General features: G+C 40.6%; 2 protein-coding genes and 1 long non-coding RNA gene across 5 annotated transcripts in view; 1 reads left to right on the forward strand and 2 right to left on the reverse strand.

Annotated features, from left to right (window-relative positions):
- Window positions 1-2,904, forward strand: part of LOC135498967 (uncharacterized) — a 12,219-nt gene extending 9,315 nt beyond the window's left edge. Inside the window, exons 2-7 of the mRNA XM_064789545.1 lie at window positions 219-341; window positions 1,123-1,352; window positions 1,621-1,679; window positions 1,896-1,945; window positions 2,418-2,639; window positions 2,881-2,904. Of these exons, the coding sequence (XP_064645615.1) occupies window positions 248-341; window positions 1,123-1,352; window positions 1,621-1,679; window positions 1,896-1,945; window positions 2,418-2,596 (612 nt within the window). The 5' untranslated portion in view covers window positions 219-247 and the 3' untranslated portion in view covers window positions 2,597-2,639; window positions 2,881-2,904. The remainder of the gene's footprint in view (window positions 1-218; window positions 342-1,122; window positions 1,353-1,620; window positions 1,680-1,895; window positions 1,946-2,417; window positions 2,640-2,880) is intronic.
- A 22,935-nt stretch (window positions 2,905-25,839) lies between these two features.
- Window positions 25,840-34,635, reverse strand: LOC135498973 (uncharacterized). Of its 3 annotated transcripts, none has more exons than XM_064789551.1 (9): window positions 34,166-34,635; window positions 33,754-33,852; window positions 33,003-33,068; window positions 32,539-32,622; window positions 29,916-30,005; window positions 29,501-29,606; window positions 29,131-29,285; window positions 27,218-27,318; window positions 25,840-26,021 (listed from the first exon to the last, which is right to left on the reverse strand). In XM_064789551.1, exons 3-6 carry the CDS (start codon window positions 33,060-33,062, stop codon window positions 29,511-29,513), a joined length of 330 nt encoding a protein of 109 aa, XP_064645621.1. In that variant the 5' UTR covers window positions 33,063-33,068; window positions 33,754-33,852; window positions 34,166-34,635; the 3' UTR covers window positions 25,840-26,021; window positions 27,218-27,318; window positions 29,131-29,285; window positions 29,501-29,510. The 3 variants fall into 2 exon arrangements, with proteins under 3 accessions (XP_064645621.1, XP_064645623.1, XP_064645622.1); XM_064789552.1 differs by lacking the exon at window positions 29,501-29,606.
- A 4-nt stretch (window positions 34,636-34,639) lies between these two features.
- LOC135498974 (uncharacterized) lies at window positions 34,640-39,148 on the reverse strand. The gene is made up of 3 exons (XR_010449195.1): window positions 39,079-39,148; window positions 37,188-37,246; window positions 34,640-34,667 (listed from the first exon to the last, which is right to left on the reverse strand). It is a non-coding gene; the product is annotated as an uncharacterized LOC135498974 (long non-coding RNA).
- Between the last annotated feature and the right edge of the window lie 32,941 nt (window positions 39,149-72,089).

Genomic DNA, 72,089 nt, shown 5'->3' on the forward strand with positions numbered 1-72,089 from the left:
AAAGTCCCCTGCAAATTTATCTTGTTGCAATTGAGTCAGGCCCTTTTGTATGTGTATTGTATCCCATGATTCAATTTGAGGTATTTATCCCCGGCATAAATGATAAATTTCCATTACATGGTAGGATAGAAGGGAGCAGCACTCTTCTTATGTTTCGGCAATGCTGTTTATGTCCCTTCAATTCAACATAAATTGTTGTCATTTTTTACTTTTCACAGGTGACGATTGGTGATCAATAGTGCAATTGATGGTTTTTTCACGGTGTCTGGTTCCGTTCATAAGGGTTTTGCCTGAAAACACAGCCCGAACGTGTCTGCGTGTATTCATCAATGGAATCAGAGGTATGGACAGCCCAGTCACATTCGTATCGATGGTGGTGGAGAATATGTCCATGCTACAGAATTCCAAAATCGAAAGATGGGTGCAAACAGAGGCAGTGTGTTGATTGGTGCCTCTGTCCATAACCAACGAGTGGAAAGACTTTGGAGGGATGTTTTTACCAAAGTAATTAACATATTTTACAAACTGTTTTACTACATGGATGAACATGAAATTCTTAATGTCACAAATGAAACTCATGTTTTGTCTACATTACACTTTCATTCCTATCATTGATAATGAACTACGACGTTGGATTAATGCCAACAATAATCACCGTATCAGAACTGAACACAATCGACCCCTTTACAGCTTTGGTTCGGAGGTATAATTATCCAGCGCATTGAGAATTTTAATCAACCGCTATACAAAATATTTTACATCCCAATGTTGATGGTGATGAGGGGGATGATGCCTGGTTTGAACAGCATGGGGTTGATTGGGATCATTCTGATCCAGAAAACATCAGAAGAATTACAATCACTAGAAATCCTATAAATGAAGAAGAGTCTTCGGAGTTACTGGAAAACTTTCCTTCAGAAGTGCTCTTATCCTATTCAGATTCTCATGGAATGGACATTTATGGTAGAGTTCTCCACTTTGTGATGGCAGTATTAGAAATGGAGTAAGATCTAAAAGTGAAAAGTAAGAAGTTGCTTCGTTTCAATAAAAACACCCATTCTTCACTCAAAAGGTCATTTTTTAATTGAAATATTAGATAAATTGATTCAATCTACACTCCAGGTCTTTCCGAGGACACAGATTCCGTCATCGCAATAGTTTACGTTGATGTCAATGAGTATCCTCACGACTCCAATTTGACCATTTCCATCCTGCTTGATGTGCTGCTAATGCACCACCGCATCTTTAAACCCAAACTCCATCTACAAATGGACAATTGTTGGAGGGAGAACAAGAATCGCTACATTCTTTCATTCTTGTTCTTCCTTGTGCATATAGATGTTTTTGAAGAGGTAAGCTTCCTCATGTGGATACCGAAAAGACACATCAGTTCATTCAATACTATCTTTTTTTGCCCTATGTGATGACCAGAGGACAAGGAACTCAATGGACATAGGGACATGCCTAGTAATAGTATCAGTTCTAATTACAACATACTATTTCCGACCTACAAACGGTAGTTAATTTCGAGCGAAATTATTTAATATAAAAGCAAAAGGTGTGCATTGCATTTTTAATGTGGAAAAGTAAAACTGTTCTCTTATAAATACTTGTTTTCAGGTATCTCTGAACTTCTTACCAGTTGGTCATACGCATGAGGATGTTGATCAGATGTTCAGGTAAAGAGATCGTTTCCTGGCAAAAGACCATTCACTCATTGTTGAAAATGTGTTCCTACATGTCCTATGTCAAATGTCGGATGTGTACATTACCATGCAAATACATCATGGTAAAACATTATGGTCTTAGTTAAATGGGTGAAATATTCAAAACATGTGGATCATATCTACACCAATCCTGGTAAAATTGTTATTAGTTGCAATGTCTTCTTGCAGATGTATCAATACAGCCATTTCTTCCTGCGGCAATATCAATACTCTGGATGGTAAGTTTGACTTGATGTTTCACTGATTTTAGAATTTAGGAATTGGTTGTCCTATCAAGATCGCTCGGGTCGACCAAAAATGCAGACCAAAACCAGAGGCATAGAGATTGTAGTGCCCAAAAGTAATTGGGAAACAGTCCGCTGTTGTTTATTTCTCTTGCTAACTAATTGTGGCAACGCTCCTCAAACATTTAGACTGGGGAATCAAGATGGCGGACACATTTTTTCTACTTCCTTGGTTGCGATACCAAGGACCACTAAAATCAAAATGAGGCGTAAGGCATTTTCCATTAGAAACATCGATATCCTGTGACCAAGGCCTTTTAGAATATTGAGTCAAGAGCGGGCAACATTATTTGGGCAATTTGTTCTGACACGATTGAGGATGCAAACTGACATATTATGGTATTTGCTTACATTGGCATAATGAAGTCACTTAGTCTTAGGTTTCCTCTTAACATTATGGTTTCAGAATTCATGGATAGACTAACGGACAAAGACACATTCTCGCCTAAGATTGAAGTACATAATGTACAAAGTGTGTTCAACTGGCGTGACCACATAATTCCATTCTTGCCAATCCAAGCCACACCAGTTCCAATTCAGGAAAGTAGATGGGCAGGCAAGGATGCGCTATCGCCTGTGGGCTGATGACCCGTGGAGCCCTGAGGGACCAGGCATGACATGCCTTGAGGTAAAGATATACATGTAAATTTGTCATTGGTGATTAACTGACTACGCAAACGACACGTACTACTACTACTTTTTAGCTAAGCCGAGACCAAGACACTTCAAACGTGAGATGCCTTTTAGCGCGATTCTACTCAAGTGTTTAAATTACTTTGCCCATTGGTATATTGCCCTGATAAAGACATACCGTCAACAAAATGGAGGTTGAAAGAGACCTGCCGGTACTTTCCATGTTTATATTTCAGCCGAGTCCAGGCCCTTGGAGGTCCAGGTTTCGATTCCATAAGTACTTCTCTCTCTAAGGACACCCTTGGGCTGACCACAGTCAACTGCTGTCCTTTGTTTGAGAAATGATACTGAATACAGAGGTCTTCTTCTTCTTCTTCTGCGTTCTCTCTTTGGCACTTGGAGGGGTCATTCTCCTAGGAGCAATCCTCCTCCAAGGCGGGATGAGCGTATCTTGCGCTGCCACTGTGGTTATGCGCCAATTGGGTTTATTGGCCTAGTGGTCAGACTTTGGCGTGGCCAGGGATATACTTCCGTGCCGAGAGAGATAGAGTCCACGTAAGCTACTCATGTTCCTCACTTAGCTTGCCCCGGCATAGACACCAGATACCAAGGAACCTCAGTTTAAAGTCTCATTCGAAGGACTGTGAAGAGCCAGGAATTTTAGTTCCTGAAAGCCAGGCTGGTTCATCCAGAAATAAGAACCTGGGTTCTCCCTGGGATCGAACCCGGGCCCTATTGCATGGTGGCCAGCAGTGTTGACCACTAGGCCATGAGGCTCCTCACATACAGAGGTCAAATTGAATGGAAAGGACCAATTTGGGACCAAAGGCAGTGTCCTTAAATAGAGAAGGTGTCCTCAGTATAGCAGAGAGGTGTCGGCTCATAAAGGGAAGAGCCACTGTGTACCTGAATAGATAGGTTAAATTACTGTTTACTTTAACTTGACATATTATATAACATTGTTTTTTTAGGATCTAGTGCTTTCTGAGGATGGAAAAATCATCTCTTGCAATGTGGGCAGTATCAAAAGAGACAATTGAACTCAGATTTCATTTGAATTTAACTTGCCTAATCTCTGTCTTGAAATTTCAGGCTTCCCAGATTTAGCTGACGAACCAGCAGTGGTTGAACCCAGCACCGAGTGGATGGAGCTGGACGAGGTCCGCAAAGGCGTCAAGGCTCTCGGGCCAAGACTGGTGTCCCGAGATCACCAGTGGTGGGACCGCTACTTCCTAGCACTGGAAAATCCTAACGTAAGCTAAAAATATCGTCACTGTGGCAAAGCTTTTAACTTGCTCGATCACAGTGCTATCATTTTAAATGGATTTTAAATAAACCTGAGGTAACTGCATCATAAGCAGGCTGTTAGTTGTGCATGTACTTGATAACAATGCTTTCCAATATCAAAATTCGAAAGTGTCTAGACTAAAAGGAAAAGGAAAAATTTGCTTAACATTAAACAACCCCAAGCCTTTATAAAGACTGGTCGTATCCAGTAACTTCTATTATCAAAGAAAAAGAAGCACTTTAAAAATTGAATCATATGTACAGTGCATTGATTTGTGGGTGAGAAGAATAGAGGAGCCACTCTCAGATTGAATGATAAAAAGGCTGTTGTCACGGCAAGCTGCAGGTTGTTGTGAATATTATGCCATGGAATTATTCGAACTGCATGATTTTGTGTACAGGACCCGGTACACAAAATGAAATAAAGAGGAGGGTTACAGGTAGGATGATTGGGTGAGTGGAGACACCAGTCATGTTTGTCAAGAAATATAACAACATTTGTGCATTCCTTCACAAAGAAGGCTTGCCGATTCCGAACCTGGTCGGGGCCTTTACTCAGCACTCATGAATGATAGTGCTATCTAAAGGCAACTTTACTCATCGAAACAATTAATTTTTCCAAGAACTTAACAGCGCTGCCACTCGCCATTGTCGCCAAAACTAAACTCAAACCTGGTTGGCTCAAATCTGATGCAACTTGGCTCAAACTTTTCAAATGCTTTTACTGTTGAGTCAAACATCAAAGTCAGAAAAAATCCTGGTAAATTACCCATTTGGCTAAACTTGTCAAAAATGCAGAGCTGCCCCAGAAATTACATGTACGGTGGTGATCTATGACAAGTTTGAAATAACAAAGATGAACCTGCTACCACTGTACCATGACAAAGATTTCACAACATCATCAACCAAACTTTTCTCCAACACAACTGCTTTTTCCCAGACAAGATAATCACTTAAGTGGAATTTGGTATTGCACTTGCAGGTCAATGACAAGGAATGGCCGCTGCCCAAAATCAGCCAAACGATCGGCTTTTGGGAAATTGATGAAGATATGACAGACGTACCGCAGCATCTGTTGGAGATCAGATCCGGCCTCACACAACAATGCCCAGCGGTAAGTTAAATTTTTGAATGAACAAAATAAAAGATGATCAGAGAGTAAGAGAACAAAAGACAGCAAAAACTTAAAAACAAGGCTTATCTTATTCCAGCTGCAGGGTTGAATCTTTGGGCTAATAGCCCTTATTCGAATGAGTCCCTCTGGTCTGAAGTTAAATTCATCAGCTTCAATCATTTTGTTCGAGTTGGTTGCAATAGTGAGATTTTGCTATCCTATTCTACTGCAAGGTGGGGGATTCCTCATCATCTCTGCGTAATTCATGCAAGATAAACAGACTACTATTTCGATGTCCTTATACCCTTGTCACATGCTGTAAACTGGGTAATGCTCACCACTGCTGGATTTATTAATGATTCTTGATAATCAATTTCTACTGTAGTTTATAATGAATTTATTCACAGTTTTATTTGTTTAAGGTGATCATTGGTAATCAAGGACAAATGCCGGCAATTCAAGAGGTAGATCGAACAAAAATTGAGATTGGTGATCTGGCGGCAATATACACCGTGGAAAAGGAGGGTAGACCATGGATCGCCAAGGTGATTGATATCAATGAGGACACGATCAAGATTCATTGGTTCCATAGGTCTTGGAATGGAGTTTGCCGGCCATGGTACAACAACATCAGCAAAAAGCAAGTACCATGGCTGGATGAAGTTCATGTGACGAGTGTTGTTCTGTGGGGGTTTAGATTGACAGAGAAGGGTGCTTGTTTGACTAGGACTGTGGCCAGAGAGTTGAAAGACAGGTACGATCAAATAGATAGTGAGGAGACATCTTCCTCTCTTTCATAAATGACCAAACCACCCTGGCTAATAAGGGGTGGGCCATAATTTTCAACATTTTCACAAGCGTACAATACGTACGGGGGAGGGAGGGGGTCAAAACACCAATGTACACTTTCTTTAAGAAATTAATAAAATGTTGATCATCTGTATTGTACGAATCGCGGGACGCATTTAAATTTCGCGCGCTGCTCACACGGTTAGCTCTGCTTGCTTCCTATTCAACAAGACAATGGCCGCACGTGGTGACTTTGATGCGCTATTTTTGTTAATTAACAAGAGTGATACGACTATTCACAGCCGACCCAGCAATGAATATGAACAATATCTTGTTTATATTATTTTGAAAACAATGTTGACGGGCAATGACTGACCAAGTTCAAAATGCAACCAGGAAACACAACTAGAACCCCCTTGCTTGTGTATTTTGGAACGTGGGTCATTCGGCCATCAACATTTTTCATTCGGGATTGTACACTTTAGGGGGGGAGGGGGGTTGCCCAAAAGAGTACGTTTTGTGCACTTGTGAAAATGTTAAAAATTATGGACCACCCCTAAGTAAGTGCCAATGAACTAACATTGTGGTTGTTCGTACAGCGACAGAATTGTCGTACATTCGTGTATATTTCTTTCTTTCTATCAAAATGTCAAGTTGTGTTAGAATCATGGCTGGGATGGGTTAAAGTGGAATTATTCAATTCAAACCTCTTAAAGGGAACCTATCAAGAAATGCTTATAAAAATGGGGAGTTTTGAACGGCCCGGTTAAAACCTATGGCGGGAATAAGCTTCCTTGGTTAGATATTAGTAGTTTCAAGGTCCTCCAGGTAGTTGCTGATGTGAGCTGTTTATTTGGCTAACATTGCATAACATTACCTGCTCCATTCAATGAACTGCGTAAGAGGATCTCCAATTTAGTTATTCTAACTACCCATCAGCCACGCAAAAATAAAGACTTGGGTCACGACAAGATCTCTTTAAGTCTTTCAGGTCAACATGTGCTTGGCCTATGAGATGGGCCTGAATCCAGAGTGAACAGTGAAATCCATCATGTACATTTTACATTGTATACTGTGTAGGCTGTCAGAGTGTGTGTAAATAGTATATGCCATGTCTGTGTACTGTTTCTAGTTGATGTAGGGCCATTTATAGTCAGAAGTATGCCTTACATAATTTCTTTTCCATGATTATTTGACTGGTGACGGTAGCTTGACAGACCTGACCGTATTCTTGGCAGATCCCATCATCACAGAATTAAGAATGCGTTGCCATGGTAACCTGTCAATTTTTAAAAACTATAAACTCATTGCCATGCCTCCATCTTTCAATATGATCTTGAATCATCATTCACAGCTTCCAGCTGCAGGAAAGTTTTGAGTGACAAGGCTTCAAGGCCTGGACTCGAGGGATTTTATGAGCTACACTAATTAAGACGCTGCAAGTAGTTTGTCCAAAATTATCCTATCTGATCACGTTTTGCTCAGCTTGACAAGTACATAAGATTGCAGCTTTTAGTTGAGCTCTTGTCATCAATCCCTTGAGTTTCGTCCCAATAAGTGTTATTGGGCCCATGCAGTCATTCTGGGACTCATCAGCAGACCAGCAGACCACAAACTTGAGCCAACAAAACGCAAACTGTAAATATTGAATGAATGAATATCAAAAGAGAAGTGCAAAGACTATTTTTCAGTCAAAACACCTTGATTTGATTTATAACACAGAGTCAAGCATGACGTCCCTAGGATGATGTTAGTAAAGATTTCAACAGAGCATGCAGCATGGTCAAGCAGTAAGCAAAGCAGCAACAAACAAAAAAGACAAACTTTAACTTTTTGAGGCAATGGAAAGCAGTGCATAGGCTTCAGCAACTCAATGATATGGGATGTTTTGAGATCAGCGATGGGATATCCAAGACTGGCATCACATAACAAAACCTCCAACAAAGTCTCCACCAGGTTGCTTTAGAGATTCACCACCACTACACCAGGCAGCAGAAGATCATTATGATAGTTCATTGAATTTGTTTACAGTTTCACAATGATGTGAATCTTCAACTAAAAACCTGGGATGCTTGTTGAAAGTGGTGGTTAATACTGAGACGAGCACTTTTCCGCCTTTGCATCAAATTTTAATTATTTTTTTTTGGTAAAGCTTGAGGGGGGTTTAAGATGCTGATTGATGGGTACATAAGATGTGTCTTAGCCTCTTTGTACTCATGTGGACTGCAAAGTTCAAAGTTTTGTTATCTTGGAATGCTAGTATCTTCTTCATCTTCATCTTGTTTGTTCCATTTAATTTCGGGCTAAATTACTGTTGCACATCATGAAATGCTGAAGTGTCTCTTGAAACTCTCATCATAAGTACATTGTATAAGATGTGTCTTGGCCTCTAAATTGAAATAATCTTGTTAACCTATTGCATCTACTTTTAAATGATTGTCTAAGTTGTTTACAGACAAATCACTTCCAGCTATACAGAAAAAAGTTCCTGTCCACAGCTAGCAGACATGGCTGATGGTGATTGATCATGAACATTCCATACATGGATGGCTAATGGAAAATCCCCATGATAGATCCATGGATTGAACTCATGACATAGTCGTATCTAGGATTATAGATCCATGTATGGAATATGCTGTAATTTGTTTTAACAGGCCATCAAAGAAATTAGGTTAGAACCTGTAAACTATTATTATTCATTATTAATTTCAAAAGGTCTGAATACTTTTTACAAAGAATGTATAAAGACACGGTTTATACATTCTTGTACTTTGCTGCTTATATCAATTTTTATGAGACCAACTGTCCTATGACAGAACTACTATCAATGGATGGCCCATGGGCCATCAGTGGATCTACCATTGGCAATAATAGAATCTATGATGGGATGCTTATGTAAAAAGTAGTTTGTGATAATAAGCAAAGACCCGTACATTGGTCAGTCAGTGATAGGGGTTACTATCAATTCCCATTCCTATCTTTGTGTATTTAGAAAGTACCTTGTATCCAAGATTACAGTACATTAGGTCAAAGAACAGTGCCTTTGTTATATGTTAAGTGACTCTGACACCACCACCCCCCCCCCCCCCCCCCCCCCGAGATAGATTAGGGGGCTGCGTGTGTGATCCAGTTTTCTATAGGGGAACGGGGGTTAGTCCGTGGTCAAATCTAGGGTGTCAAAGAAAAGGGCAAAAAGGTGTCCTTTTTCAGAAAGATTTCTTGTAACTCGTTAAAAGGGGTGATTTTTCATCAAAATGTGTGAAAACTTGACTTATTTGGCCTTGGCCCGGTTGTTCAAAACAAGTTTTGCCACTAATGCTGGTGTCAACTTAGTTCGGCCATACATGTATCTCCTTCAGTTAAACCTTTAGACTTAACACCAAGTTAAGTTTACGTCAGCGTTAGTGACAAAATTTGCTTTGAACAACCGGTCTCTTGTTTTCCGTTCAGTATGAAAAATCATGAAAATGAGAATGAGAGAAAATATATGGGTTAAAAAGGTGATTTTTTAACCAAAAAGTACCTGAGCAAGGCGATCAAAATTCATAAGAAAAGGAGGTCATTATAGACTACTATTCTAAAATACCTTGGTACCGTAAAGTCAACTTTTAAATGGAAAATGCATAAGCCTCGTTCTGAGAGCGGAGTGTTTTGGACACGCAACCAAGATGCTCTACCAAAGTTCCCTCGGGTTGCACTAAAATGTGGAACCATGCACACGTCACGTCAATGGAATTTCAGCTCACTTCAGAAGTTTGAGGCTCTCAAAACACTGCTTCAAACACAAATCAGTCAAGGAAGCATCAACCACCCTAAGTTTTTGGCTCACCGTAAGGGGAGTCTATATGATAGCGCTGTGTCCGTCGTCGTCGTCGTCGTCGTCGTCGTCGTCGTCGTCGTCGTCGTCGTCGTATCCTAACAGTGGCACGTTTCTTAACTGCTAGGGCTGTGAACTTGAAACTTTGTACACAGAATGCCCTAGGTCAGCTGACCTCTGACACTGATTTTCGGTCCGATCTGATTCTCTGTTTGGCCACCAGGGGGCCAAATGTCGATATCTAAAAAGTGTGATATCTCGCTTATTAGTGACTTGTTTTCGATAAAACTTTTGTTGTAGGTACTCATAGCAAATATACATTTTATATTATACGGGTTTTTAATTTGACCTTGCTTTCAAGGTCACAGAGGTCATATGGCGTAAATTGGCCATTAGAGTGTAAACTATGGCACGTTTCTTAACCACTAAAGCTATGAACTTGAAACTTGGTACATATAACCCCCTATATCACATAGCCTCTGGAATTTCAGTTTGATCTGATTCTCAACTTTGCCACCAGGTGGCCAAAAGTGGAAATCTAAAAAGTGTGATATCTTGCTTATAAGTGACTTGTTTTCGTAAAATTTTTATGGTAGGTAATTTTAGGAAGAATACATCACATATCTTACGGCTTTTCAATTTGACCTACTTTTCAAGGTCACAGAGGTCATATGGCGTAAATTGGCCATTAGAGGGTAAACTATGGCACGTTTCTTAACCAGTAAAGCTATGAACTTGAAACTTGGTGCATATAACCCCCTACATCAGATAACCTCTGATGCCAAATTTTGGCCCGATCTGATTCTTTATTCCGCCACCAGGGGGCCATAATGGAAAAAGTAAGAAGTGCAATATCTTGCTTATTTTTAGTGATTCGTTTTCAATAGCATTTTTATGGTAGGTTCTCCTAGCAAGGATACATCACATATCATATGAGTTTTTGATCTGACCTGCTTTTCAAGGTCACAGAGGTCAAATGGCGTAAATTGGTCATTTGATTGTAACTATGGCACATTTCTTAACCACTAAAGCTTTGAAATTGAAATTTGATACACATGACTCCCTACGTCATGTAACACCGAATTTCGATCTGATCTGGTACTCAACTCGGCCACCAGGAGGCCAAAACTAAAATAGGTAAAAAGTGCAATATCTCGTTTATTAGAGACTTGTTTTTGATGATATTCTTATGGTACTTTATACTCCAAGCAATGATACATCACATGTCATATCGACTTTGGTTTGACCTATATACTATACATGTACAATGTTTCTTAATCTGGATAAATTCCAAAGCACCAAATCTCTATACGGTGAGCACAATGGCCCCTGGCCGTTTCATTTAATGAGCACTACACATATTTGCCGAGAAAAACGCTCCAAATAGCCCATTAACGCGGATTTTAGCATCACTTGAGCGAGCCGATGCGGACTTCCTATGCGCGCTGTACAAAATGTACATGTCTCATTTTCTGTAACGTTGCCGTAACATAATGTAAACAATGGCGCTACCGGCGCTCCGGCCGGGCCGGCGATGGATGGAATTTGCCAAATTCGCACATATTCAAGTTATTTTCGTGGCCTATCTTTTTAAGTTTGAGGTATTTTAGAATAGAAATTGAACCCTCGGCTTCGGACCTTGGTTGAGTTACCAAGACACTCTCGGGTGGAGCTAAAATTTCGTCCAAACCCTCGCCTGTCGGCTCGGGTTTGGACTGTATTTTAGCTCCACCCTCGAGTGTCTTGGTAACTCAACCAAGGTCCTCCGCCTCGGGTTCAATTCCTTAAGTACGAGCACTGTCCGACACTTAAATTGGTGGAGTGCGTGTGTGTTTGGCGGGGGGGGGGGGGGCTCTGACATATGTGAGTATGATAAGTAATAAGTACATTCATCAATTACATAACAGTATATATAAGAAGTACCTGGCAGAGTGATCCAATATCTGTAGCAGTAGGCATGTTACAGTATTTTGTTATCTGTCAAGAGTTACTGGTACATACTGTGGAGACGCTATTAAGCCTGTTGAACAGTACCTGTGGAAAAAGCCTACATGACGTGTGATAGGCCTACCGGAACTTAACCGGCTTAATAGAGTAGACACAGTATATTATTTGTTAGGCAGCCGTTATATAGGAATGAACAATTCACTTATGAGGCAAACATGTACGTATCAATTGTTGAAATCTGTATCAGGCCAGCTGCATAATCAGGCCATGATACAGAAATGGAGGATGATCTGCTCCAATAAATGTTGTGCTTTCTCAGAACTACTTTTTTGGCTCACGGAGCAAGGGGATCAAAATTCATATGACGATAGTACGAGCACTGCACCCCTTAAATACATGGAGTGCGTGTGTGTTTGGTGGGGGGGGGGGGGGGGGTTGGTGCTCTGACATCTGTGAGTATGATAAAGTAATAAGTACATTCATCAATTATATGAACAGTACTTGGTTTATCGCTCTGTCACATTATCGTGTATATATCTATAAGAAGTACCTGGCAGAGTGATCCAATATCTGTAGCAGTAGGCATGTTACAGTATTTTGTTATCTGTCAAGAGTTACTGGTACATACTGTGGAGACGCTATTAAGCCGATTGAACAGTACCTGTGGAAAAAGCCTACATGACGTGTGATAGGCCTACCGGAACTTAACCGGCTTAATAGAGTAGACACAGTATATTGTTTGTTAGGCAGCCGTTATATAGGAATGTACAATTCACTTATGAGGCGAACATGTACGTATCAATTGTTGAAATCTGTATCAGGCCAGCTGCATAGACAAGACAACCACTCGCGTGATATTTCAGCTCAAAAAACACACTCGTTTGGTTTTCTTATTTTATTTGACCTACTTTTCTAGGTCGCAGAGGTCAGTTTTTACCTGTGGCATTTTACAATGCCGGCACGTTTTGTAACTGCTTTAGCTACTGATCCCTAACTTGGCACAAAAGTATCACTTGGTGGCCCTGACTCATAGACCGAACTGCGATCTTTTATGGTAAACGGTTTGGCCACCAGGGGGCAAAACGTCAAAAGTTATAATTTTCACGAGATTTTTATGGCAGACACTTCTAGCAAGGGGGAATCATGTAACTAATGGGTTTCTTATTTGACCTACTTTTCAAGGTCACAGAGGTCAAAGCTAGCTAAATCACCGAATGGTTGCATGTTTTGTTTCTATTTGAGCTAGAAGGTTCTAAACCATCTAGGGCCGGGACCCTCTATTCATACCCTAAATCTTGGTCTGTTAAGACAGTAAGTATGGCTGCCAGATGGCCATCTTGAAAATCAAATGAAGTCCTATTCATTGAAAGCATGACAAAAAAAAATACACACTGCTTTATACCAATGTCCTAAACAGTGCTGTAAGCTAAACCTGTTTGAACACAAACGTGAGCACATGGTCCATGGACCATTTAATTTAAGCCAATCACAGCTCGCACTCCTTGACCGGCCAGGATTAATTCATGCATCTTGAACTTTGACTGTTAGAGGTAATGATTTGAATCTTGGTACAATTGTAAAAGACATTTTTTAAAGACCTCATGTCTGAAAATATATTTGAGGAAAAGTCTTTTCACGAAAAAAATATTGTGATTTGAAAAATTTAATTTTCTTAAAATCGCTCCCGTCTCTTATAGTGATGAAAAAGCCTTTTCACGAAAAAAACCCCGGGATTTGAAAAATTTAATTTTCATAACTGCTCCCGTCTCTATAGTGATGAAAAAGTCTTTTCCCGAAAAAAAAATTGGGATTTGAACATTTTCTTGAAATTGCTCCTGTCTCTGTTTTTCTGTTTCGCGAAACGAAAGGGGGGGGTTAAAAAATGAAATTTTACAGAAAATTACTGCTGTAACTTTATTGTAAGAAAAGTCTTTTCACAAAAAAAAATGGGATTTGAAAAATGACATTAGCTAAAATTTATTCTTTTCTCTACATTGATCAAGGAAAGTCTTTTCACGAAAAAAAATGGTTTTTGAAAAATGAAATTATCTATAAAAAATTATCTTGTTTCTGTAGTATTAAGACTGGTCTTTTCTCAAACAAAATATTTCGGATCGGAAAAATGGAATTTAAAAAAATTACTCCTTTTTCTTGCAATTGAGAAGTGGTCTTTTTTCAAATAAATATATCATCCCTCTAGATATTCATTGAGAAAGTCTATTCACAAAACTATGTCATTTTTACTATTCAAGGTACATGTTCTTATTCAAGTGTGTGGTTTGGCCAATGTTTTACTCATAATTTTGTAAATATATCGTACATGAAGTAAAAGCAGTTGTACAAACAGTATAAGTCCAGTAGTCTTTAATAAATTATGATCCTTCAAGAATCAAAGGTGTTTCGTCTTAATTAATTTTAACATTTTCACGACATTCGGCTAACTAGTGCACAATGCTGAAAATGATGATGGATCGCTCAGCCATATCACTTTCCATTCAACAGAGGAGGAAAATGTTCAAGAAATAGGCGTAGATTTATTTTTGACACATGGCACTAGATAATTTACTCGAAAAAAGTCATTTTGAATATTCACTGGAAGAAAAGTAACTGAAAAACAGGCATTTATTTAAGGACGAAGCAACTTCTTACTTTTCACTTTTAGATCTTATTCCATTTAGAGAACATTGATTAAATATGAGCACACTGCAATTTAGGATAGGATAGGTAGGATCCTTGATATTGAGACCGACCGGTGAAAAAGTGCGCAGTCGTTGCATCATCATGGACTCTTTGACAAGACTGGTGTTCTAGGGGCATGGATATATCATAAAGCTAGAGTTGAACCACAGTAGAGTTTTGGAAATATTTATGTTGATAAGGTGCACATTTACTTTTGATTAACAGGGTATTCCGATCGACTGGTGGTCCAGGAAAATAGAAATGCATTTACCTGATGTACCAGCGATAGCAGTCCTAAGGTTAGTTGTCCCCCAAACAAAACATGGTATTGTCAACGGTTATGGTTAGGGTTAGTCGTATACTCGGAAAAATAGAACACAACGCCTTAATCTGCTGTTACAATAGAAAGCGGACTATGGTTCAAGGGGGACTTTGATCGCTTTCACACCGGTATATACCATGCTGTAGTGAAGGGCATGTTAAATGAATACAAATTTGCTGAAACTTATTAGGTATTTATAGTAGTTGTTCATTGGTCAACACAACAGCAATGTTTAAATTTAAATATAGTATGTAAATGTATTATACACAATTTGAAATGTTCAGATTCAATTACAAATTCCAAATAGTTAGCAAACATACCGGTAGGCCTTTAAGGTATAACATGTACTTTTTTTCTTTTTTTTTCATTAAAACGGTCTAAGGACCCATCATATCAAGACAATGCGTCTTGTCTCTAATTCTTGTTTGCCTAGTATAACCCTTGGTAGTGAAATAGGTTTCTTGCTGTTGGCAGCTGGAATGAACTTGACCATCATAAACTGCATCCTCCAAATCAGGATCTCCTCTATACCATTTGAACTATGATTGATTTGTTTCAGAGTTGTCATCTTCATACGACAGAACCTACATGAACTAACGTAAAAAACTGAACTGCTGTGATGCTGCGTATTACGTAATATATTGTTCCAAGGAGACCAGCAAGTATCCATGTCTCTCAGTCAAACGTCAACCCCTACAGTTTATGACAAGGACAAACAGAGTGGCCAGACTAAAATGCCGTTCTGCCAGAAAACAAGTTGGTAATAGCCAATAACTTTCTTGGATACAACACTGGCTTGATATATTATAGTGTTTGTGATGGAACAAGTCAGACCTGTCTTTGCAGGAGGTGTTGACCAAGAGGAGCTTCTGTGGTGTGCAACCAATTTGGAATCAAATGAATGTTTTTAAAGTCCAAGTTCTCAGTTGGTGTCAATATCTGGAGGGTTTTTCATGAATTTGATGACGGTGATTGTGATGTTTAGGCCCAATTCTGGCTCATCAAGTTAAAGTGGTCAAGTTGAAGTCTCTTTTGGCACCAGTAATGTTAAAATTGTCACTGGAAGCTACCATTATGGAGCATTTTGCCTGACTGATGCATTGTATACAACAATGTGAGACATGCAACAAATGACATGTAGAATATTGCCCTTACAGCAAAATATACTCAGAGACATAGCGCTGGCGAAATGTATACACTTGAATACCAAGATGAAACGTTGAATAACAATAGAATAAACACTTTTATTGTTACAAACCACATTGAATTTTACAATGCTAGTGTACAAACAAGTGATATGCATATACAAATATTTTCGAAAACAAGTCACTAATATTAAAGCGCGATATTGCACTTTTTAACCTTTGTCCCCTGGTGACCTAGTTGAGAATCAGATCAAACCGAAATTCGGTGTCAGAAGTTATAATTATGATGTAGGAGGTGTTTGTACCAAATTTCAAGTTCATAGCTTTACAGGTTAAGAAACGTGCCATAGTTACACTCAAACGGCAAATTTACGCCATTTGACATCTGTTACATTAAGATTAGGTCATTTATCAAAAACCTGTATGATATGTGATGTATCCTTGCTAGGAGAACCTATTGTGGGCATTATGGATTTTAAGGTTTAGTTCTTTATCATTATTTCCTATGGTCCCTTTAAGGCTGTGCAGCAGACAGGCCTGGGTCGTTAAGATAATCCTTTGTTTTCCAGATAGTGATAAGGCTTGTGTTGGCATTGTTTACTGGTTGGGGATTTCACACATTCGTTAATACTGGGGGGAAGTTTGTATTGTTCTAGTGTCATGTGTCTTAGCCTATCGTGTAGTGATCTAAATTATGTAACGGGGTTATATTTTGGGCTGGGACTACTTGGGATGTTCACTCCTTTAGTATTGAATTCATTGTGTTCCTACTCCTCGGGGTAAGTATATAAACTGGGGTTTTCTGCTAGATTCTTCAGTGTGGCAAGCCTCGAGCTGTGCACTCAACCTCTCTTCAGATTCAATGTTAAGGCGCTGAACTCATCTATCGCTCTTGGAAAGTGTATGTTATAGCGCTGCCTTTCTTTGTGAGACAAACTTCTTAGAGTGTAGCGCTGCATTCAACCTCTCTTCCGAGTTTATGTTATAGCGCTGAACTCATCTATTGCTCTTGGAAAGTGTATGTTACAGAGCTGCACCAACCTCTGTTTTTTTTCTGCTTAGAATTGCATGTTTTAGCGCTGCCTTTCTGTGTGAAACAAACTTCTCTGAGAGAGAGTACACTTGTTCACTCATCATTTAATTAGAGTCCAAGGTTGTGGACATTGAATATATTCTGAGACAATGAATATCCTGTTGAGGTTTAGTCCGAGGTTTATAGTGCGCAAGTCACAGTTGTGACAGAAGTTTGAGGTTGTAAATATAAGAACTGAGTTGTGGGATGATTATGATGACGTAATACATGTTTGTAAATAGAAGTTTGAAGTCTGAATTATGAATAAAGATAGTATATGGAGATCAGTTGTTTCTGGTTATAAACACTAGATAGTTAAGTGTTTCCTGCCCCGTTTTAGCAGGACCTTCATATTGGATTAGTTTGAAAGTAGCTAGTCTTCTTACTGCTAGGATGACTTAGTCACAACCTTATCATAACATTTTTATCAAAAACGAGTCACTTATAAGCGAGATATAATACTTTTTGCCCCCTGGTGGTCAAGTCAAGAGTCAGATTGGACCAAAATTCAGTGTCGAAGGTCACCTGACCTGGGAGTACAAAGTTTCAAGTCCATAGCCCTAGCCATTAAGAAACGTGCACCACTCTTTTTGAAACAGGATACATACAACTACATTATTCCCCTACCGTGAGCCAAAAACCGTACAGTACACACAACCTTTATTATGGGCGGTTATTACCGCAAATAAAGACAAACCAAAGCAAAGACACTTGTGTAGCATATCAAGGACACGTAGATTGATACTCCTGTGTGCAACATCAAAGACATCTGGAATGCATGTTTTGTTTTTGTTTGATACAGCATACCTCTCTGGACCATACCCCACGTCAAAGATAACGATGCGAAGTCAACAGGCGGCGCCACCGTCTTGGGAAAAGTAATGGTCCTTCTGATTTACATATCAATAGCCGATGTGAGTTTTTAGACAACTTGGAGATTTTTTTGGAGCTGGCAATATTATTGTATGCGGACGATATGATTCTTATGGCAGATGATCCTAACGAGTTACAAAACGCCCTGAACTTATTGCACGACTACTGTGAGGAGTGGCATCTGATCGTAAATATTAAGAAAACCAAGGAAATGATGTTTTTTCGGGGAAAGCTAAGAGTAAATATACCGGAATTTAGATATAATGGGGGTAGGGTCGAGTTGGTAGATCATTTCACATACTTAGGCGTAACATTCTCATATAATGGAAATTTTGCGAGGGCAATAAAAGATAGATATAATAAAGGTATGAAAGCCATGTTTGGTGTACTGAGAGCGTGTAGAAAGAAGACTTTCTCTTATGGTCGAATTGAGTCTAGACATATTTGACAAAGTAGTCACACCAGTTTTGCTATATGGTAGTGAGGTGTGGGGTAACCAAAACACCGAGTTGCTGGATCGTGTACAAGTTAAATTTTGCAAATATTTGCTGCGATTACCGTTAAGAACTCTTACAGTAATGGTAATGGGAGAACTTGGGCGATACTCTTTGAAGATTCACATAGCCGTGCGAATGTTACCTTTTTGGAACAGACTCAGAATTGGAATGAAATGGTCCAGGGACCATGTGCTCACCTGTGTCAAAGGGGAGGCGATGGAGTCAGTGATTCTGACATTGGTAAAGCTGTATATATCATTTTATGGTCAGACCAGCAATTGTCAATGATCCCTGTATGGTGCACATGATGTGCATTTGATGTAACACTGCAAGAAGTACCTGCCATATTTTATTCAAATTTTTCAGACGTAGGCGAGTAATCGCATATTTTCATTGTTGACCTTTGGCCCCCTATTGGCCAAACCGTAAATCGTATGACGCCACGATTCAGTCTCTGAGTAAAGGTCACCCAAGGGTATATATGTACCAAGTTTGAGTTCAATAGCCTCAGCGGTTACAAAACGTGCTACCATTGACTAACAGCGGTGCCGTCGGCGAACTTTGACCTATCTTACCTTGAAAATTAGGTCAAATCAAAAACCCGGAGGATATGTGATGTCCCATTAGTAGAAGTACCTACCATATTTTTTTCAAATTTTTCGGACCAGTAATAAGGGAGAAAACGCATTTCTTCATTTTTTACCTTTTGCCCCCTGGTGGCCAAACCGTGAAACATATGAGACCGCGTTTTGGTCTCTGAGTAGTGGTCACCAAGGGGTACATGTGTACTAAGTTTCAGTTCAGTGGCTTTAGCGGTAACAAAACGTGCCACCCATGTCTAACGACGACAGACGACGACGAACGACGACGGATGCTGCGTGATGGTAAAGGCTCACAGGTGAGCCAAAAACAGATATAAATGGGCTTATATCTTTTATAACATAACTAGGGAGCATTTAGACAAGGGTTATTTGAACCAAGGCTGGTGTAAAAGTGTGAAAACTGTTCTAGACAGCTGTGGCCTCACTCAAATTTGGTATACTCCCGAGGTTTTGTCCCTACGAGAACTGAAAATTGTAGTTGAACAGATAATGAGAGACCAGTGTGAACAACTATCAATGGAGAAACGAGGTAAATAACGATTTCAGATGTACAATTTATAGAATGTTTAAACAAAACCTGAATATGGAGCCCTATGTTAAAAAATTACCATTATATCAAACGGTCAGTATTTGTAAATTTCGTACTGGATCTATAAAATTCCCAGAAACAGTATCCAGAATGTATAGAAATGAGACTGCTGAAAATATTTGTGGTCTTTGTGACCAGGTTTGTGTAAGAGAGGAACTTCATTATTTTATTACGTGTCCGTATTTCCGTCACATGCGAGTAAGGTTGTTTCCAAACTTAAAAGAATTACCTCAGGTTTTTTATCATGAATTTTTCCATCGCATTATGACTAAATGTTCCCGGGTAAACTTAGACAATATTCATAGTTTTTGTAAAGAATTCATCAGCTTGGTCCACCATATGTAAATGTTAAATCATGTAACCTCTTATACCCGAAAGGGTTTTTTGGAGAGAAATAAATTATGTTATGTTATGTTATGTTTAAAAACGACATCGACAACTTCAGGTTTTTGTTGATATAAGCGACTAGCGGGAAAATGCACATGTGTTGTTATGTCACTATTGCATCTATTCGTAGTAGACTGTCGTGTTTTGAGATCCCCTTTCTTTTCAACATCATCAATCATACTAGTATATCATAACCATTAGAGATAAGTTAGAAAACTGTGTCAACCTCCTTCAACAAGTTGTTGGAATAATGGGGAGAGAGGTGGTGAATAACAACAACGTCAACAGGCATACGGCCGCCAGCAATCTACAGTGGCGCCGCCTGTTGACTTCGCATCGTTATCTTTGACGTGGTGTATGGTCCAGATGTCTTTGATGTGGCACACATAGGAGTATCAATCTACGTGTCCTTGATATGCTACACAAGTGTCTTTGCTTTGGTTTGTCTTTATTTGCGGTAATAACCGCCCAGGAGTATCAATCTACGTGTCCTTGATATGCTACACAAGTGTCTTTGCTTTGGTTTGTCTTTATTTGCGGTAATAACCGCCCATACTTTATCCTTCATATACATATATGCAGGTAAATTATTCACCAAACTTTGTCCGATAGTTTAATACATAACATTCACATGTCAAAGTTCCATCTCAAAGTCTTCTCTTCAACTGGAACTTGCATGTACAGCCGATGAGTGATCGAAAAAGGTCCAGGTCAAAGTACTCTACAATTAAAATATGATCCTTTCAAGATCCACAAGTCATCCCCACCAACAGAGCAACTCAAAATACATGCACAACAATCAGGTCAGGACTGCACATCATATTCGGACTGCACTTCAGACACATTTCCGTGAAGGTTATAAGATCCCTGGGCGGAGGCAGGGGCTAAAAATTATGCCAGGCTGGTGAAAAAAGTGGTTGAGTTGAGTATGAAACGCACTACAGACAACTTTTTAGCACATAGCTCAGTGAGAATTTTGCGTGCAACAAAATTCAAGGTTATTTGTCCATGTGTCTTAGCCCAGTAGCTAAATCGGCACTTTGTTTACCTTCAAGTTCTAATGCAGCTATTTTAAATGGAATAACACCAAGTTCAGCTAACTTGGCATTGGTCTCTAACACTGATTGAGCAACCCCTCACCGAACGGCAGTGCACTGAAATTGACTGCATCACACTGCTTTTGACTGACACCCCCACTGCATATGACTTTTTAGGCATGCCATTTTTTCTTAATGTTAAAAAACCACTAATTTTGACTGAAAGATCACTGCAAAGCACTGCCACCTGCATATCATTATGAACGACATACAGTGGAACCTCCCTTAGCAGACACCTCTCTATTAAGGACAACCTCTCTATTAAGGACACTAGGTTTGGTCCCAAATTGGCTGTTTCCATTCCATTTGACCTCTCTAATCAGGACACCTCTCTATTAAGGACAGCACTTGTCAGTCCTGAGGGTGTCCTTAATAGAGAGGTTCTACTGTATTTCAAAAACACTGCCTATGACTGAAAGACCACTGATTTCCACTTCTCCAACTCTGATCGAAACCCGTGGCATTTTCAAAATGACTGAAAACCACTGCTTTATGACTGGTGAGATTAAGATTTGATGGCAGTGTAAAGCAGTGGTAATTGCAGTCAAAGTCAGGCTGTAGGTGCTGTAATGTATGCATGCACTGCAAGATATCTGCATGGGAGCTGCAGTCAACAGCTGATGTTCTGGGCATCAATATATACACATCAATCAGTCTGTTAGACCATTATTCTAGAGGCCGCGTGCAGTAACTTTATTTGGATGTCAATTTGATCTTCAATCCCTGACATCACTGAAAGTAGCTAAGTGCCATGTGTGGTTTCAATTGTCTAGTAACCCCATCTGACCACTGTCATTATTGCTTCAGTGACAAAGTTTGCAATGACGTAGGTCAAGGACGTAAATTAGTCATTTAAAATGGTGTTTTTTTACTGTGACACATCATCATGCAATGGCGATGTCCTCTATTTGTGCACGACTTGTAGATGACGTCATCACTGCCATATTAGATGCAAACACATCATCTAAAATAGGACAGCAAAAGTAACAGTTGGCTAGAAATTTTTGCTTTTTCGCACAATTTCTTTGGTTGCCATCAGCACCAGCACAGTGGGGGGGGGGGTGGCGTCCCCCAAACCTCTCTCGGCATCCGTGCCTGCATGCCATTGAATAAATTATTCATATTAACAATGAAAATGACTGCTCCCTCCTGGAGGTTTTGGAAATGGCAGTCAAAATCAGTGGTGTTTCAGTGTGGATTCAGTGTGCTGTGAAACATTTAAATTAACACCGAACCCCACTGCCAGCCCTGTGCATGATGCATAGTGGGGAGTCATTTTCAGTGTCAAAAACAGTGGAAATCAGTCAGCCAAAATATTTAAATGAGCACTGCTTTTGACTGCCCTACCACTGATTTTGACTATCTTACCACTGCTTGAGACTCCCTGACCTCTCTTTTTGATTGCTGTACAACTGTATGTTTGGTAACGCGTGACTGAAAAACACTCCCTTATGACTGCTTTCCACTGATTTCAACACTGCCATATAAATGTAAGGTAATTCTATGGTGGACCTTTCAGAAAAGCCCAATTCAATTTCCCTAAAGATGACTTCCTCTACCACACAACTTTTAGCCTATTCCAGGGCAGGTTTAGACACAAGTCTAATCCCAATCTCAATAATGAACACTTCTTTGTGTTATTGCTCTTGGGAAATCCACTGATATAGCAGTAAGACAATACCTACTTATTTGTGGACCATTAAGTCAGGTAAGGGCATGGTCAAAATTGTTCCAGGAAACAAAGTCTCACTCATTATCTTTTTGTTCTACAAATTTCATGTTCATGCATAACTATTTAGTTGGCTTTACATATATACATTTCTTTCTATTGGTAGAGGCGTGTTATCATCTTGACTTTTGTCATAGCCAGAGCAGGCCTGGACCTACCGCTGGATTATTTGTATGTGTAGTATTTAGCTTACCTAAGTTAAGTTTGGGAAGCTAACATGATTGCCAAATTAGCTTGATTAATGTTATGCAATCAGTAATTAGTAGTTTTCATGTTAAATCAAATGCTGTATATCCGACATTCAGGACTGGCACTCCAACCGGGGAAGACCTATACCAGAATTGGATCCCAGTTTTGTGATTTGTGAATGTATTAACACCTGGACTTGAAAATATATCATTTAGAAGGGAGTTCCATCTTCAAGTCTTTACTGAACATTATTAACACTTTCAGCGCCATCTGACGTAATTTTACGTCTTGCAAGTTCACACGGTTGAGCCATCCGACGTAATATTACGTCGCGTTTTTAAATTTCCCGCTTTGTCTTCGAGGCGACTAGCAGCGCAGTATAGGGGAAAACAATTTAACTATACAGCGCTTGAAGTGATAGTATGATGTTCAGCCAATGTGCTATTTATAGCCAAGATCGTCTGCATTCGAATAGGCGCAATGGCGGGTCGAAGATTGATGACGGGGGCAGATGTAGCCGAGAGTATGCCAAAAAGTGGGTATTCGGAAAGACACCAGATATTACTGTTCTATGTGTGGGGTACCATTGTGCAAAATCAAGTGCTTTGCTGACTATCATTCCAAATTAGCATTGTAAAGAGATCTAACAAAGAAGAACCAACACAGAAAATTTCATGTAATTATCTTTATTCCTTCTATTGTTTTCATAATTTTGAAAAAGGGTAAAAAGGGGCGTAACCTTGGCCCCTGGGGGAAGTACGCTAAATATGGCTGGGCGCTGAAAGTGTTAAGCTAGTCCACCCTGAATTTCAAACATATTAGTAACACTGCAACCTGACAGAATCCTGACTGACATCACACTGCTTTTCGGTGAGGGATTGCACCTAGCCAGATAATATACCTCATCTATACCTCAAACAATTTGTTAAGAAGAATTTACAAAAGTGATTCTTCTGAAAATGGAATTGCTATGACACCAAGGTATTTTAAAACGCAAAATGCCTTCAAAACCTCAAATTATTGTACAATGTCCAGTGATAGACCATGTGTGAGCTAAGTATAGACTATTTGCTTATGAGAGCTACATATGGACTTGATTCGCAGCTTGATATAAATGATAGAAAACTATTAAAACATTTGACATTAACTAAATAGCTAGACTCTACATGTATTAGTGATAAACAGTGTACATGTACAGGACCAATAAACTTTGTTCCACAGCAGTGAACACATCAAATGCTAAAAAAATTATGAAGAGAATAGCCTAACATGACAATGAAGCGGCCAGGGCCGTTGTGCTCACCTGTAGACATACACTATTTTCTCACCTTGAAAAGTAGGCTTAGGTGGGTTAGGGCTAGATCAAATTGCTTTTGAGTTATAGCACTTGGATCCGTTTTGGGTGGCCATATCTGAAGCTGGAACAGGCTGAAATTGTGCCCCGGAGAAGGTCTTCTCCGGGGCACAAAATGTTCCAGGTTTTGAAGTTGCTATGTAAAACAATGACAAAACGTGCCACATTTTTTGTTTTTTTCCAACTTTGACCTCGGTGACCTTGAAAAGTAGGTCAAATCAAAAACCTGTATTATATGTGATGCACCATCACCAGATGAACCCACGATAAAAGTTTCGTCATACTAGCTAGCAGCGTTCAGGAGTTATGGCCAAAAGGTTTTCACAAAGCGCCCCCTATATGCCAGAACAATAATAAAATCGCGCCGAATTTAGGTATACAAGTTACTGTTGCCCCAAGAGACCCCACACACTAAGTTTAAAGTTTCAAGGTCCAGTGGTTTAAGAAACGTGCCACCATTGTTTAACGGACGACGCGCTATCACTATAGCTCCCCTGTCCTTAAGACAGGTGAGCCGAAAACCAAATACTAGACTAAACTCAACATTCGCTACACGTACCCGTAATTAACGAAGAGAACCAATGGCAGATAAGATGTACAGGTAGGGATAAAAGTGAATTAACAAAATAGACATTTGCTATTATAAAGAAAATGGCTTCATTCAAGACTTTTGAGAAGTTATTGAGACAAAGAGAGCAAAATTATAGATATTAAGTATAAACAATAGCTATGCCTACATTGTACTTTAAAGTATAACAGGGTCATGAAAGCACAATTTTTCTTCAAGACCTAAACCCGCATTCATCCCCAAGGCTACCACAATTACCTGAGAAAGAGCATCAAACTAACCGGATTCACATTAGCAAAATATACTGATTAAGTGGACAATGCATATTGGTTAAGAAACGTGCTATAGTATATAGCCAAATCTACATTTCATGCCATTTAAAGAGATCCAGTCGTGGCACAAGTCTTTATTTAGACTACAGCTGAATGTGGTAAAAATATCTAAATTGGTGATTGCTTCTCATGCAGCTTATTGGCTAAATAATCACCTACCGATGGGGAACTCGAAACTGCTAACATTTATCAATGGAAGCTTATTCTCGCCTTAAGTTTCAACCGGGCCGTTTAAAACTCCTGTTTTTTATAAGAGTTTTGCTGTAGGTTACCTTTAACCTCTGTGACCTTGAAAAGTAGGTCAAATAAAAAACCCATGTGACACATACCTTATGGAGGTTAGATGTACCCATGGTATCGAATTGGTGGCAGGTAATCACATTTCTACATTTTTTCTGAATTTAGCCACCTGTTGGCAAATTGATGAATGAAATGGAACCAAACTCTCGGCTGTAAGATGACCTGACAATGTACTCATAGGGTGTGTACAAAATGTGGGATCAATGGTCACTGCAGTTAAGAAAACTCTCGTCATTCTCGGGTACATACCTTAAAAAAACTCGATGTACATGGTGTCAGGCACCTGCAGTTGAAATAACGCGGCAAGAGAGTCTTTACAAATGGAAGGGGAAAAGTATCCTATCAAGACTACAGCATGAGAAATATTTCTGCCTAAAAGGAACATTTTATCTCTCCCACACCATTCATGGTTCATAATGGGAACCTTTTCATTTCTCCTTATGAAAAACTCAAAAAAAACTTTCCGAAAAAAAATTGTAAACATCTCTCTGGTGACACCATCTAGATCTTCAGCCACCTCCTCTCCCACTATCACCACTACAATACGATGAAAAACCAAGTCCCTATCCTTCCTGTGATAGTCCATAAGACTTAGAATTGAATCCCTGCGGACAAAGATCCTTCTCTCTTGTCCAGCTCCCATTAAAATCTTGAGCTCCATTGATCATTTTCGGAGTTGCAGCTAAATCTGAAAGAGCGAAAAAAAAGATTTTGAATCACACGAGATAAAACATTGGGTGGGATGAATAAGCCAGAAAATGCTTTTACTCCAAAAGTGCAAAATGGCTAAGCAAAAGTATCAAGAAGTTGATCTGCCTATTCCAGGAAAGTAATCCAGACATGGGGATCACAAATTGGGAAATCCAGAATATCCAATATTTGCACATTTAAAGAGGGGAATTCATGACACTGCGCCAGACTAAATTAGTTGTGTCGTCACATTAATCCTTTTGTTTCGCAATAGCAACATCAGTCATGACACTTCAAAGAAAACTGACAACTGGTTTGCCTCAAGAGCCCAAAGCGATGCGGACATAACATTGTGAATGGACTATAATCTATATTAGTAGGGATTCTTCTCCCCAGAAAATTATCCGGCACACTCTCGTCACGGGTGGACGTGGTGTATGCACGTACATAATGGAATGCACTGCAAATGGTAGCTAGATTCAACCTTGTCCGCGAACTGAACATACAGTCTGGGTTCCAGGGTGATGTCCCGTATGAAAATACACAGAGGTATGCATGTGAAACCTCACTGAACTCGCCGGTTACAGCAATACCAATAAAGGAAATTATTCTGAAAGTGTCCTTCCCCTTGCTTCCGATTGTCTCGTATTGTAATATTTCTGCGCCTAGGATTGAAATTCAATCAGCCCTTATTTTGATACCGCTGTTTGATCAGTTGTTTCGCCACAAATCAAAGCTGAAAATCATAGCCTGGTACTGCTGGCCACCGTCAGATGGCAGGGTGTTGATACCCCAGGAATTCCTTGATCAACATCGTCCCCGGTGGAAGATGCGTATGGAAATACACTGAACAATACATGTAAAGAATTGAACGGCACGAGGATACCGCGTGTGTTTCATACACAGCATTCACGTCGTTCATATCATTCTTCTTCGCTATCTTCCAAGTTTCATGCAAATTTCTCGCGTTCCTAATAATGGCCCCCCCCCCCCCCATCAAAGCCGGAGACTCCAGAGTCTGGCAAGACTCAACTGACAATTCTAGTTATTGTTTTTTGTAGATGATAAACACAAAACCAACCCGTGTGTTTTAATATTAATCAGATCACATGCTCCTGATGGTTTTTGGCCTAGAAAACCACTCAACTTGTGATGTGAATGGATCCCAAAAACAAGAAGGACCAGAGAACATACCAGTCATTGCCACACCTGGCATGTTTCTCATTCTCGGTTGGTTCATGTACACTATCAGCTGCCACCTCTTCTTCATCAGAGCAGTCATCTTCTTCCACATCCTAAAAAGACGCATGTTTTTGAGGTTATATGATTACAATACACACTGAATGTGATCCGAAATAGAAATAGAAATCCCCAAATTCACCCTGAGGTAAGTAATCTACATCGATATGTATCTTGCTGTAACTGTGTTGCTTCATACTCATATACCAGGGATCTCAAAGACCATCCACGCTCCAACACTCACTTTTTGGTTAACTCACATGAATTCCATGATCTCAATTCTGACAAACACCAACTAGATCCCCATAAATCAATCAAAATGTTGCTTGAATCAGATTCTATCTCTATATCATGGTGACCTGCTGCATACAACATGTGCATGTATATATGAATTACAACTACAAAACAGATGAAACTGCTGGATCTGCTCAAGTTAATCATCAAACACTCTGAACGAAATGAATGGTTAGCCATTTAATCTCTAGCTATTCACCAGAACGTTTGCACTCATATAAGTTATGCATGTCTATTTGTACACATAAAATGAAATGGCCAGGGCCATTGTGCTCACCTCATGTGGAGGAAAGATGGATAAAGAGCATGGTATTGTGTCATGTAGTGTTAGGTTTGATGTAGGTCCAAGCAATTACAATTTCCCCAAAATGGCCAATTTACAGTACATTCGACCTCTGTGACCTTGAAAAGTAGGTCAAATCAAAGAAGACCCGGGTGACACATTGAATGGTTGTTAGAATTAGATGTACCTATGATATAAAATTGGTGCCAATCAGGCAAGTAATACTAGGAATAATGGCATTTTGAAGAATTTAGGATTTGGCCCCCTCCCTGGAGGCCAAACGGCAAATCAGATCGCACCAAACTTCGGTACCTGAGACCACCTGACCAAGGGGTACATGTGTACTTAATTTGTGATCAATAGTCATTGCAGTTAAGAAACGTGCCATAGTTACGACCTGACGGCCAATTTACGCCATTTGACCTCTGTGACCTTGACAAGAAGGTCAAATTAAAAACCTGTGTAACATATATTGTATGGCAGTTAGATGTACCCATGATATCAAATTGGTGGCAATCGGGCAAGAAGTTAAGGAATAATCAAATTTTTAAGGTTTTTGGATTTTGCCCCCTGGTGGTCAAGTGGTGAATCATATTGGACCAAACTTCGGTCCCTGAGATTACCTGACTAAGGGGTAAATGTGTACCAAATTTGGGATCAATAGTCATTGCAGTTTAGAAACGTGCCATCGTTACATCCTAACGGCCAATTTACACTATTTGACCTCTGTGACCTTGAAAAGGAGGGCAAATCAAAAACCCGGAGGATATATGATGCACCTTTGCTAGAAGTACCTACCATATTTTTTTCAAAATTTCCCGACTACTATTAAGGGAGATATTGCATATTTTCACTTTTAACGTTTGGCCCCCTGGTGGCCAAACCATGAAACGAATCGGACCGAAACTTGGTCTCCAAGGTGTCATTACATAAGGGTACATGTGTACCAAGTTTCAACTCAATAGCTCTAACAGTTACGAAACGTGCCCTGCTAACGGACGACGGACGACGACGACGACGACGACGACGACGACGACGACGACGACGACGACGACGACGACGACGACGACGGACGACGGACGCCACGGTATGGGATAAGCTCACCTCTGCTAAGAGGTGAGCTAAAAATTATGTTTAAACAGCTGTTAGTTTGAAATCTAAACTATTGTTAGGTTGAAATTTAAAAAGATGTTTTTTCACAGTACATTTGTCAAGGTTGGGTATATGCTAGATGTACATTCAGAAATAGCATTATGGACTGGAGTTCAGATATTTCTTACTCTCAACTTACCACATCATCGACTGCAACATCCTTCACCATCAATGACGTATTAGAGGAAATACCGACATCAGTAAGGCTATCTTCGAAACTTGAAAGTTCTTTCCCAGCAAGAAATAACTTCACAGCTGGTGATGAGCTGGATCCTTCAACACAATAAACAGGAGCTGAAAACAAGATTGAAAGTAAATTCAGTTGATAACTGCATGAACATGTCTGGCAATCATTGTTGTCATTGAAAAGATGAAAAGAATAATACTTTTTGAGGTATTACTTTGAACTTCTTCAGCCAGCCAGTTTCCGAAAAAATGCAATACATAGCAATGTGACCCAAGTATTAGCAGGGTGAATGATACAGGTAGTGATAGACATTTTTACTTACCAATACATCATTAGTGACGGAACCGTCGTCTCAATGGGCGATTACTACGAAATGAAATCAATATCTCTTCTTCAGGTTCATCACCAACGTCCTTGAGCTTTTGTAACTGAACCCAAAGGAGAAAGCTGGGACTTAGTAAGCAAGCAAAATGATTTATCAACACAATCGAACTTTTGCAAATCTAACGATATCATTTTCTCTTTGGAAAAAGACAACCATAAAGATTTGTCTGTCTATCATTACTGACTACTGTAAGTGTAATGGCACAAAGTTTGACCACTGAAGCCTCTAAATACTTCTGATACTAAGGCTGAACACAATTTGTTAGGCGAAAACTGGTGTCAAGTAGATATCTCATCAGTTGGCAAACAATGGATACATTGCTTTGCTTTCAAGAAGAATGAAAATCGTGTACCTCTTTCCTCTCTTCTTGAGCGGCTGCTCTCCTCCTCCTTTGTGTTCGAGCCATCCTCAAATTCAACTGCGCTTGTCTTCTATCTGATTCCTAAAATATATTATAAATTGTTCTGTAACGTAAGCAATTAAATGTCGAGTGGTATAGTCCCGAATATGAACACGGTGGATCAACAATGAAAATGAAACGGCCAGGGGCCATTGTGCGCACTTTATAGATTTATCGGTGGTTAGGAATTCATCCTGGTTAAGAAATATTCTACATGTATAGTATATAGGTCAAACCAAAAGTTGGTATGACATGTGATATATCGTTGCTTGGAGTACCTACCATAAAATTATCATTGAAAACAAGTCACTAATAAGCGAGATAATGCACTTTTTACCTTTTTTTGTTTTGGCCTTCTGGTGGCCAAGTCGAGAATTAGATCACATCGAAATTCGGTGTCTGCGGTTATATGACAAAGGGAGTCATGTGCACCAAATTTCAAGTTCATAGCTTTAGCGGTTAAGAAACATGCCATAGTTACACTCAAATGACCAATTTATGCCATTTGACCTCTGTGACCTTGAAAAGTAGGTCAATTCAAACACCTGTATGATATGTAATGTATCTTTGCTGGGAGAACCTACCAAGCAAAATTTTATCGGAAACGAGTCACTCATAAGAGAGAAATCACACTTTTTAGGTTTCCACTTCTGGCCCACTGGTGGCAAAGTCAAGAATCAGATCGGACCGAAACTCGTTGTCAGAGGGAACATGACATAGGGAGTCATGTGTACCAAATTTCAAATTCACAGCTTTAGCGGTTAAGAAACGTGCCATTGTGTTACACTCCATTGGCCAATTCACACCGTTTGACCTCTGTGACCTTGAAAATCAGATCAGACTGAAATTCATTGTCAGAGGTTACATGGTGTAGGGAGTCATGTGTACCAAATTTCAAATTCATGGCTTTATCGGTTAAGAAACGTGCCATAGTTACACTCAAACGGACAATTTCCGCCATTTGACCTCTGTGATTTTGAAAATTAAGTCAAATCAAAAACCCGGATGATATGTGACCCACAACGACAAAATGAGTCGCATGTCGCGCAGAAGATGAGCGTAAAATGACACCAGGACATAATAGAAGAAATTGATATGCTCCGATTTTACAAAAGGCAGACAATGGTGAAATGAACAACCAGTCTGTCTCAACCTGTCAAGCTCGGAGCGACATGCGACCTGTTTTGTCATGGCGGGTCACATATGTGATGTACTCTTACTAGGAAAACCTACCATAAAAATGTTATCAAAAATGAGTCACTTATAAGAGAGATATCACACTTTTTAGGTTTCCATTTCTGCTCCCCCGGTGACCAAGTCAAAAAATCTGATCCGACCGAAATTCATTGTCAGATGTCACCTAACCTGGGGAGTCCTCTGTACAAAGTTTCAAGTTCATAGCTCTAGTGGTTAAGAAACGTGCCACTGTTTTTAAAACAGAATACAGACAACGACGACGACGACAGACACTGCAATGTTGTATAGACTCCCCTACAGTGAGCCAAAAAGGTAATCTTAAAATAAACAGCTTTTATATGATAAGTAAATGCCATTGATATTTCATTACATGTATTGTAAAGGAGGAGCAAGTCCCTTTCCATTGATGTCTACCACGGATGACTGCACATCATTGTCTTGAAAATGACATGCAGAAATCGAATTTTTCGAAATCGCCTAGGTTTAAGCAGGTTTGAGACATGAACTTCCAAACAAATGACATCTCTCAATGCTTGATGGATCAATTCATCATGTGTTTAATCTCCTTGGTTGCTGTGGTGATCATTGCCTAGGGACATTCCGAAAAACAGAAAGTACAAGATGGTTCAGTTGACAATCGAGCAGCACGTATTCATGGTGGAAACGTTCCTTCAAACATGAAGTTTGGAGGCAACATGAGCAGCCTTCGGAGAAAACTTTTCGGATAGACAAACCGCCAAAAAAAGGCTATCTGGGCCAACGACAAAAAGGACTGTGAACACGGTATGAGCGGAAACCGTAGCAAGGGTAATTCCGGAAGACCATGGATACCCCAGCATAACACAACATGAAAAGATTGGAACTGCAGTTATCCGTGGGTGCATGGGTGATATGAATATGAAGACATCAATGGAAAGGGCCTGGCTCCTTCTTTATCTTACTTGTAAGATTCATGCCATTAATAATTATCACATAAAAAGCTTTTTGTTTCAGGATTACCTTTTTATTGATCCACCCTGTAGTGCAAGAAGGGGTAGGCACATCCGTTTCCATGGAGATTTAAAGCTGCTTTTCTCGCCAAGGCATGGGCACCTTCCATCCACACTCTCATTAGCAGGATGATACCTGAATTTTAGAGCATTTCAGGGTTCTTGTGGGTGCCAATGGTGCACTTAAGTAAAGGTTGTTGCAACAGAAGATGGCTTTTTAAAGCAATTCCATGGGCTTTTGCTGGACAAGCTACTGAAAATGAGGGCTTTTGACTACAATCGTAGACCTGCCGTGGAGACAGTAATAAGCATCCTTGGCTTGCCAAAACCGGGATAGGCATGTACAGCCCGAGATTGGTTGTGTGGCCACCCCGAGAGTGCATGCTTACCCTTCCTTGATCAGAAGCGAGGCTCTGCAAAAATTCCAAATCTTGAACTGCAAGCAGATTCCTCAAATTACTGTCGGGCAGCGGCTGAAATGAAATGCGTTAATCAAGAAGTTAGTAAAGCAATATAGGGTACATCTTCATTCAACTATTTCAACAAGTGTACCACAGAGTGACAGCGTACTAGGAAACAATCTATGAGCAAGGCAAATTGACTGTTAATTTAAAGTTGCTTGGTCGAGTTGCAGAGGCAATACACGTTATTCATTTCTTTCACTTGAGACTGCACCGTGATCATTAAACTGATGCAGTGATATGATTTGGTGCTTTATTTCTATAGCGGAAGACCACCAAAATAGCTTTTCAGATCGGAGACAAAAATCAAAGGGCACCTACCACTCCCACAGAAAATGTGCTTGCCAACATTATGTACAAGGGGATATGTCCGACAGACACAAAAGGCCTACCTCATTATTCAGGATAACGGCATCCTCGTGATCATCTTTATTCTCATCAGACATAGACATTGGCTCCTAAAGCAAAGACGGATAAAATGAAAAGATAGCTTCTGACAGCCTCATATGATAGCCTGGTGGTCAACACTGCTGGTTATCCCGCAATAGGGCCCAGGTTTGATTCTGGGGAGAACTCAGGATTGATCCTTCAAAAAGACTTAAAACAAAGGTTCCTTGTATCTGGTGTATATACCTGAAAGACCCCACCAAGTGACAAATATGAGCAGCCTGCGTAGACTCTACCTCTTGGCTCTAGCCAAAGTCCGAGTCACGCCACCGTACATTCTGCCTTGAAGGGGGATTACTCCCTAGAGAAAATCACCTCCAAGTGCTCAATGCTGAATCAATTGTTAAATTCCATTCGTCATGAAGAATGATCAACCTCTGGATGAAAGCACTGTTCCTTTAATTTGAACTGCCTTTTAAAAAGGCCTCAAGCAGAATGAAGCTAACCATGTTGAAGTGGGCAATAGGTCCAGCACTGAACTCGAATTATAACTACATATAAATAATGTTGAAGGTTTGTAAAGTGTAAAAAGTTAAAATCTCTCATCATGAACAATGATGAAGACTTGCTTGTTTCAGAATGAATACCTTTGTTGTCCTTCAAAACTTAACTTAGAGCACAGAAGTCATCAACTGTGACAAACGTCGAGCATGACTAATAATACCAATCCAGAAAAAAACAGGGTCGAATACTTACACTCACACTCACAGTGGATGCATTCGATGCATGCAGCACTTCAGTATCAGTGGCAGTTGGCGAACTCGGCAGCAGTCCAGGGATATTTTGAGTGGTAGGCTGGAAAAATGTACATGTTTAGTATGTCAGTCCCAAGGGTGCGGTAATAATTTTGATATAATTGAGGTTCTACTGTACTTGCAATGAGCCTGTTTAATGTTCTTGTCCCTATGAAAACTACTCACTAACATCAAACTAAAACACACAACTGCTTTACCATAAAACAAAGTGAAGTGCAACATCGAAGTCCATCATTGTAGATGGTCGATGAGTACATGGCAACGTGGATCCTACAGGAGAAGCTCAGCCGCATGTTTGTTGCTTCTGCCTAACAAGCGGACAGAAGGTTATAGAAATACTAGTATTCACTTACAAGTCGACTGCGAGAGACTGCTGGTGTTGATGATCCAAGTTGACTACCAGAGGCTGCTGGTGTTGATAACCCAAGGCCAAGTTGACTGCCAGAGGCTGCTGGTGTTGATGACCCATGTTGACTGCCAGAGGCTGCTGGTGTTGATGACCCATGTTGACTGCCAGAGGCTGCTGGTGTTGATAACCCAAGGCCAAGTTGACTGCCAGAGGCTGCTGGTGTTGATGACCCATGTTGACTACCAGCGGCTGCTGGTGTTGATAACCCAAGGCCAAGTTGACTGCCAGAGGCTGCTGGTGTTGATGACCCATGTTGACTACCAGAGGCTGCTGGTGCGATGACCCAAGTCGACTACCAGAGGCTGCTGTCGTTGATGACCTATGATGACTACCAGTGGCTGCTGGTGTTGATAACCCAAGGCCAAGTTGACTGCCAGAGGCTGCTGGTGCGATGACCCAAGTCGACTACCAGAGGCTGCTGGTATTGATGACCGAGGTCGAAATAACTGAAAAAAATGAAATGGCCAGGGCCATTGTGCTCACCTCATGTGGAGGAAAGATGGATAAAGAGCATGGTATTGTGTCATGTAGTGTTAGGTTTGATGTAGGTCCAAGCAATTACAATTTCCCCAAAATGGCCAATTTACAGTACATTCGACCTCTGTGACCTTGAAAAGGAGGTCAAATCAAAGAAGACCCGGGTGACACATTGAATGGTTGTTAGAATTAGATGTACCTATGATATAAAATTGGTGCCAATCGGGCAAGTCATTACTAGGAATAACGGCATTTTGAAGAATTTAGGATTTGGCCCCCTCCCTGGAGGCCAAACGGCAAATCAGATTGCACCAAACTTCGGTACCTAAGATCACCTGACCAAGGGGTACATGTGTACTTAATTTGTGATCAATAGTCATTGCAGTTAAGAAACGTGCCATAGTTACGGCCTGACGGCGAATTTACGCCATTTGACCTCTGTGACCTTGACAAGAAGGTCAAATTAAAAACCTGTGTGACATATACTGTATGGTGGTTAGATGTACCCATGATATCAAATTGGTGGCAATCGGGCAAGAAGTTAAGGAATAATCACATTTTTAAGGTTTTTGGATTTTGCCCCCTGGTGGTCAAGTGGTGAATCATATTGGACCAAACTTCGGTCCCTGAGATCACCTGACTAAGGGGTAAATGTGTGCCAAATTTGGTATCAATAGTCATTGCAGTTTAGAAACGTGCCATCGTTACATCCTAACGGCCAATTTACACCATTTGACCTCTGTGACCTTGAAAAGGAGGTCAAATCAAAAACCCGGAGGATATATGATGCACCTTTGCTAGAAGTACCTACCATATTTTTTTCAAAATTTCCCGACTACTATTAAGGGAGATATTGCATATTTTCACTTTTAACGTTTGGCCTCCTGGTGGCCAAACCATGAAACGAATCAGACCGAAACTTGGTCTCCAAGGTGTCATTACATAAGGGTACATGTGTACCAAGTTTCAACTCAATAGCTCTAACAGTTACGAAACGTGCCCTGCTAACGGACGACGGACGACGACGACGACGACGACGACGGACGACGGACGCCACGGTATGGGATAAGCTCACCTCTGCTGAGAGGTGAGCTAATGAAATGGCCAGGGCCATTGTGCTCACCTCATGTGGAGGAAAGATGGATAAAGAGCATGGTCTTGTGTCATGTAGTGTTAGGTTTGATGTAGGTCCAAGCAATTACAATTTCCCCAAAATGGCCAATTTACAGTACATTCGACCTCTGTGACCTTGAAAAGTAGGTCAAATCAAAGAAGACCCGGGTGACACATTGAATGGTTGTTAGAATTAGATGTACCTATGATATAAAATTGGTGCCAATCGGGCAAGTCATTACTAGGAATAATGGCATTTTGAAGAATTTAGGATTTGGCCCCCTCCCTGGAGGCCAAACGGCAAATCAGATCGCACCAAACTTCAGTACCTGAGATCACCTGACCAAGGGGTACATGTGTACTTAATTTGTGATCAATAGTCATTGCAGTTAAGAAACGTGCCATTGTTACGGCCTGACGGCGAATTTACGCCATTTGACCTCTGTGACCTTGACAAGAAGGTCAAATTAAAAACCTGTGTGACATATACTGTATGGTGGTTAGATGTACCCATGATATCAAATTGGTGGCAATCGGGCACAAAGTTAAGGAATAATCACATTTTTAAGGTTTTTGGATTTTGCCCCCTGGTGGTCAAGTGGTGAATCATATTGGACCAAACTTCGGTCCCTGAGATCAGCTGACTAAGGGGTAAATGTGTACCAAATTTGGTATCAATAGTCATTGCAGTTTAGAAACGTGCCATCGTTACATCCTAACGGCCAATTTACACCATTTGACCTCTGTGACCTTGAAAAGGAGGTCAAATCAAAAACCCGGAGGATATATGATGCACCTTTGCTAGAAGTACCTACCATATTTTTTTCAAAATTTCCCGACTACTATTGAGGGAGATATTGCATATTTTCACTTTTAACGTTTGGCCCCCTGGTGGCCAAACCATGAAACGAATCGGACCGAAACTTGGTCTCCCAGGTGTCATTACATAAGGGTACATGTGTACCAAGTTTCAACTCAATAGCTCTAACAGTTACGAAACGTGCCCTGCTAACGGACGACGGACGACGACGACGACGACGACGACGCCGACGACGACGACGACGACGACGACGACGACGACGACGACGACGGACGACGGACGCCACGGTATGGGATAAGCTCACCTCTGCTAAGAGGTGAGCTAAAAACAATGAAATACAATTAATGCCAAGATTAATCCCACAAGCAGTTTAAAAAAAGTGGCCATGAAAGTAAAGATACTGGTAATTGTACATGGAGAACTTTTGGTTAAGTCAAGTGCATGGCAATGTGGATTTCAACTCGGGTCAAGTGCCATAATATAAGCTGAAGTTGATTGTTGCCTCTGTCTGACAAGTTGATCGACAGTTCCAGGTTTGATGAGAACAAATACTTACTTACAGACCACTACCAGATGCGCTGCTGGTGTTCAGGACCTAGACTGTGAGTGTGATGACTGAAATCAGAAAATTTAGCGAAAAATTAACCACAATTATTTGAGGGATGAGAAGTCTAGAGCCAGGTCATCAGCCCTGAAAGTTTTGGCATCAAAGTAGGGCCTACATCCCTTTTCCCACAGATCACAAATCAGGGGAATATTGCTTAAGTTTCCAGCCAGCCAGCCAGCCTGTTAAGATTTTAGCATAGTTTCTGCATTCAGAGACAAGACCAATAATGAATATTCATAGCCGGTTGGAGGGTCGAGGCCTATCAATTAGACGAGTGCATGTTTTTAACTCTCAAGTACATATTTGGAGAGGTATTGCAAAAAATATTTGCTGTGGCAAGTCTACAGATATAAAGAAATTATTTGATGAAAAAATTAATTTCGAATTTTGCTAATTGGGTAATAGGGGGCGTGTTTTGAGTTTTTTCTGCCAGTTGGCTGGAAAGAGTGGAAATATCAAAGTCTGTCTAATTTGTTGATTATCAAAAAATTTCCGTGGTCAACTACCAGTTTATTTTTCACCATTTACTTGCCCGACTGTCCGGAATAACATAATCTAAATTTCAGATTTACAACCCCACGCAGTATTTGATGCGTCGCGGTCAAACATTGACAATTTAACTGCTAAAAGGCTTAAAAAATCAATTGTGGTCTTGTCTCCATTTACACTACATTTTTGGTCATTTTAGTGAAAAATTTGAATGTGCTCAAATCACTCTAATTCATTTAGAATATTGTATTGCTGATGATTTAAGGTCAAAACAAGCTAAAATAATGAGAAAAAAACTTAATTTGACCAAAATATGAGTCAACCTAGCCCCGGTCTAAGTTCGGTTTTATTTTTACAAGTCTTGTTGTGTTGCCATTCATTTTGTAATTTCTTTGACACTACTTAGGCCTTGATTCTGAAAGTTGTGCCCTAAGCAGCAAAGATATTCCTAAATCACATCCTAAATTTTCAGCTCCACAGCTTGCTTATTCTGGCCAGGGCTGGTCTTTGAATTTGGTGCTGTTGGCTGCAAAATCATGACTTTTTGTCGATTTTGTCCTCTTTCGTCGCTTTTGGCACAGTTGTACCACTCTTTGAAATGTCTCTCATTTCTCCAAAAATTTCCAGATATCACTTTCCTTTGTTGGAGAGTTGTGGGATGTCATCTACATTAGTTTGAAAAAATTCTCAAAATGTTAACCCCTGAAATCTACCTTCATCGAGACAAGACCACTAATGAATATTCATAGGTTGGAGGGTCGAGGCCTATCAATTAGACGAGTGCATGTTTTTAACTCTCAAGTACATATTTGGAGAGGTATTGAAAAAATATTTGCTATGGCAAGTCTACAGATATAAAGAAATTATTTGATGAAAAAACTAATTTCGAATTTTGCTAATTGGGTAAAAGGGGGCGTGTTTTGAGTTTTTCTGCCAGTTGGCTGAAAAGAGTGGAAATATCAAAGTCTGTCTAATTTGTTGATTATCAAAAAATTTCCGTGGTCAACTACCAGTTTATTTTTCACCATTTACTTGCCTGACTGTCCGGAATAACATAATCTAAATTTCAGATTCACAACCCCACGCAGTATTTGATGCGTCGCGGTCAAACATTGACAATTTAACTGCTAAAAGGCTTAAAAAATCAATTGTGGTCTTGTCTCTTCATCAGATGTTGACAAAATGTCTGCAAAGATGGCCGCATTTTAAGGAGCTTAGAAAGAAGTAAATAAAATTGCAATGATTTTTGCTGTGACAAGTCATGTTGTCATGGCATCAAAGAACACACGTTTCGTCGTTCAAGCTAAATGAATTGAACAGTACACCCCCACAAACAGGAGGGAACAATTACCTCATTATTTCAATGTGGCAGTCTCAGTCATAGTCTGGCTATTGGCCTCGGTCTGGCTACTTGTACATGTACCTGCTGGGATGGAACCTAAAATTACAAAACAATTGTTAATACATGCAGCGACCCTTATCATAAATAGCAATTATTTTTCTACATTTCTACATTTTAACTTTAATTGATAACTTTTACGAACAATGGTGTACTAATTAGTGCTGGCATGCAAGATAAACATAAAACTAAATGCAGCTGAGAAGACATAAACTGGCTTTAAAAGATGGAACAACTGGTCCAGGTAGAAGAAAATATGGGGCAATGGATGCAGATGTTCTTGGTGGCCCTCTTCTTGCAGGATTCCTCTTTGGCTTCTTTTTTGGGGGTTGTAGGTGTGGCAAATAACAGTCACTCACACTCGCAATAGCCTTTTTTCAGGTTACTCCCAAAATCACCTAGGTCAGAACTATCGGACACTGCAAAAAAGATCAGAAAATATTAAAGAGTTTTTTAACACAAAACCATTTGTGACCCACTAACAGCAAAACGAGTCGCACTTCACTTCGAGCTTGACAAGTTGAGAAAGACTGGTTGTTCATTTCACTATAGTCTGCCTTTTGTGAAATCTGAGTGTATCAATTTCTTGTATTAATAATATGTCCTGGTGTCATTTTAGGCTCATCTTCTGTGCGACATGCGACCCATTTTGCAGTGATGGGTCACGTATTGAGAATGACAAGTTCATAGGCCTGTCTCTTGAGCCATTGTTAGCATCAATGGCAGTGACATCATTCATTCATTGCTGTGAAAACATTATTTGAGCAATGGTTCCTAACCCTCTGTGGTACATGCCATGCATCTGGAATCCCACACATGTCATCTCATATCGACATAGGCCTACTCTCTGTGACAACTGACATGCACTAAGGCATCTCAATCATGTCTATTGTCAGTAATGATGTTCTGTTGCGACTGCTGGTGGGCCTACATAATAATCATTAATCCATTATTACACTTTCAACTGGACACTTATGAGTATGACCATCAATCATTCATAAGTCATGAAGATATGGAAGGAAAGCTTGCATAAACTCAACAAGCTGTCAGCGTCACTTTGTCCATCCAATAATTCAATCATGTTTCACCCAAAGGAGAAATGTCACCGATACACACAGACTGTATAGGCCTAAAATCTACTGCTGTGCATCACGCATGTATCCTGCTATCCATCTTCGATGCTTGTACATACACGCAGCTTGCATTGCTTACAGTAGAAATGCAGTGATCTTTTCTTGATTCGGAGCAGTTGCGTGTTTCCATGCATATTATGTGTAAACACTAGCAAATCACGTTCAAATCACGCAGCAAACATGAAAACTAAAACTTACTTTCGTTTTGTAGCGCTAAACTGACTGACATCCGATCTGCACAGCTGACAGCATGCACGGGATGAACTGCGCGCGCTTAAAGCGAACTGGAACCGCCAAGCCAGTTCGTATGACCTCGTTTTCATTTCCCGCGTATCGGGTGATCAGAACGAGGCATGAATGAAACATGGCGCCTAGCTGTCAATCATTCAGTGACGTCACTACTATGGAATTTACTACGAAAATTCATGAATGAAAGATCGCATGACTCACGTGATTCTCACATGATTCTCAATAATATTATCAGTGCAGTGCCCTAGTAAGCGCGCAGCGCCTTTAGGTTGGGGGGAAACCCCCCAAACCCCCCGGTTGGGACCCTGCTATAGTTCCTTCCGCCAATTTTTTGTTTTGATAGACAGTTTTCTCCGTGTATCGCATTAGCAGTAACTCAACTCCATCGTCATAATAGCCGGCAAAGAAATGGAAAATGTCCCCCCCCCCCGAAAGGTGTCCAGACTATGGTAGTCTGGGACTCTGGCAGATCTATATCATAATACTATAAGGCGGCTCGCTAAAGTGCCATTTGGGGGTCGTGTTTCGTCTGGAAATTTTGCACGTTTGCAGGTGATATGTTATCCTGATGCAACGTCATGTTTATTTTCGGAAATTTACTTCAGCGGAGCAGTAATGAGGGATTTTTAATCGGACACGGTCAATTCTCCTTACAACTCACGGAAGCCAAGCCATTGCTGTTTAGTTATGCAGGGGATTAATGAATCACCTGCACTCCCACCCCACAGGGTGACTAACACTACCTGTTGAACGGCTGGCTGTAGGGGGGTGATTGGAACAGCCTGTACACGTGTTGACCTGCTGAACCAAGGTTAATGTTATTTTTCAATCCACGATTGTAGGCCTAGGTCACCTGATCTTCGAGATTTCGCGGGGAAAGAAATTGTAAACAAACGTATGTGTGCAGTTCAAATGTAAACAAAAATGTATTTTTGGCATTTTCGGTTGCTGGACTTGGGTTTTCCCGCAGTAAGGAGCTGGGGTCAAATTGGTGGTCTATTGTTTATGGGTGCTGTGTTAGCCAGAGCTAACTCGTGATAATGAAGGTTACCATGGTATGTTTATGAGCTCACCACAGCTCTCAATACTTGATCTGAAGAGGCACGCTGAACCTGAAATGGCCTTATCAGGGAGCTGCTCACGGTGCTGAACTTCTAGCTTGCCTGTCGAGTAAGTGCCTTGCCCGAGACCTGGCTACATGTAGGAGGAGCACGCATTTTAAAGTTATAGTAGTGATAGTGCAATTGGTTCGAGCCATTTGGAGGCCGACATGTGAAGGCCTATCTGCATGGGTACTCCTTCACCGTATAAAAATGCGCATATTGCTGACGAAGGAACGAGGCATTGCCTCATCATCTCTATCGGACCAACTGATATACTTTTATATGCACGCATACAGCACGCCACAGCTAGGTCCGAGTCTGTGGACAAATGGTTGGTTTAATTTGTCTCTTCGATATGGCTCCTTTTATATTGCATTAGATGTTTATTGATTCAATCTATTCAAGGTATAGCCCATTTGAACCTGCCTGCGCCACGGGTACAATGCTAGTTCTAATGTAAAGTGCAAGCTCTATTGAACTCGCGCAACTGTCGCCATGGAGAGCCCCTCCCCCCAACACCCGTCCTTCTGACATGTTTTTGCCAGTGCATTGGGGGGGGGGGGGGGGAAGGCCCCTCAAACCCCTAACCATCATTACCCTTCCTTTTCACTGGCATGATATTGGATATTGGCAAGACTCCCAAGAGGTCGTACTGGTGGCTTCCTTGAGACAATTGCTTGTGGTCGTACCTGGGCAACCAATTCATGGGGTCAGGGATCTAGGGATCAGGTTTTTCCCCCACCAACATGTTGCTGAATGGTTAATGCATAAAAAATTGGTTGGAAAGGGTTTTTGCTGGCCAAGAGACTTGAAGACCCTTTACTCTTGAGGAACACCAGACTGATGAACAAAGAACTCGAGGAACATAGAACCCTCTTCATACCTGGGGGCATAAAAAGCCTGCTAGCGAATATTGATTATTCTTTAGAAAAAAACAGAAGATCTGCAAAACTAATGGTACCCAATAAAAACATACATTCCTCCTTGAGGTGTCTTCGGATCCCACCACGGCCCATGTGGAATTCGTTCAAAAGGTTTATTGAAATCTCAAAATAACATTTTTTTTCTCGAAACGCCTGCCCGTCTTTTGCTTCATTAATTATTCACAATGTGATCTTATATCTGTTCCTGAAAAGTTGTTTTCAGTGTATTTTCTCCTTGAAATCGATCACTTCAGGTACTATTACTGTGCATCCCTAGCTAAATTAGTGTCTAGTTTCGTCTCTGATGACATTTATTTCGTAAAAATCGCTGTTTTTTTCTAAAAAGGTGTTTTTGTGGTCATTTTGGCTGTTTATTTCGAGGGTACGGTAGGAGGTCATCGTTCACTCGATAACTCTTTTTAAAATGAAATAAAAGCGTTTTAAGATATACGATATGAATTGATATTAATATTCGTCAAGTGGGATTGTCGGTGGACGTTCATTGTTGAATAGTAGTGCTGGAATTACGAAAATATATCGATATCGTTGAGAATTTATTCATTAGGGGCCTACTCTCAATTTTTTCAACGCCTCTAGCACTGGTAAATTGCCACCATCTTGAAAAGCAGTGCCGCGGATGTGGATATGTAAAAAGGTTATCGCATCGCCACTACGCCTGAGAACGATGGCTGCCCTGCGCTGCATTGATAGTTCGTAATAAATTCACATAAAAACACACCAGAAGATCTCCGATTTTATTAACAAAGATCATATTTTGTTATTTATTGATAAAACAAGCCATTTTACCACAGCAGGTGACACATATTAGGCCTGAATAAGACTTTAGAATTTGAAGTGGTGGTGACGATGCCGATATCCAAGATGGCGGAATTATACCAGTGGTCAAATCTCATCTTTTTTGGGTAATTGCATCATTATTTCTTTTTGTGATAGGTGATTTGTAAAATTTTGACAATTATATTTAGCAATATTTCGATAAATGCGGACCTGCTTCTTCCTCTTTTCGCAATCCGTTCTAATTGTAAAATTTTGACAATTATATTTAGCAATATTTCGATAAATGCGGACCTGCTTCTTCCTCTTTTCGTAATCCGTTCGAAGGGGTGACGGTGTTTCGATAACAGCGGGGCGCAAGCCGTCATGGGGGATGTACACTACAATGCACGTGATGATGGTTGAACATTCACTCTCGTTGACAGTGTATTATTGAAATATTTGATTGTGATGATGGTGTATTGTACTAGGCCTTGCATGCTCCCAACGTGTGGCATATTTCATATTAGAACCTTGTAGGTCAACACTGCTGAATACTACATACCTCATTTATGATCACCAATCTTCTCCCACTCTTTCTTCTTACCGAATGTGTCCACACTGCACTTACGGTCATTGTACTTTCATCTTATGTAAAATGTAACTTTTTACACGGTTTCAATAAACGATTTGTAATTTGTAATTTGTAAATTATAAATTTCACTAATAATTTGACGCCGCCAATTCCACTGGTCTTCGAAATACGTAAGCTACACTGTTGACGACTATGACACTCCTCACAAACCACATTGTGAATCAGACGCCGATAGGCTTGTTCGGGATTATATCCATTTTAAGCATCTTTTGGATATTATTCCTAAATTTTAAAAAATCAAAACACATATGTCGGGGGGTAAACCCCCAGAAATTGAAGTGTGATTAAAAAACAGTGTGAATATTCATGTGGTTCTCTCTCGGAGCTCAGAATAGTCGAGTTGCTTCATTCGCGCGTTTATCTCTTCTGGCGGCCATTTTAAGTCAAATCTAAGCCATTTGAAACGAATCCATGGACTTGAGAAACATTGTTTACATTGGATACGTCGTATGCACGTTAACCATAGTAGCGCTTCGGCTTTTCTGCTGCGCGCTTAATAACAAATTGAACTGCGCATGCTCGGGCACTGGGGGCGGAGCTACAAATCTGAACTCGAATAGGAAGTTGGAAGTTTGACTTTCTCGGGCGGTGAAAGTCGAAAAGTTGAATAAATCGCTCGGCGGTTCCAGTTCGCTTTAAACAAAACCGACGGGTTCACTGCGCATGTGGAGTAATGAAGCTCCTCATCTCCCAATCTTGACACTAGAGGCGCTGATGTCGTTCCTAAACAACGGCTCTAGCACTGCTAAATTGCCACCATCTTGAAAAGCAGTACCGCGCATGTGGAAATGTAAAGAATCTTTACAATTGCAAAGAGGCTATCGCATCACCACTACGCCCGAGAACACGATGGCTGCACTACGCTGCATTGATAGTTTGCAATAAATTCACGTAAAAACACACCAGAACATCTCGGGTTTTATTTACAAAGATCATATTTTGTTATTTATTTATAAAACAAGCCATTTTATGAAAGAAGGTGGCACTTACTAGGCCTGGATAAGACTTTGGAGTTTGAAGTGGTGGTGACGCAGTGTTGAAAACACCTGAATCTCAGGATGCCGATATCCAAGATGGCGGAATTTTACCAATTCCAGTGTCTGAAATTGAATTTTAATTTCGGCACTGTGCGAGTTTGCTCATCTCCCACTCAACCTCTCCCCCAGACGAATCATGCGTGTTCCGCTGTGGAGACGAGGTAAAAAGACGATGCGTTGTAAGGAACGTAATCAGCGCCTCTAGTGTCAAGATTGGGTTTCTAGCACATGGATTGGCAACTAGATTTTATAAGAATAAAAACTAGGTTTTGATGAAGACAAGTATATAACATGGTTTTATTCCACAAAACCAATTTTCCTTCTACGTACAGTAACTAGGTTTTTATTGAAGAAGCATATAGGTTTAATTTTTTTAAACATAGTTTTCTTGCAAAAAACAATTGGGTTTTGATCAAGAAAACGTGGTTTTTATTATAAACCTATGCTTCCATACAAACCTAGTTTCACTGAACAAATTGTGGTGTTCTTCCATGAAACTAAGCTTTAAAAGAAGAAAACCAGGTTTTCTTACATAAAACTAGGTTTTCTTCCATAAACTACGTTTTTTTTAATTATTAGACCTACAGCTTGCCAACTACGCTGTAACTATACCATATAGGCCTATTCGACATTACGGTAGTGTAATATCGTGACTGCATGCGAAGCGATGTTCCGTGCTTGGCATTGGAGAAGAAAATAGCATCTCCTTTGAAATTGAAGCCCATTTTGTTGGTAGGCTGCATGGTTTGCCGTTTATTTTGGCTGTTTTTTTTAATTTAGAGTGTGATTTGGGCCTTTGAGTGCCTGTTGATGACAGAACGTCATATTAAAGTGAAGTTGGAAAAAGTGTTGCTTTAAAAAAAATTTTTCATTCGAGTGTTCTTTTGTGAGAAGCCGGCATATTCATAAATGTTTTAGAGACATCATACCAATTGAACGGTTGCTTTCAATTTTGCTAGTTTAGGCTGTGTGGGGTAAAGTGTTAGTTGAGAGATTGGGAGAGTTGTCACAGCCTTTCTTAATGCTTACTTGCATAACGCACCAAACCTGCTCTCGCTGGGTCTGATGTTTCGGACAAATATCACAGGATCGGCGACATCATCGGGTATTGACGTCATTGTGACGATATTTAGAGTTCTTGCATTTACTTGTATTAACTGAATATTTTTCGTCGTCAAAGTTTTGCATATATCTATATTTGTACAGTATTTGTAAATTTTACAATTCCTGTATTTCACTTGGATTTTATATGTTGATGGGGACATCAATTTTTCGTTTGTGGGGGCAATGTGACAATATTAAGAATTGCTTACTACATTTGTATATCTGTAATTATTATTTCTGTGTTTCTCTCTAGCCCTGGTGAACCCAGACACCCAGGATCGTTAAACCGTTATGAGTTTCAACACCTGCTTTCTTAATTGCCCCTTTTCATTGTTTTATAATCTCTATCTTTTAAGCTGTTTGACCCCTTTTATGATCTTCCTGATTAGCAGCTGGTTACTAGGCTCCTGCCCTTGGCCCTGTCTGATAATCTTGTATTGATGCTGCTGTGTACTGATTGGTTGTTTCCTTAATTACTGAGTGCTAGTTGGCTCAGAGCCTGATATTTGGGCTAGGCTATTTACCCATGAGGGGTGTGTATAATTAGGTATAAATAATGATGTTCAGATGTTTTTAGTAAGTCCTGGCAGATCCACAAAGCCAGCCTTCACGCTCTGTAGCTAAACAAGACATCTCTCTTGAAAAGCGCCAGAGCATTTTAATTGACTTCACCCTCTGTAGCCAAACAAGACATTTCTCTTGAAAAGCGCCAGAGTATTTTAATTGACTTCACCCTTGACCTTACAGCATGGTAAGATTCTTTTATGTGATCTCTTGTTGATATTTTATTGTGCGCCATATTTTTGTAATATTTTAGTGTCGGTTGTAAATATGAGGTTAGAGGGACGTGGATAATAAATAATGTAAATATATATCTTAGTTGGTTTAGTCTTTGGGTTCGAGTTCAGAGTTGCGAAGTTTATACGGTGACAAATATTATAAGCCCTTTTACCGCTACATTTTTGGTGACAGCTGTGGGATTGACAAGTACTCCTTAGTTATAAGGACAAACCTCAATCCAGTGATACGAGCTTTGCCACAATATTTAGAATTTTATTTACAAACTCATTTTATATATTTTCAAGATGGTTAGACGTAGGAAGACCCCGAAAGTTCAAAAGTCGGGCAAATCCCAAAATACTGAACAATCAGATGATGGAATAGAAAACAAAATTCCTGAAAAATTAGAATATAGCAACTCTGACTCGGAATCCAAGGCTAACACTCCAGATAATAGCGATAATGATCACTCTGACAATGAAGATGGTAATCATGATGGGGATGATGAATCTTCAGATAATGAAGGTGATGCCATTAGGGCTGACCCTGATTTAGTAGGTCGTGAAGGTGATGCCAATAGGGCTGACCCTGAGTTAGTGGATAGGGGCGATGCCGCTAGGGCTGACCCTCATGTACTAGATAATGCAAGCATTCATGATGGTGATATGGCGGACCCAGGGATAAACCATGACAAACCGATGATTAAATACCTCGTAACCCTCACTAGTGCACTCGAATCAGTGAAACAGGAAATGCTAAATCAGACAAAAATACTCTCTGACTTAGTCAATCAAAAAAACCACCAACAAGATGCTACAGTGGGTAGACTAATCTCTGCACTTGCTCGAAACCACAGCGCTGTTATTCAAGGGCAAAGCGAAAACAAGCAAGCGCAGGCTGAACAGCTACATATAATGCAGCAAAACCTTGAAAATCACACCGTGTTGATCAATGAACTGCGCTCGAAAACTTTCGACCCCGCAAAAGAGATTCGGGCTGAACATAGTAAACTTCTGACTGAGATATCCACTACGCAAGCGCAGAACAATGTCCAACTAATCAATAGTATGGAAAAGGCTCTTTTCCAGAATACCGAGACGATGGGTGCAGTTATATCTAAGGCTTGCACTGATATGATAAAAAATTCGAGGAATGTAGCCTCTGAAACGATGCCACGTGAAAATGCAGACCCTGTAATTACAACTCTGCCGAACTCACCAAAGCGGGTCAAAAACTGTACTAAGCCGTCGATATCTAGTACCCCTAGATCATACCTTAAACTAAAAGAGAAGACCGTAGACCCCGAATCTGACCTGTCAGGCTCTGACAGTAATGACGACGGAAAGTCTTCTGCTTGCCAATCAACAGTCAGCTCCAACCGCTCAAACAAGTTTAAGGCTTCTAAGCGCCCGAAATTATCTGCTTTTACTGGTTCAGAACCTTGGGAAATCTGGTACAATAGATTTTCAGATGTAGCTACTCGCTACGGTTGGGATGAGGATGAGAAGTTAGATGAACTTTTACCTCGACTTGAGGGAAAAGCTGGCGAATTTGTCTATGGACAACTACCCAGTAAAGTCAGGGGCAAATATACTAAACTTATCGCCGAATTGAACAGTAGGTTCAGAAAGATTGAGTCTACTAAGACCTACGCGAAGAAATTTTCTAACCGTAGACAGAGAGTAGAAGAAACTCCCGAAACATATTGCGCTGAACTAAAACGTCTATACGATAAGGCATACCCGAACAGGACCCAAGTGATCCGAGAAGAAGATCTTGTTCGAAAATTTTTCGATGGTCTGCACGACCAAGATACAAAGATTCAGATTGAATTCTTTAAATCACCCGAGACAGTTGACGAGGCCCTCAGTCTGGTAGTCAATTACAATGAGACGCGCCAACGCTTTTCATCTACTGCTACCAGTAGAAGTTCAAAACAACATCCCCGAGTTGACGGTAACGTTGTAGTTATATCCGACTCTGATGACAGTGACAGTACCCCTGATCCAGACGCAGCAAGGATCACCAGGGCGAGCCCACAAAATCAGAAGAAGTCAGATTCCGCAAAACATGTGAAACCTGCCAATATTAGTAGCTCGGATACTGATGGAAAGTCAGGCCTTACCTCAGTACTAACAGAGCTAGTCCAGCAAACGATTGGGTTTGAATTTGAGAAATATTCAAAGGGCCAGAGATCTAACTCAGATCAGCAACATCATCATAACCGGCAAGGTAACCATGATGGGGGCACTCACCAAAATAGAAGGAATACTCAGTACCCGCCGCAACTGTGTTGGACATGCAAAATGCCTGGTCACGTAGCTGCGAACTGCCAATCATATGATGACACTATCGCCAACCTTGGGAATCAACCCAACAGAGCGCGACAGTCTCAGAACTCCCATAATCAACATTATCCAGACAGACCTAGACCGCAATCACAAAACCGTAATGGGCCAACAGGCAATGCGCGCTACCACAACCAGCAGGGAAAGTGGTAAAGGCTAATTCTGCGGGCGAAGAGTTAGCCAATTCTGGTGAAAGTACTGATTTAACAACTAATGAGATGAGAAAAAGTGCCAATGACAATGTTATAAGTGACGAATTAGATTTGCAGAAAGCAAGGCGTGAGAAACCGAGGTGTAGTGGTGTTTATATTGAAGGCTCTGTTCAAGGTGTTGATGTGTTACTCACCGTTGATACAGGAGCAACCAGGACGTTTATGTCGAAGAGAGTGTATGAGAAAATTCCTCGTGAAGTGAAGCCTGAGCTTATAGCAAATCCTGAATCACGACCTATGACGGGCGCAGATGGGACTTTAATCTCCCGTTTTGGTAAAGCAGTATTTAAACTAGGGTTAGGCCCCCTCCAAGTTGAGAGAACAATCATTGTCGCTGACATTGAAGATGAAATTTTAATCGGTGCAGACATTCTGATCCGAGATCCAGCCGGCCCGGCCGACTTGTTGTTGAGTCAAAATAAGATGGTGTTTCATGGAAAGAAGATTCCATTGATTAGGATAGGTACTCCCTATCAAGCCCGGAGAGTAATGGTAGCAGACCATTTTGTTGTACCAGCATTCAGTGAGAAAATGGTTGATTGTTTTGTTGAGTCAGATGGAAAACAAAGTACTAAAGATGACTCATGCTTATTGATTGAAAATAGTAAAACGTTTACTGAGAAAACAGGCATGCTCATAGCTCCCTGTCTTGTAAACGCCGCTGAGAGTACCACTATTAGGATAAGAGTATTAAATCCTTTCAAGGATGATAAATCCATTAAGCAAGACACGGCAGTTGGTATAGTTGAGAAAGTTGCGCCACCTGAACAATGTGTCGCGGTAGAAAAAAATCCTAAACTATCCGAGAATTTTGAAAGTGTCCGAAGACTATGCCTCCAACAACCTAAAGACTGCAAATCTTATGAAAATAAGAAAAATGCACGATCTAGGCCAAAGAAACGAGACAAGTACAACTCTGTACAGTCTAAAAGAACCAGCTCAAAGTCACCCGAAATAACGCATGGTGAGCTTCCCCATCACCTAGTTGACCTCTATGAAAGGTCAAGTAAATCCAGGTCCCATTCAGAGAAACTTGAAATCCTGAAACTCTTGATCGAATTTCAAGGTGTATTCTCAAAAGATGAAGATGATATAGGGCGTACCTCCCTCATTGAACATAAGATTGAAACTGGCGATGCCAGGTCTGTTAAGCAACATCCTCGTCGCGCCGCACTGGCTTTCCAAGATGAAGAGAAAGACTGTATAAAGAAATTGCTGAGACAAGGAACCATACGTCCGTCAACTTCAACTGGCTCAACTCTCATACGACCAGAACACCCGTATTCTTCATACCCTGCAGCAGACCAATTACCGATTACAACTCGCCAGCATGCAAGACAATATGGAAAGATCACCGGACAAAAATCGATTCTCCAAATTCAGGGACACTGCTTGAACATTTTCAGCATATGGACTTCAAACTCAATGGAATTAACAATTTTGTTATATATGAAAGTGCTGAGATATTTAGTTTTCCAGTTGTGCTGAGACTTTTGGACATGTATTCGATTAATTGTGCTTAGAGCAGTTCATCTAATGTGATTAACCGGATACCTCGTTATCTTTCTTAATTCATTTTCATTTCATTTAATTCGATTTAATTTGATGTATACTTATTTCATTCTTGTCACTCATTTATTATGTATCTGTTTCCTTAAGTTCCATTATTGATGAGGACATCAATTTTCGTTTGTGGGGGCAATGTGACGATATTTAGAGTTCTTGCATTTACTTGTATTAACTGAATATTTTTCGTCGTCAAAGTTTTGCATATATCTATATTTGTACAGTATTTGTAAATTTTACAATTCCTATATTTCACTTGGATTTTATATGTTGATGGGGACATCAATTTTTCGTTTGTGGGGGCAATGTGACAATATTAGGAATTGCTTACTACATTTGTATATCTGTAATTATTATTTCTGTGTTTCTCTCTAGCCCTGGTGAACCCAGACACCCAGGATCGTTAAACCGTTATGAGTTTCAACACCTGCTTTCTTAATTGCCCCTTTTCATTGTTTTATAATCTCTATCTTTTAAGCTGTTTGACCCCTTTTATGATCTTCCTGATTAGCAGCTGGTTACTAGGCTCCTGCCCTTGGCCCTGTCTGATAATCTTGTATTGATGCTGCTGTGTACTGATTGGTTGTTTCCTTAATTACTGAGTGCTAGTTGGCTCAGAGCCTGATATTTGGGCTAGGCTATTTACCCATGAGGGGTGTGTATAATTAGGTATAAATAATGATGTTCAAATGTTTTTAGTAAGTCCTGGCAGATCCACAAAGCCAGCCTTCACGCTCTGTAGCTAAACAAGACATCTCTCTTGAAAAGCGCCAGAGTATTTTAATTGACTTCACCCTTGACCTTACAGCATGGTAAGATTCTTTTATGTGATCTCTTGTTGATATTTTATTGTGCGCCATATTTTTGTAATATTTTAGTGTCGGTTGTAAATATGAGGTTAGAGGGACGTGGATAATAAATAATGTAAATATATATCTTAGTTGGTTTAGTCTTTGGGTTCGAGTTCAGAGTTGCGAAGTTTATACGGTGACAAATATTATAAGCCCTTTTACCGCTACATCATAATAAGTCGGTCGGCTCTCTGACAAGAAGTGCAGATACGAAATATTCAAGATTCGCCCAGAGGGGATAGAACGTGAATGTGCTTTCACGTTTTTACAAGCGCGTCCCAAACCTTGTAGTAGAAAAATCTCAGCTTGCAGTTGATCATGAACGCTGCTGCTGCTGAGGGAAGACCCCGCGATTCTGAAAGTTAAATTTTGCGAACTTTGCAACCCTAGAACAATATTGGAAAGGCATAAATCCAACTTGAAAACTCAACAGCCTGATGGGGAACCATTCCAGACATTTCTATCTGATTTGCGCAACAAAGCAAATGCATGCGATTATGTTGAACTAAAGGATCAGTTACTGCGTAACCGATGGGAAACGGGAACCACTAAAGGACAACGTCCGCAAGATTCCTTTGAGGAACGCGAATTAGCTCTCAATGAAAAGAAACAGATTCACGAGATTTCTAAGCAGGGTGCTATATAGGACATCCAAGGAAATCATGCCACAGCAAAAAGGAGGAACAGAATGATACACTTATTTGTGAAAAAAGGGAAACTTCATTTTAAGCCACCAAATAGCGGTTTTTAAAATGAATTGAAGCAGAGCAATCTGATTGCAAGAAAAAGAAATCGCACCCACCAGGTCAGGATTCCTAATGTAGCAATTGTGGTTAAACCCATACGGGGAAAGATAAATCATCATGCCCAGCAAAAATGTGCAGTCCTACCAGAAAGTAAATGTCCTCAGGTTTTTAAAATATAACAGAGACAGAATAAGGAAATTGAATGCGGTTTTCCACAGGCATTAGTATATTATAAGCTGCTCATGTATTCGTTGTATTTTAACCCAGCTAATCCTGTATCTTCATTATGGAGCAGGCAATTAAAAAAAAATCCAAATACTTTTTTATCTATCTTCGTTTATTTTCGTTCTTTTTCACAATGTATCGGTGAACTATGATGCAACTAAGCTTTTTCGCTTTCATTTGAAAATTCCTGCTAAATTATTCATTTTGAAGATTAATTTTAGCTCGCAGCAGGTAATTGTTTATGTCAGCTAGCTTGATGGTGACCTTTGAGAACTCCCCTTATGGTCTCAGTCAGGGTCTTTATGAATTCAACACAATTGATTGATGGTTCTGTTACAATGACTAGCATAACACCCGTGGCACGGGTTGTTTTAGGGTGTTGGCTTACTGTGGGGTTGGGGCAATTTGGGTGAAATGAAATGATATGTCTGTGATGTTGTCTTGATTTTGATGATTGGGACAATCTGGGTGATATGGGTTGATTGGTCTGAGGGGTTGTGACCGGAAAATCCACTCCATTTTTAGGAACTATTTCGCGAATGGTGAAGAGGCAATGACTGAAGTTACGAATTTAGTAAAACAAATGCCGCGAGCCTAGCGGGTGGCAGCACCAGACGGAGGAAGTAGTTCGCCTAGGGTTTTTTCGAATTCCTCCGCACGGACTCCAATGGTTCCGGAACACTCACTTACTTGTTAATCTGCAGTGGATAGCCTGTTTTTATTGCAGTAAAGAAATGTTAATCGGGATTTTATATCATATTTTATTTTTGCCCCGAGTATTCATAAAGGGAGCTGTGCGCTACATTGCGCCCAGTGCTTGGGTCGGGTGAGGCGGTTTTGTTATTATGTGACGTGTATCACGTGATGAATTCCCATACGGTACTTCGAAAAATTAAGAGCGATTAACAACGTAAGGTGAAAGAGCACGACCTAAATAAAGGGGGAAAATTGCGGAGATGGATGAATGCTTTAGACATATAGTGGCCCCAATACTTTCCCGGCTTATTTTTGTATAATCCCACACTTTTGATTTAATAGATGACCCCATATGCAAATCAGACCTGCTGAAATGGCCCCTTATGTTAATGAGTATGCCCATATATAGAAAGAACAACAAATGCTATTTCTCCGAGATCGCTGTAAAGTTTACCCATTTAACCCGGCGAGGACCATCTCCATATCAACCACGACTTTCAGAAAAGTTTCGAGGTCATCCGATCTGAACTGACGGAAGAGATGTGTGACAAACTATTTCAGCTCTCCGTCCATTATAGTAGTGATATGCAGAGGGCTGTTCAAGGGCTTTCTGTTGCAACTGATTCTCAAACAAACCTAACATGTCAATGATTCAACCGGATTTGAATTTTGAATGAGCACACGAATGTAGGAAGTGTTCATAGAAACCCATCAAATACATATAGTCATGTTCACGATAGGACATGTGATATTGATTAATTTCACCGTATAATTGCACGACCCTTGGTCAACACGAGCTCGTTCATGAAGGATTGGGGGTCTTTATCAAAGATATTGAAAGATATTATAATTAAATTGAGATTAAGTACAACATATATATATGACCAACTAAATATACCATACTCCCACAGGGCTGAAAACCGCATTCAAATATCTTATCTTATCTCTGTGATATTTTTTAAAAAGGTGGACATTTTCTATCTGGTAGGACTGTACATAATGGAATCAATTTATATCGGTTTGCAGGCAATTCATGCGCTATAAATGCAAACAATCTCATCCTATCTTTGTGAGGATGACCTCACTCGCTTTTCTGATGAACTGTTCTACACCTACAGATGGCTGAAGAAAGAGGGGCCGCTTAAACATACACAAACAGTCGACAGGACAATCCTAATAGAAAAGTGCGACGGTACCAAGCACCGGACAAAGGACGGATAGACCTCGATGCCATAATCCCTGTGCCGGCATACACACATTCTGATTCCCCAATTACTCCCCGTCCTTGATCACTGCAATCGCCCCCTCAAGGAGACACCACCGGCAGCCCGTTCCAAGCTAGGAACGAGTCCATGACTGAAAGACCAAAGGGACAACCAAGGACAAACAAGAAGACCGTCTGAAATACCATCTCCGCCAGCACCAAGACAAAAGAAGTTTTCGCCCGAGCAGTAATATCGTTCTCACAATAAGCCAACTCACCCGCATAGGCCAACCTACCCGACCCCGCCGGGCCGGGCGCGCCCGTATAATCGATACGTAGTTTCGCGCGCTTTTGGTTTGAATAATGTTCTGATTCCCCAGGCCACACCTCTTTCATGGTATTCTCTCTACTGTGAAAACTTGTTGGTAAAGTTATTACAGGTCCATTAATTGTAATACATGTACTTGTTTTTTGGGTAAAGAAGTTTGCCGCCGGGCAAAGTAATGAAGAAAGGACGAACAACACAAGTTCCGAGTGTCTTTCTTCCCACAAGTACAATCACTTCATTTTTCAATGAGCCGCCGTGTTCTCTTATTCTATGTGGATCTGTGATTGACCTCCCAGTCGTGTCTTGTTTTCACGGTGATTCTTTTTCCAAAACGTTAAAATAGAATATCAAAAACGATTAATTCCCAATGGATTTTATCACTTAGACTCATTCGAAGGAGGCCTTGCAATCATGATCAGTGCAATTCAGTGGGGGGTTTGCTTTTCATCATATCACTGTGCATGCAGTACGCAGTGTTTTATTTCTAGGACCTCGAAAGAAGGAATGTTAACCCGGGTTTACTTTTTTTTCTCATCCCAAGACATTTATGTAAGTGGTTTCATCAATGCAACACGCACAACACAAGCTCTGCCTGGTCTACTATATAACCACCCAAAAATTTAAAATTTGAATATGTTTTATCATAGAGCTTCCTGCTTTTTTCCCCTTAAATTGTGGTTTTAAGCTATTGCATAGGTAGCCAAATGTCTTGATCACACGTAGAGTGTACTGGTTATGCTCATGTTGACCGCATATACCGGTGGGCAGAAAATGCATGCTGATTTCGGTCTGCAGACCGGGGATTTTCTGAAGGCTCAATAGAATTTAGGTTCGTATCTTAAGGGACCCCCTCAGCAGCTGTTTTGTGGTTTGAAGGGAACTAATTGCCCATGGTTATACAACATTATAAACAACATGACTGGCCACTAAATATAAATAGCATTGATAAGGGGATCGCTCCAAACTATACTGTTAGAACATTGTATTGCATCTTGACACACCATGTCCCGATATTGAAAGTAATAAAACTACAGACTAACTGTCAAAACGATGGGATCATTAGAATTTTAGGGAGTATTAGAAATTATAAGACAAATACTGTACATGTAGTGTCATTTTCGATCGCCCGGTCGTTATCATCCTCGAAAATACAGAGTGGGTCTATTCACACCTGCAAATGACTATCTGAGATGATCCACACGTAATTGTGACTATCATTGTAAGAATACTGATTAACACAGTGGGCACAAAGCAACTGTTAAGATAGTCCCTTAGAGCCCTAACATTTATAAACGCAATTCTATTGACTCTCTTAAAAAAAATCCTCTGCTTGAAGACCGAGATCAGCATGCATTTTCTGCCCACCGCCGCATATGCCTTTCTTGTAAACTGTATAAAATTTACTGCAATGACTCTTATGATAGTACGTACATGTACCAATTCTAAGAAATTGGCATCCAACTAGCGAATATTCTATTATGCTGTCACCAACAATACTCGTCTGCGAAATTAGTCATGTTAGTATGATGTGTCTGCGCAATTAGACGAATCAATACCATTCCACATCATTTCTAAAGATACCAACACCCTTGTCTCATATGATCGATAGAACACAGAATATAATATTTCCTATTGTGTTTACCTATATTTTGAAAAATGATTCTCTTCCAACTCACTTCCCATTTAAGATGAAATGTTTTCATAAAGACACTCATGCATACGGCCAATTCAACGTAGGTTATGTTCACAATGCAACAACATGTCATTTATACCACAATTAGTGTTACCATGAATCGTGGCACAGTCTCTGAACGATTCTTTTTCCTCAAAATGTATCATCATCTATCTCTGTGAAACCTCATCCAAAACGGAAAATATTAATTCTTCTTCTTGCAAAACTCACCACAACTTTACACACTGACCGTCATTCAACCCTTAACTTTCATTACAATCAATTTCACTACTCATCCCCCACTACGTAAACAATCCATTTCACCAAACCGACATGATCGATTAGTCACGACCTGCCAACCGACTTATATCATTTAAGATCATGCTCCGACTTCTCTCCTCTATTTCTTTGTATCCGTTCTCTTTCGTACCACACCAACCACTCACATGCACCGGAGCTAAACCGACAAACATCTTTCCAACGACTTCAATATCCTACACCAATTATCACTCATCAAACCCCAATAATAAAAACTAAAAACTCACTCAATAGCTGACCTCCTGTTCACGCTCACGTTTTTACAATTTCTCCTTTGACCATTTTTCCAAAATGTCCATTGCGTTGAACTAGCAGACAACCAGACTACTCACAAACGGAATTCCTCGCGAATGTAACTGCAGGCTATGCCAATACAAACGCATCTCCACTACTAATCGACCTTGCCAAACTTATACTCCTTTCTGGCGACATCGAACTAAACACCGGCGTAAAAGAAATGCAAGTCCCCCCGGATTCAAAGTGCGGTCCTTTTGTTAAAGTGAATAACGTCGCCGAGTTCATTTGTTGAAGATTATGTAGCTAACCCTAACCAAACCATTAACCACATTCGTTGACAATACACAGCTATTGTACGGGGTCCTGCACTCCTAGGACGTCCATTCCTTTTACACCGGCCCCAAGCTTTTCTCAATCAACATAAACAACAAATAACTCACCAAACCTCCCACAGCGTATCTCTAATTGACCCAATACTCATGATATTGTAGGACAACCGGACGTTAACTCGGAGGTAAAGGTCCTTCCCCAGGGATAATAAGCAACAATTGTCCCAACGAAGTTATCATATATTGAAAACAATTCCCAAAATTCGCAGTCAAATGACCAATCTGGCAATACAGCAGAGCAACCTGGAACGACCTGAGACACAAATTGTCCACATTGACTGGCACGACTAGCTAAACACAGCCAACCCCAAACACAGTGGTAAAAGACTCCGATCACATCCATCCTACTAGAAACTAGCAAAGGGCACCCCCCCCCCCCCCTCAAACGATCACATTTTCCTCAAACGACGAAAATTGGATCACGGCGGAAATCAAACTGGAAAGAGCTGAAAGAAACAAGCTTTTTGGGGAATACAAAAGAAATCGGAGCTCATAACTCGGACACCTTCAAAAAACAGCAAAACCATATCACATCATTAATCTAAAAGGCGAAGCACCCACCTATCATCAGTAACTGGCAAATTGAAGAATGGTAAGAACGACAAGGATTGGTGGAAACTAGACAGAAGTGTCTGCGGTTCAGGTATATAAGGGAAGCAAAAATCCATCCCTGAACGTCAACCGCTCTTCCATTAACGACCCTACAGCCAAAGCCAACATCCTAAACGCACATTTTGTCCATATCCGTAACGTCAACGAATTGAATATACACCTCCCTAACCTTATTATACCATTCAAGCGGTCCCTACAGATGAAAACAAATTCCAAGATCCATCGAAAAAAGCAAATATTATCCCGGTATTCAAGAAAGCCGACAGGCGCGACAAAATCTAAAGTATAGATCAATATCTCTTCTCGATCTCAGCGTCGTCGGAAAACTATTTAGAAAATAGTCCACAACCATGTATACAATCACATCCGCTCCATCTCAAAGAACAAATCAAAGTTCCTTGCAAATCACTCTGCAGCTCCTTGAAATCGAACACCAAATTCTCTTTTGCGATATAGCCAAGGCTTTTGACAAAACTTCTCGTAAGGGAATCGTGTCGAAACTTCACCAATATAGCATTCGAGGAAAATTCTCATCCTGGTTTACAAGCTTCCTCCAAAACAGACAGCAAAGGGTAGTAATTGATGTGATAGCATCCGAGTGGCTACAAGTCAACGCCGGTTGCATTCCTCAGCCCCCTCATGTTCCTGGTATACGTAACTGATGTTTCGGAAGACACAAATGGTAGAACGAGACTTTTTGCCGACGTCACATCAGACAGATCTATACCAGGGTGCACACCAGAAATACAAAAGGACATAAACTATTCGCATTGGGGGTATACCAAATGGGCTATAACATACAATGCGATGAATACAGTATATACATGGTGATGATCAGACGAATCATACCCTCGGCAATCCACTGTCACCTCAAGAACGTCGAAATAAAAAAGTTCTTACCCATGAACATCTCAGATAGACTTTCATTAACAAAGGAACCTCAGACTATTCAGTCTATCGTGTCGACAGCAAACGCAGATATGGGAATACTCCGAAACATCAAATACAAAACACATACACAAACAAACCCTATACAAGACATTCATAAGAAGTTGGCAGAATATTCCACCGCGCGCCTTCCGATGTTCTACAATATCTTGACGGGGCTTGCTCAAACGTATCTCAAGGATCTCATATCAGAATTTACCGCCAATTAGACAACATCATGACACGCGTACACCGACAAAAATTAACATAATTTACTTGCCGGACAAACAGCCTATATACAAGTTATTTCCCATTTACAATTCGAAACTGGAATGCTCTTGATTTTTCAAAGTTCCAGGTATTGAATCAACCTCATTCTGTCCAATGGACGTCCCCGTAAGTGCACCCCGCTTTCTACTCTCATGTCCAAATTTTGATAACCAGCGACACTCGCTCATAGACTTTTTTATGGCGTCAAAGAAGAGCTGACCCTGACCTGCGATTCATCGAAAAGTGCATTGAAGCTGCTTGCTTACAACACGGGAAGTTAGTCGCTTTTGCATAAAGAGCAATGTCGGGCGCAGAAACACGATATGCGAAAATCGAAAAGGAACTGATGGCGGTCGTCTTTACCTCTTCCATGTTTCACAATTATATTTACGAAGCGACGTAATAATAGAAACAGACCACATGCCGTTGTGGTAGCTATTACAAGAAACACACTCGCCGCAGCACCGGCTAAGCTGCAACGCTTACTCCTTGGATAAAAGATATATCAGTTTGACATGGTATTCAAAACAGGAAAGGCACTGCAACTGGCTGACACTCTTTTACGCGCGGCTTCTCAATCCAGCAGATGTAAACCCAGCTCAGCGATCAAATGACTGTGATGATCTCACAGTTCTTCCGATTAGCGACAATAAACTTGAGGAACTAATGCAAGCTACTGCTGATGATCGCATTCTACAGAAGTAGAGTACGTGGCGGGATGGTCCGACCATGACAGGGAAATCGCACCGAAGGCAACACATTACCATACTTTTCTTTTAGCGACAAACTGCTTGTCGATAATGGTATTGTTTTCAAAGGACAGAAAAAAAAATTGTTGCCATCAATCTTCAGCAGGCACATGAACTTCTAATAAGTGACAAATAATGCAGGCGCAGTATAATAAAGGATGGATCGGAACTTTTTCCATGTTGAAAAAATGCCTTGCAGCTATCATCCGCGTGCAATCTGGACAGCGATCGTGTTGCAGAAGTGAGCCTTACCCTTGCTTCACAGAGCCCAGTTTTTTTTCTTCATGGCATACTTGCAAAGCTCTAAATATCCTGCAAGCATCTATTATGGAGTACGTGGATTATCCATTCGAAATTTGCGTATTTTACGGCTCCACCGGTGAAATAGCGATTATTGGGGTACCTAAATGCGTTAATGAGTCGTGAAATAACCCCCAATGCGACATCCTATTAAAGAGCTACGTGTCTTGAGTCCTTTAATTGCTGAAAAGAACGAATCGGTTTCTTATACCTGTTAGTAACTCGTGTTCGGGCCCCACTCCAAATGAAGTGGACTCTCTTTCCGACAATACAACCCGCGCTATGAGCAAAGCCACCGAACTGACCATTCCAAAAAGGAATTCCCGTAAACGACGCCGTCCTCCTTGGAATGACAATCTTACATCTCTCCACGAAAACATGCTACTCGCTAGGCACGAGTGGCTCTCAAAGCTGGTATATCGAGCGACCCGAACTCTATCGAACGTGCAACACCTGTGAGGTTGTGCAGCATATAGAATATTAATGAATAATTGTTGAGATAAATTTTGCAACAGTCTGAACTCTGCTGTTGAACTTGACCACGACCTATTTTGGAAACTGGTGAAAAGGCATCGGCGTCCTCCGCCATCGGCACCTCCGCCAAAGTGATTCGATGATACAACTTACTATACCTCTGCTGATTTCAGCAAGAGGTGCTCGCTGAGTACTTCGAAAATATCTTAGTGAAGAAGCTGAATATTACTTAGCCAGATTTGGTACACCTAGTAACAGATCCCGGACCGCCACCCCGGTCTAAATAATTCAAGGATTTCTGTAGTGCTTGGAACTTTAAACACTACGAGCAGCCCTTACTTCCATTCTAGCAATGGCCAGGCGAAGCGTTCAAAGCGTCTGTTAAGAACATCTCACAGGGATCATACTGACTTTTGCATGAACTTGTTAAATTGGTGGAATACTCCTATGGAGTCTGTGCTCGGCTGTCAAGCGCAGCAAAATTTGTCTAAGTGCACGCGCTCAACGCTTCCCACAGCTGAAGGCCCTGCTTGAGCCACAAGTACTAGACACCAAGATAATTCATAAATGCCTATCTGAGAACTCCGTCAAAATTCAAGGATATCCGTGGACAAATCATCCAAACTTTTGACACATTTGGTCCAAGGTAATAATGTCTGCATTCAGAGCGACAACAAGGATATGACAAGGGTGAGAGATTCACAAGGAGAGCGGACTAATTCGGATCTTATTATGTCCGATCCAAACCAGGAGGATTCCAGTACCAGAGGAACCGCAAACATCTCTTGAAAGTGCCAGGTTTTGGTAACATTAAAGATAGCAATTTTCCGCAGCATCACGCAGTCATTGCCATCCGTGCCACTATAAACTCCAAAAGCTCATCAGACTGACGCAGGACATCCATCAATTACCTCACAGACTTCCAGTCCGAGACCTCCAGAATCCGCAACTCCGGCAACAGCGCAGGAGCTAAAATACTCTTTAATTCGCGGAAGTGGATTATAGCAGATCACAGCAGAGTCGTTGGTAGATGTTGACCCCAGTGCTTTGAAAATGGATGAACCCAATTAAATGGATGTACCCAATTAAAGCCAATGATGGTCACAAGAGCATGAAATACAGAGGACTCTGCTGATTTGAACATGCAAGTCTCTTCTTAGTGTGATGAGGCATTGAGCATGTTGAGTGTTTTATTTGGTGTTGGCTCAAGCTATCAATGGCTACCAAACATGGGACAAAAGTCGGAATTATTCTCGAAAAATGTCAGTGAAATGTCGTCAGAGATGGTTAAAACTTGGTGAAAGATGCATTTTTGTAAATTTTACTCGTTTTAATAGACTAGTGTTAATTTCAAACATTTTGCTCAACGGACACATTCTTTGTGACGATGAGATTCAAAATTTTATCAATCTACCCTGCAGCCTATACCCTCGGCATACCCTCAAATATATTCCTAATCAAAATTCTGATCCATCCCATCGGGCATTATCCCCCCCCCCCCCCCCCGACATAGTAAACAAAAACGGAAACCCTGTAAACAAATCAGTTCGCCTTGTTTTGCAACCTTGCGGCTTTTATCTGCAAAATTATTGGGTGATATGAATAAAGACTAGCAATGACTTTATCTAAACTAGGTCTTTCTGTACAAAATTAATGTAAAAGCACTAGCCATCGTCAAATGTAGGCCTATTGTTATGATAAAATGTACTGGACCTTCAGCTGGACACTTTGTAAAAATCTATCTAGCAATATTGACCATAAAAAAATTATTGTGTAGCAGAAAGAAAATCGCGTGCAAATATAGCGAATAGGTCATGCTCGCCAAAATATTCTGGTGCGATTATCTCTTGCTTTTAGCTAGATTCGTTCGTGGTATTGTTTCTCTGTTTTTTTTACAAAGGCAATGCATCTAGTAAGGCCCTATGTAGTTCTCCGCTTGGCAAATCATACGAAGAGGTGATTAAAAGAGACCCCGAGTACTAGTATATAATACCATGCGCAATTTGCATGGATAACTATTACACCTAACAAACACAAATTATACACCTTTCCAGAAATGGGGCGCTGAGTGTCTGAAATAGTGATGTCATAAGGGGAAGCTAGGCCTTATGGCGGAGGGACAACGGAGATAGTCAACACACTTGAATGCCTTTAATGACGGACAAGGGGGAAAAAGTTAGTTCCAATGCAAACCACCAATTTCGGGAAGCATGTATACATGTCTTGAATGACATCCACCCAATTATTGCCTAATATCTCATGTGCTATATGCTAATAATCAATACTCGACACATTGAGACATGTTAATAGTGGATTTGAGTATTCCAAAGTCTTTCCATAGACAGGCCACACAAAAGCGCCAATAAGAGCTCTACTTCAAAATAGACAATTTTTGGTAAAAAATGTATTGATTCGTTACTGTAAATCTAAGGCCATGTCTAACAATTAGTGGCCTGATATTTCAGGACGTATTGTGAAAAGAAGAAACAAATCATTTTTTCCGAAAATGCATTAAAAAAACAACATGTATTTATGTTTTACCTCGGATGCATTGTGTATTTCAATGAAACAACCAGGGGCCATTGTGCTCACCGTAAAGATATTTGGCGGTTAGGAATTCATCCTGGTTAAGAAACATGACATGTATAGTATATAGGTCAAAACAAAGTCGGTATGACATTTGATGTATCCTTGCTCGGAGTACCTACCATAAAAAAATCATCGAAAACAAGTCACTAATAAGCGAGATATTGCACTTTTTACCTTTTTAGTTTTGGCCTCCTGGTGGCCAAGTCGAGAATCAGATCGGATCAAAATTCGGTGTGGGAGGTTACATGTGAGAGAGACATGTGCACCAAATTTCAAGTTAATAGCTTTAGTGGTTACGAAACGTGCCATAGTTACACCCAAACAGCCAATTTTTACCATTTGACCTCCATGACCTTGAAAATTAGGTCAAATCAAAACCTGTATTATATGTGATGTCTCTTGCTAGGAGAACCTACCATTTGTATCGAAAACAAGTCACTCATAAGAGAGATATCACACTTTTCAGGTTTCCACTTCTGGCCCTCTGGTGGTCAAGTTAAGAATCAAATCGGACCGAAATTCACTGTCAGAGGTCACCTGACATTGGGGGTTATGTGTAAAAAGTTTCAAGTTCATAGCCCCAGTGGTTAAAAAACGTGTCACTGTTTTTGATACAGGATACAGACGACGACCGACGACGGACGACGGACGACGGACGACTGACGACTGACGACTGACGACGGACTGCGGTGTTGTATAGACTCCCCTACCTTGAGCCAAAAGGTAAGGTGTTGAATCTTAAAACTGATCATCACACATACAGACAATACCAAAATTATTATGAGGGAACTTTCCAATTTTCAATGATAATAGCAAGCATAGATTAATCTACGCTTAATACCAAGTATATATCCATATTTGCTGATACCAGTAATCTTATGTTAAAAGGCAGGCCAAGTTATAGTATAAAAGATCAGGAGTTGCGAGTAATTGGTCCTCAATAAATTTCGACTGGTTAATTTATGAGCATCCGATATATCGGTTCTCAGAAGATGATTTATATCTCCTACCTCGATCACTGTATTGGGTTGTTTTTATTAATCACCAAACCTTGTTTTACAGGATGCCACTGTTTTTGTTTTAGTCAGCACGTCCCTATTCCATCTGATCTCATCCCGTTGATAATAATCATGGTGAAGACCTTCCACCTCATTGTCACTTGACCAACTGTTATCGAGAAGGAACAATGATCGAGGTGTCCATCAAGGTGATCATAGCGATTGCTTACCATTTCCCGCTGAAAGTGTAAATGCAGGAGCTGTAATGTATGTATCGATCTAATTGAAAGGAAACAATTAATGCATATCTATCGAAGACTTTTAACTGTTAAATTTTACTCTTATTTGAAGCCGACTTCCATACCACACTAATACACCTTCGGCTGTCAGAAGATATTCTTCGTACAGTTTTCAATCGAATAACCATTGCTATCTTCATTGTTTATTGCGGATAATTCCCATGAGCATACTGGGAACTCCCACTTACCTCGTCCTTTTCACCTCGTTGTTTTCAAGGCGTGAAATTTTCTAAGTTTTTTTGGCCATGAGACAGGAGTAGGTAATGTTAGTAGAATAGCGAGGTAAGTGATAGGGTATTTTGGCCTATGCGGGATATTCGGTCTATGACATAAACTTCGCATGTGACCCCTTATCTGACGACGTTTTACACACCTATTGAGACGTGACGTGGTGAGTTTTCGTAGATTATGCCCAATGTGGGAACACGGAGACATGGTTTTGTCTTGTGCATTGACTGAGCAGTAGGCCTGCTAAAACCGCTAGCAAATTTTACCGATGATATTGATTTTATCATGTTCTCATTGTTGTCTATCGCTATCGGTCATTGTTGTCTATCGCTATCGGTTAGTAGTGAGGTTAAGAATGCATACGACAAACGTAAACTTTACGAAAAATACGTTTCACTCCATCATGTCTGTTGTACTTGGGTCTCACAGATGCCTCTCTCAATAGAGAGTGACATCACTGTCGTAAAGTTCAAGTTTGTCCTATGTTACCTCGATGGTAAAGGAGCAAACATTAACTTTTTAATGGAGTGTGAAATAATACCAGCCATCCGCAAGGAAGCCGCAAATCGGAAATGACAATGCTTTTTTCCAGTAGAGTATATGTGGCAAAGCATGAAATAGAAAAAAAACAAGCAGTTGTACTCAGCGTTAAGTTCACGTTTATTGAACAAAAAAACCAGCAATCATTCAATCGTCCTCTAACTCGGAGTCAGACAAAAACGCAAGCCCCTCAACTTCTTCCTCCTTTTCAACAACTAGTTCATTGCGTGATTTTCCTCGCCAACACCCTTGACAAGTCCGCTTGCTCGCCATGTAATCCGAATGGCTTCTTCGGCGAGTCTCCCCCAGGTAAGGCCGATCGTTCGGAGAACTTGTTGCATTGAAAATAGTGGATAAGTCCCATTCTGCTCTGTGTTGCCTACTTTTCACGCTGTTCATATTGCCTTTATACCTACATTTAAATGCAAACATTATGGTCAAGTCGAGTGGTTGCAAGAGGGGGTACAGCCACCTGGCACAAGCTCAAGGTGTCCTCCAACCTCCCCGGCAGCCTCCAGAAAGCAATGATTATGATGTGCAGGATACCGATCAACAATTAGAAGGAATTGCTCTCCGTCATCATCAAAGTCATCTGATATGGTTTCCGTGCATTGAACCAACAGGTCGATTCGCGCCCAACCGTTTGGACAGGAGGTTACCTTTAAAAATGGATGGATCGATTTTACACCAAGAAAACTCAATTTACTGTGTTTTTTCTCAGAAGCCGCTAATTTCACCGTTTCCAACATTGTGTAACCTGAATTTCGGAATAGTGCAACTTCTCCGTCTGAGAATTTATTGTCTTTATATTTCGAAGTCCAGTGTCAATGAAATGTATACAATGCTAACCATGGGACTGCTGCTCCTATTAGAAATTGTAGTTACCGGTCGAGAAACAACTCTTTTATAGCTTAATTTAGTCTGTAAATCTTTTGAGGGTCGAGGCAATAAACACCAGCGTGAATAACGGTTTGGGTTTACATTGTTCATCCGATGTTACATTTTGCGTCATTCTGGTACAATTTCCATCAATTGGTTCATAACTGCTCCACCTTGAACTAGACAAGTGAAGTTAACCTCTGCCAGACCTCTCCTCCCATCCGCAGCAATCAGAAGAGTCACAGTACATCCTTCCTTTGCATTTCTTGGAGTTTGTATGTCGGTGTCGCGGTTACCAGTGAGGTCCATGGTATAATTGGGTGGGAAATCGTATCGAACAAATGTTTGGTTGATGTGGAAAATGCGCTCTGCTTGAAAGTTCTGCTCCTCGGTTATTAAATGGATGTGCTCCCGAAAGTCAACAACAAGCTGACCAGTGTTGTCCGTAATTTTTTTGGAATGCCTTTGCATCTGCGATAGCTGATCCGATTTCTGAAAAATGAAAATTCGTGGTCAGTTTTAGTTCGGAATCTTCATTCAATGTATTTACATGTATTCGGTAAATTTTTGAATTGAATAAGAATGATGAACATCGAATATTTGAATTGATTTGCCAAGCCCCTTTCCTTGTCATGAAACGTTCAAGCGTGGTGTGGTGAGGCCCTGAAATCCAAACGACCAGGTTGAGTCTCTTTTAACTGCGCCATTCGTTCGCCAGGAGTATTTCATATCCACTGGCCAAATTGCCGAATCGCCTGGTCCCTTAAATCAAGGGCGGAGACGGGAAACCTAAGTTCTCTCCTTTCATTGAACCATTTATTTGTGGTCTCTTCGATTACGGACCATGATTATGAAATAAACATGTGCTGAAAGCTCTAAAAAGCACGAGAGAGAAAGATGTCTGATGGAAAATTAATATGGCTAAAACTGCAAGAAAAATGTTCGGCACTCACTGATTCTGCACACGTTCACATCATTTTGATCGACTACGAAAAAATGCCCTAAAACAGACAAGTTGGTTCATAATCCAACTCCCATTCGAAAAGTGTCTCTGAAATTCATTACAGTATAGCGAAAAAAAGCTCCAATTTCTTTTGCGCTTCTATGAAAGTGACAATTGGTCTTCGGAATATTCTAAAAAAATTTTTTCAAAACTAGAACTACACAAAAAAACTTTTCCTGATGAAGACAACCGCATTCGCGATCGGAGGACGTTTACTGCCTTTTGGTATACTACCAAACAGAATGTGTTTATCTCTCCATATAATCGTCCTGATATTTCTGCAGGGTGTTATTTCTATCTTTGATGTTCAAAATTAGAGCACAAAAGAAATTTCAAAATGCTATTAAGACTCACCATTTCCCAATGGGCGGTTTCTTTGCACTTTTCGTCGTCATTGACTGTCCACGTTAGGCATTCGTATGTCTTCTTCGTGCTGCAGCCAGTGACGGAAAGTAGCTTCTCGAATGTTTCAAAATCTCGCAAATTGAGCGGCATAACGTCCGTGATTAAGGTCTCCATTGGTCCATGCGGTGGACCCCTCCGGGCGTGACATCAGACCTGCCCCTGCCACGGGACGCATGGCATGTCCCGGATTGACCCGGAGAACAAATTGTTGACATTAGATACAAGAACCTACAAATTTTTGGGTAGGTTTCTATGGCACATTCGAGGCTAGTAATTGGTTTTGAGGCCAATAGTGGGCGCCACACAGATCCCACAAACGGTCACTAAATTTGCCCGATACTGGGGACCATAAAGCGGCATAATACTATGTAAAGGAGATTTTTCGGGCACATGAGCTGACCTCCATACGATAGCCAATTATATATACTTTGGAGGTTCATTGCAAAAGGTGTACCCCATCACAGCTTTTTCTTGCTAGGCTATATGATGTCAAACCTCGGCTGCGCCCTGAGGCTTGGACGCATCATCGCGTATGAGGCCCAACAGAAGGCGGTGACTTGGTCCCAAACTCACAGAATGGCCTCATAAAATCACCGAAGCATCCTCTCTACACGGAAACTATGATCATGAAGTTAAAGTACATAGTAGTTGGATCAGGACTGGCCCATACCTATCCATGGAAACTTCATGCGTCTGAAGAACTATGCTTTTTGGGAAGGGAGGAGACAAAACGGACCTCGTACCCACTGGCTAGTGAGACCTAAGCAATTCGAGTTGCGCTAGCCAGTATTCACCTAAATAACTAACGTTCTGTTCCAAAGAATACGCCTGCGTCTTTGGGCTCATGATCGTCACGATCGGAATTTAAGCTCACATTGGAAGGCGATCGACGAGCAAAACAAAAAGAACACTTTCGAAATCGACTTGGTTTGAAATGTTGTGGTCTGCATAAAACCCATTAAACATGACATCAGCATTTAGTAATTCAGAGCTAACACGGCAGTAACCAGTATTTTTGTCAATTATACCGGTTGCTGCTGCGTAAAGTTTTGCTATTCTATTATAAAACTACTCCTGGCTCTGGAAAATTTCTGGCCTGATTAACGACGAAGAACATGTAAGTGGGAGTTTCCTGTATGTTTATTCCGCCGTTGTTCTCACGACTTTGATGATGGTCAGCCTTCCACCACAATGACAATTGACAGACTGCTATCGAGAGGTAACGACAAGGTCTTCATCAAGTTCATTCATGGCCATTGCTTACCCATTCATCCTGAAAGAATAAATGCAAGGAATATAAAGCTTTGCCACCAACTAGTTGGAATGAAAGAAATGGATTAATCAGTGATTTAAGAGCAAAATATTACTCGCATTTGAGTGCCCACTTCCAAATCATGCTTATGAAACTATTCTGATGCCAGAAGTTTTTCTTACTGATCATTGCTGAATACTGGATTTACTTGATGAATGTTATTTTTCAATCGAATAACCCTTGCTGGGTGTATCTGTAATATACAGGTTTGAGTGATCTTCTAGTGAGCATATCCATATTCCGTCAGTTTTGTTCGTATCCCTTCGATGATGGTTTTGGTAACTGCTTTCCACCACAATGACAATCATCCTACTGCTATCAAAAAGTAACTACGGGGTCTTCATTGCGATTGCTTACCTTTTTTCCCTGAAATAGGTGATTCAGGGAGTGTAAGTTTTATTAGTCGACTGATTGGATGAATCAAATGTTTATATCAAGATTTGCTGTGTTGGTCTATTCATCAAATGACCACAACAATATCATGCTTATACAACAAGCAGATGCCACAATATACTTCTTACTGATTATATTTGATGACAAACTGATACTTGATGAAATTCAATTTTCAATCGGATAGCGATCGTTATTTGCAAAGTTTTACGTATCTTTCTAGTGAGCTTATCCATATTTGTCACTGGTTCTCAATACTCAGAGGATGTTCATGGCTATATACCGCCTCCCACCACAAGGACAATCGACTGCTAGTGATCGAAAAGTAACGATGAGGTCTTCATCAAGGTCTTTCATGGCGACTGCTTACCTCTTCATACTGAAAGAGTAAAGGCAGGGGATATAACTTTTGTCGCGAACCAATGGGAAGGAAACAAATGCATAAATCGATGACTTTATCTTTATAACACTTTTTTACCCGTATTTGAAATACAAATAAACTCATCCGATGCCAGAAGATACTTCCAACTGTTTATCGGTAATTACCGCATATACTTGATTAATCCAGAGTCTTTCAATAGATTTATTGAAATACATGTACATGTACATGTATTCTGATTAATCACAGCATGGAAAATTTCCTTTATATATTCCTGGCGTATATCCAAGTTTAACCATGGAGAAAAGTTGAGTTCGCCATTTTCGTAGGTAATTCTAATGCTGACACGCCTAATCAGAGTATTATTCAAATAAATATTCAAAAGGCTCTGCCTATAATAGGTTGAGTTTGAACGGGTCATGAGTGATTCCACCTCCTTTTTCGCTGATGTGAGCTCCAAGCGGAGAGCGACGAATGCAGCATTTACTCGAATGATTCGCTTATTGCGTGGTAATTTATTTCCAAAGAGGAGAGTAAGTCACAACGTTAGGATTAACAGTTTCCCTAACAGGAAGCCTTCGGCATGGAATGAAACCGACGACCCGTTAATCACAAATCATGGATAATGATAGGCACTATCGTGCAACCTCGCAGTTACGAACTCCTTGATATCAAAGTATAAAATTGGATTTTTGTTGACGTATTTAACATCACAAATGTTGTTCTTTCTGGGGCCCCATGAAGGCGGTAATTATTGACTAATATATCAAATCAAAGTATCAGCGCATTCCCCGTCCTTAGTTTTTGTACTTGAATCAATTCGCGTTAATCAACCTCTGTGGTTGTTTCCCATATTTCACCTTTTCTATTCAATAGACGGTTAAAGAGACCATGACTCTTCAATAGGAGTTGAAACCCATGACGTCATTATATCTTTCAACCTTCCCCAACACTGAGTGGAAATTCTCAAAAACGGAAACACTCAATTAAAGAATGTCGCGCACCCATATACATGTAGGATGCGACCAAATAATCACGCATTGACGGAATAATCGTAGAGTCGGTTAAAAATTAATGATCACGCGCCACCTCGCCAGACTAGCTTTTAATCACCGGATGAATTGAAAAAGACACATTTCGTTCTGTTGCACCGCTCTGTGAATTCCATTTTGGGACACCCAGTATGAAATGCCCAAATTCTTGTTTTAGACGTACGATGGCCAAGTGGTAACATAACATGCCTTCTAACCGTGGGGCCTGCATCTAGAATCGGAAGTTGTGTGTGAGCGTGGGTGCGGGTGTGTGTTGGTTGGGGTGTTGCGGGTTGTGCGTGATTGTGTGTGTGTGGGGGGGGGGGGGGGGGGGGGTACTTTGTCCTCATGTGCCTAAAATCTTTTTCACATACATGACATTTGTCATCACGGTCATCAATGAAAATCAATTGCGTGCCCATCAACAAGGTTGTTATATTCATATGGGTCCTTATTCTGAGCTAAACTTTGCAAGATGGCTTTTATATGCCTGGTTTATTATAATAGGAAAGACGGGAGCAGGACAGTTCCCCCCGGACAATTGCCCCCCGGACTATTCCCCCCTGGACGATTCCCCCCGAGGACGATTCCCCCCGAGGACGATTCCCCCCGAGGACGATTCCCCCCGAGGACGATTCCCCCTGGACAGTTCCCCCCGAGGACAACTCCCCCCGGAAAATCCCCCCCCCCCCAGACAACGTCGGTCACGCAAGATGATGCCAATGATGATGGTCATCATCAAACTCAAAGAACAACTTTATTCAGAATTTTAAAAAATCTATACATGCTACCTGTACATGTATTTTTCATCGAAGAAGCATATACTTTCGCCTTAGAAGTATGATAACTCACAGAATAAAAATCGTACCGATACATATAATGTGAAGTACTTAATAAGTTGTCTGGGGGGGGGAGATTTTCCGGGGGGAGTTGTCCTCGGGGGGAATTGTCCAGGGGGGAGTTGTCCTCGGGGGGAATCGTCCTCGGGGGGGATTCGTCCAGGGGGGAATTGTCTGGGGGGGGGGGGG

Source organism: Lineus longissimus, chromosome 14 (genome assembly GCF_910592395.1).
Source record: "Lineus longissimus chromosome 14, tnLinLong1.2, whole genome shotgun sequence".
NCBI lineage: Eukaryota > Metazoa > Nemertea > Pilidiophora > Heteronemertea > Lineidae > Lineus > Lineus longissimus.

Coding starts and splice junctions, on each gene's coding strand:
- LOC135498973 (XM_064789551.1), bottom strand. CDS start 33,062: ATGTCTATGTCTGATGAGAATAAAGATGATCACGAGGATGCCGTTATC. Junction 32,623..33,002: donor CCGTTATCCTGAATAATGAG/GTAGGCCTTTTG, acceptor ATTTCATTTCAG/CCGCTGCCCGACAGTAATTT. Junction 29,607..29,915: donor CTCAAGAAGAGAGGAAAGAG/GTACACGATTTT, acceptor CTTTGGGTTCAG/TTACAAAAGCTCAAGGACGT.